At 49.8% G+C, this 56,932-nt stretch overlaps 3 protein-coding genes across 4 annotated transcripts in view; all 3 read right to left on the minus strand.

Moving 5' to 3' along the window:
- Nucleotides 1–9,508: 9,508 nt before the first annotated feature.
- On the minus strand, nucleotides 9,509–13,787 carry Lypd3 (LY6/PLAUR domain containing 3). Of its 2 annotated transcripts, XM_085840972.1 has the most exons (6): nucleotides 13,703–13,787; nucleotides 13,117–13,248; nucleotides 11,793–11,963; nucleotides 11,316–11,477; nucleotides 10,051–10,404; nucleotides 9,509–10,014 (listed from the first exon to the last, which is right to left on the minus strand). In XM_085840972.1, the coding sequence occupies exons 1-6, from the start codon at nucleotides 13,785–13,787 to the stop codon at nucleotides 9,869–9,871; spliced, it is 1,050 nt and encodes a 349-aa protein (XP_085697098.1). In that variant the 3' UTR covers nucleotides 9,509–9,868. The 2 variants fall into 2 exon arrangements, with proteins under 2 accessions (XP_085697098.1, XP_021024671.1); XM_021169012.2 differs by having other exon boundaries at nucleotides 9,509–10,404.
- Nucleotides 13,788–21,007: 7,220 nt separating this feature from the next.
- Nucleotides 21,008–39,464, minus strand: Phldb3 (pleckstrin homology like domain family B member 3). The gene is made up of 16 exons (XM_021168360.3): nucleotides 39,240–39,464; nucleotides 38,581–39,022; nucleotides 37,497–37,679; nucleotides 37,166–37,303; nucleotides 33,225–33,353; nucleotides 32,664–32,822; nucleotides 31,197–31,307; nucleotides 30,983–31,066; nucleotides 30,263–30,376; nucleotides 26,225–26,324; nucleotides 25,992–26,082; nucleotides 25,815–25,902; nucleotides 25,499–25,555; nucleotides 23,613–23,844; nucleotides 22,943–23,028; nucleotides 21,008–21,454 (listed from the first exon to the last, which is right to left on the minus strand). The coding sequence occupies exons 2-16, from the start codon at nucleotides 38,812–38,814 to the stop codon at nucleotides 21,320–21,322; spliced, it is 1,941 nt and encodes a 646-aa protein (XP_021024019.1). The 5' UTR covers nucleotides 38,815–39,022; nucleotides 39,240–39,464; the 3' UTR covers nucleotides 21,008–21,319.
- Nucleotides 39,465–41,267: 1,803 nt separating this feature from the next.
- Ethe1 (ETHE1 persulfide dioxygenase) overlaps nucleotides 41,268–56,932 on the minus strand; it is a 16,013-nt gene continuing 348 nt past the window's right edge. The window contains exons 2-7 of the mRNA XM_021168714.3: nucleotides 56,587–56,731; nucleotides 56,022–56,170; nucleotides 43,824–43,953; nucleotides 42,229–42,318; nucleotides 41,724–41,840; nucleotides 41,268–41,470 (exon numbers count right to left, since the gene is read on the minus strand). Of these exons, the coding sequence (XP_021024373.1) occupies nucleotides 41,418–41,470; nucleotides 41,724–41,840; nucleotides 42,229–42,318; nucleotides 43,824–43,953; nucleotides 56,022–56,170; nucleotides 56,587–56,731 (684 nt within the window). The 3' untranslated portion in view covers nucleotides 41,268–41,417. The remainder of the gene's footprint in view (nucleotides 41,471–41,723; nucleotides 41,841–42,228; nucleotides 42,319–43,823; nucleotides 43,954–56,021; nucleotides 56,171–56,586; nucleotides 56,732–56,932) is intronic.

Consider the following 56,932-nt stretch of genomic DNA (forward strand, 5'->3'; position numbering starts at 1 on the left):
TTATTTTTTTAAAAAAGCAAGTAATTTTTAAATCTTCAAGACTGTTTCAGATTTATATAGACACATGTGTATATGTATATATATATATTGATCTTGTTGCTGACATTTTTACTTATTTTACTTTTAGTTGTTTGTGTGGGCACTATTGAGACATTAGCCTAGGGCCTCAGACGTGCTTTGGAGGTGTTCTGCTACTTAGCCATACCCCAGGCCTTTTAAATTTTTTCATTTTGAGACCGCTTCACTACATAGTTGAGACCAGACTCAAAACTGTGACCCTCTGACCTCAGACTCCCAAGAGGATGGGACTGCAGATGTGTGTCACTACAACCTGAGTCTTTGCTGTTGTTGTTTTATTCTTATGAATTTTCAAACTGTCTAAATACGCCCCAATGAATTGGCCAGTGTCCTGATATTTACCTTATTCCTAGCATGTATTTGAGGAGTGGGTGTTACTCCTGGGGATTGAAATGTGTGTGTGTGTGTGTGTGTGTGTGTGTGTGTGTGTGTGTAGGTAAAGGTGCACACAGATATATGTGAATGTTGTGATCAGAGGTCAAGCCTTGAGTGTCCTTCTTCAAATATCATCTACCTTTAAAAACAAAAAAATAGTATGTAGCTCTGGCTAACCTGAAACCCACTATGTAAGCCAGGCTGGCCTGAAACTCCCTATGTAGACCAGGCTGGCCAAGAACTCACTCACTATGTAGATCAGGCTGGCCTGGAACTCACAAAGATCCACCTGCCTCTTCCTTCTGAGAGCAGGCACGCATCCTCACAGCCAGCCCCACCTTACTCTGGAAATACGATCTCACACTGGGCCCTGGGGCTTGCTGACCGAGCTTGGCGGCCTGGGAGAGGGTCCACCTGCATCACCACCCCCATCCCCTGAACTGGAACTACAAGCACAGCCCACTAAAGCCACACTAGGCTTTCTATGTGGCTTCTAAGGACCTGAACTCATGAGTTATCTCACACACACACACACACACACACACACACACGCATGCACACACACACACCGATCCTGGATTTTGTTTCTTTGCCGGTTATTCTTGCCATTACAGATTCAGTTTCTACTCTCAGGCCAGCCTCATGCCAGCCACAGAGGTCAGTCAAGGCCTGCAAGACAAATCCCTTGCCAAAGGTAAGAAGCTACATGCAGGGCTGGCTAGGTGGCTCAGCAGAGGTAAGGCGCTTGCCTGAAAGCCTGGCGACCTGAGTTCAATCCCTGAAACTTACACAAAGTTGGAAAGAGAAAAGTGACCCCAGAAAAGTGTCCTACGACCTCCACATGCTTGCCATGGCACATGAACACATGCATTCTGCATGCATGTTCATGCACACACACTAATATTTCTTAATAAGTGACAGATAATTATTATTTTGAAAGATATATGTGGGCCAGCGAGACGACCCAGTCATTAAGAACGCTTATTCTTGCAGAGGACCTGAGTTTCCAACCATCTATAACTCCAGTTCTAGGGAATTTGATGCCTTTTTCATTTTTTAAAAAGAATTGTTTATTTTATGTATATGGGTACACTGCCTCTGTCTTCAGGCACACCAGAAGAGGGCATTAGATCCCCATTACAGATGGTTGTGAGCCACCATGTGGTTGCTGGGAATTGAACTCAGGATCTCTGGAAGAGCAGTCAATGCTCTTAACCACTGAGCCATCTCTCCAACCCCTTTTGCTGACATTCAAGGGCACCAAACATCCATGTGAAACACATGCATACATACAGGCAAAACACTCATCACATGAAATAAAATAAATAAATCTAAAAAGAAGTATTAATTTTTTTTAAAGATTTATTTATTCTATGTAGGTGACTACATTGTGGTTCTCCTCGGACACACCAGAGAACGGCATGGAATCCCATTACAGGTGGTTGTGAGCCACCACGTGGTTGCTGGGAATTGAACTCAGGACCTCTGGAAGAAGAGCCAGTGTTGTTAACTGCTGAACCATCTCTCCAGTATTAAATCTTTAAACAACAAAAAAAACAAAAACAAAAACAAAAAAGGCATTTGCAGCCCCCTTCCAGCTTCATCGCCCCATCCAGTTGACAGCCCAGTTCTCAAAGGACTCAGCTTGTGTGTGTGTGTGTGTCTGTGTGTGTGTTTGTGCATGCGTGTGCATTCTTGTGCATGTGTATATGCCTGCGTGTGTGTGTGTGTGTGTATGTGCATGACTGTGTGTATCTGTGAGTCTGTCTGTGCATGTCTGTGTGTGCATGTGAATGTGTGTTTATGTCTGTGTGTGCATGTATGAGGGGGTGTGCATACGTATGCATGAATGTGTGTATGTTTATGAGTATATGTGCATGTATGAGCATGTGTAAGTGTGTGTGCACATGCATGTGTGTACAGGTGTGAGTGTATGTGTGTGTGAATGTGTTTAATGTTTTATAGCAAGAAGATATCCATAAATTGCTTACATAATTAGAATTATATAAATGCTTCATTAAAATCACACACTGGGAAGAAGAGAACCAGCAAGGCCAGTTTAAGCAGAGCCACCCTGTCCCTGTCACACCCGCCTTGCCTACAATAAGCCCTGCCTGCCCTTGAAATCGGTTCCTCATGCATGGGTCTCAACACACAAAGCTTGGGGAAAACGCAGGGAAGCGATACTGTCATTCCTTCTCCGTGACTTTAGACAATTTCGCCCTCCCTCTGTTTCTGTCACTCTTCAATTTATTTATTTATTTATTTATTTATTTATTTATTTATTTATTTCCTCACCACCTTACCTAGCTACCGAGTTAGGGCCTTGAACTCCTGGCAGTCTTCCAGCCTCAGTCTCCAAAATTCTGGGATGGTTAGTATGCACAAACACGTATGCATTGTTTATTTAGTTAACTGATTTTCTTTTGTGGAGCTGGGAATGAAACAAAGTCTTATACAGGGCAGGGGCTCTACCACTGAGCCACGCCCCCAGCCCCTCACTGGGGGATTCTAGGCAGGGGCTCTACCACTGAGCCACACCCCCAGCCCCTCACTGGGGGATTCTAGACAGGGGCTCTACCACTGAGCCACACCCCCAGCCCCTCACTGAGGGATTCTAGGTAGGGGCTCTACCACTGAGCCACGCCCCCAGCCCCTCACTGGGGGATTCTAGGCAGGGGCTCCACCACTGAGCCACGCCCCCAACCCCTCACTGGGGGATTCTAGGCAGGGGCTCTACCACTGAGCCACGTCCCCAGCCCCTCACTGGGGGATTCTAGGCAGGGGGCTGTACCACTGAGCCACGCCCCCAGCCCCTCCCTGGGGGATTCTAGGCAGGGGCTCCACCACTGAGCTACATCTTCAGCCTGTATTCTAGGCAAACGGTCTAGCAACCACCCCGAAAACTTCTGACTCACCAGCTTGGCACCCAAATCCCACTCTGTGTTTCAGGGGCAGGTATTGTGTGTGCTGTCTGGGAGATACAAGCAGAGAAAACAGACCCAACACAGCAGACTGGACCCAACAGCAGCTGTCTGCGCTCCTCGGCCACAGAACTGGCACACTCAGGGCTCACACCGGCGCCTGGAAGCCCATGTGATTACACAGAGGAGACAGTGGGCACACCGAAGTGAAGTCACCTGCCCGGTTCACCTAGGCAGTAAAAACAGGATGTAAACTGCTTGCCCGGCTTCCTCCTGATGTCATGCAAGCCTAGGACAGACACAGATTTCAGCATAAATGCGACACCCGCCCTGCCCACCGGGAAGTTTACCCTGTCATTCATCACTGCAATTAGGATTACAGCTCTCTGACAACTGAACCTATCTTAATGATAGGGCCTATGTGGGTAGGGCCTAGGAAAAAAAATAACCTGCCTGTGAGGGCCAGAGAAGTGTACAAAACAACCAAAAAAAAAAAAAAAATCCAAAGAGAATGGTTGGATAGAGAGAGGAGAGCGGGGAGGGGTTAGGAGCACGCATTGCTTTTGCAGAGGATCGGAGTTCAGGTCTCAGCTTCCCACACTGCCTCTCACCTGTAACTCCACTTCCAGGGGACTATGACGCACAGAGGCACAAAATTAAAACAAGCATTTTAAAAGAATGAGCAGAAATGCTAGCCATTGGTGACTCGGGTCTTTATTCCCAGCACTCAAGAGGCAGAGGCAGGCATACCTCTGTGAGTTCAAGGCCAGCCTGGTCTACATAACAAGTTCCAGGACAGGCACTGAAACATCCAGGATTGATGTATGGAGCCTGTGTGGACGTTAGAAGGCTAACGTTTATTGAGTGTTGGGTGCACATTGCATTGGTTTATGTGATTTATGGGGTCTTAGCTTCATACACACATCCCATATTATGAGATGCGTACTATTCTGAAGATGAGGCCCCACTGGAAACTAAAACTGCCATTCAACACGCTTCAACTCACTCCGCAAGGAGGGGATCGGGGAGATTCCCAAGACGGTATTATAAACAAGGCACAATTCTTGAGGGTTTTTCAAGATTTCTTTATTTCCCCCGTATGAATGTTTTACATGCCTAGCACATGCAGAGGACAAGAGAGGATATCGGATCCCTGAAGCTGGAGAAATGGCTGGCTGTGAGCAACCGTGTGGGTGCTGGGACTGAACCTGGGTCCTCTCTGCAAGAGCAACCAGTGCTCCTAACCACTGAGTCACTGAGCCATCTTTCCAGCCCCTCTACTGAGATTTTTTTTTTAGTCTGAATTTTATTTATGGTAGTAGTGTATGTTTGAAACATATGAGTTCAGGCACCAGCCCGTCCCCACAGCATTTCTTTTGCAAGTGTTTCACTCAGCTTTGCTATGGAGCATCCATCCTCCCTAAATGGCCTGGGCTTGTCTGCTGTGTCCGTGTGATTACTACAGTCAGGTCTTTTCTGCCCATGGCAACCCACGTGGTGTCTGTCTGTCCCGTGGCTCTGCTCACTCTTGATTACTTGGTTCAGGTGGCTTTGGCCATGTTTTTCCTCTCAAATCACGATTTCCATCTGTCTTAGATACAAGCATCTCTACTGTGGATCTAAATGGAGCCTGTGGGCACATCCTGTGCCTACGATGTGGGCATCTGTTAGTGGTTTTCGACTGAACCAGTGATTGTCCTGATGAGGGTTATTTCCGTCGTGGTTTTTTCTTCTGTGTTTGGTTTGGCTTGGTTTTCGAGACAGGGTTTCTCTGTGTAACAGCCCTGGCTGTCCTGGAACTCTCTATGTAGACCTTGCTGGCCTCAAACTCACAGAGATCCACCTGTCTCTGCCTCTTGAGTATTGGGATTAAAGGTGTGGGCCACCTCTGCCTGGCCAGATTTTTTGAAATGATGCGTGTGTGTGTGTGTGTGTGTGTGTGTGTGTGTGTGTTCTAGTTTGCGGTCCATCGCTGTGGTAAAACACTAACCAAAAGCTGCTTGAGAAGGAAAAGGTCTGTTCCAGTTTCCCTCCATCATGGAAGGATGCCGAATCAGAAACTCAAGTCAGGACCTGAAGCAGAGGAACGCCACTTACTGGCTTGCTTCTGTGGCTGTCTCAGCTTCCTTATTACACAACTAGGACTACCTGCCCAAGGGTGGCACTGCACACGGTGGCTTATGCCCTCCCATGCATCCCACAGGTCCACAGGCCAATCTGATGAAGGTAATTCCCTCCATTGACGTTCCCTTTTCCCTAGTGACTCTAGCTTGTGTTGGGATGACAAAAACTCACCAGCACAGTGTGTGTGTGTGTGTGTGTGTGTGTGTGTGTGTGTGTGGTCAGTGTAAATGCATGCACATGTTTGTGTTCATGTGGGTGCATGTGTGTGGGCACTGAACGTGTACATGAGTTATGGTAGCCAGGGTTCAACTTGAGCTGCCATCTTCAGTCTCTTCCATTTTGTTTTGGTTTTGTGGGTTTTTTTGTTTTGGTGTTGTTGTTGTTGTTGTTGTTGTTGTTGTTGTTGTTGTTGTTGTTTTGAGACAGGGTTTTTCTGTGTAGCTCTGTCTGTCCTAGAATTTACTCTGTAGAACAGGCAGGCTGACCTCGAACTCAGGGATCCTCCTGCCTCTGCCTCCCACTTTGCTTTTGAGACAGGGTCTCTCACTGAACATGGCTAGACTAGCCAGCAAGGTCAGGAAATCTCCATGTCTCTACCTCTCCTCTTATAGGGCACACCACAGCGAACTTTCACCTGGGTCCTGCATATCCAAACTTAAGACCTCATGCACCAACTAAACCATCTCCCAGTCCCTGCTTTTCTGATTTTTGAGCTATGTCCCTTTGTCACCCAGACTGGACTTGGATTTTCGATCTTACTGACTAGGCCCCCCAAGAGCTGAGACTATTAGGTATTGAGTCTATGCCTGCTTGGCCATTTCTTCTGTTTTCATTTATTGACTTTTGGTCACAAGAAATAACTTTCTATAATGGTGGTGGTACACTCAGGAGGCAGAGGCAGGTGAATCTCTGAGTTCAAGGCCAGCCTGGTCTACAAAGCAAGTTCCAGGACAGCCAGGGCTACACACACAAAAACCCAAAATAAATAAGGAGGGGATTTTCTTTTTTATTTGTTTTAGAGTCTCATTGTAGCCCAGGCTGTCCTCCAGATCATTATGTATCCAAGCATGACCTGAAACACCCTGAGGTTTCTGCCTTCACCTCCCAAATGCATTACAGGTATGAAACAACTCACCCAGTTTAATGATGTACTGGGGTTCAAAGCCAAGTCTTCCTGCATCCTAAGGTAAGTGTTCTATCAAGTCACCTCCCTGGACAATCTCTTGTCATTTTATTTGTTTGTTTGTTTGTTTGTTTGTTTAGAGACAGGTCGTACTTAGCCCAAGTTGGCCTTGAATGGTGTGCAGCACTCCCAGTGCCCTAATCCTGATAGGATATCGACAGAGAGAAACTTGAGGGAGGAGAGAACTTGACTGGGTTATCCTTCCACATTATAGACTATCATCAAGGGAAGCCAAGGCAGGAGCTTGGAGGCAGGAGCAGAAGCAGAGACCACAGAGGAGTGCTCTTGCTCTCTGTGGTTTGCTCAGCTATCTTTCCTATAAATCCCAGGCCCATCTGCCTAGGGACGCTGCTGCCCAAAGTGGACTGGACCCTCCCATCTGAACCAGCAGTCAAGAAAATATCCCCGCAGACATGCTCACGGGCCAATCCAATGGAGGCCATGCCTCAGCTGAGAGTCCCTCTCTATCTGTCTAGATTGACACCAACTGTGACGCCAGCTTATTTACTTATTTGTATCAGAGTTAACTCGTATTTCCCAGTACGGAGTCTTATTTCTTTCAGTACAAGCCCGTGTCTTTCCATATGGATTCCTGTTTGTTTGATGGGTTATGGTTCTTTGCTAAGGTTATTTAATTTAATCTTCCATTTGTCCTAGATTTGGTCACAGGGATCCTCTCCAAGACACCTCCCTTTGGCCTTTGGCACCCTCCCCTCCCCATCCCTGAGTATTCCCTAATCTTCTCTCTGTGTGTAGGTCTGTGTGTGCGCGCACGCACGCGCATGGGCATGTGTGTGGTGGCACTGCCCGCCTTTATTTTTTAAGATTTATTTATTTATTTTTATGTGCATTTAGTGTTTTATCTGCCTGTACCTGTGCATCGGGTACATGCAGTGCCTGTGAAGACCAGAAGAGGGCGCTACCAGAGCTGGTGTTCAGCAGTTCTCAGCAGTTCAGCTGGGTCCTCAAGAGCCACAAATGCTCTTAACCCTTAAGTCATCCCTCCAGACCCACACCTTGCTTTTTTGAGGTAGGGTCTGTCATTAGCCGGGAACTCTTGGCTGCCTGTCTGTCAGTCTGTCTCCTAGAAATTCTATCTCTATCCCTTATATTCTATCTCTTATCCCTTATATCAACGTATCACCACGTACAGGTTTTCCTCTGGGCCATCACACCAAACCTCTATTTGGATTCTCTCTAGATCACCTCTTCTTAAAATGAAGAAGCTAAAGTGGGCTGCAGACCTGTAATCCCAGCACTTCAAAAACTGAGTTCAAGGATAGTGGAAGATACACGGTAAAATTCTGTCTCAAGTTCAAGGCTACCCTGGTCTATGAAGCAATTTCAGGCCAGCTAGGGCTACCCAATGACACCCTCTTTCAATAAAAAATAAATTAATTAATTAAAAATAAAAGTCAAATATAAATAAATAAGTCATGTTTAGGCAAAGAGGGACGGAATGACTTTTCTACGTTTTCCTGGCAGGACAGGATTTGAATGCAGGCTACAGGATTTAAATGCAGGCAGTATGATTTAGAATCAAAGGTTTCTATTCTCAGCCTGTGCTCTGTGACCCCTTCAGGGTCAAGTGACCGTCTCACAGGTGTCACATACCAGATATGCTGCATGTCAGACATTTACATTACAATTCATAACAGTAGCAAAATTTCAGCTATAGGGTAGCAATGAAATAATCTACAGTTAGGAGTCACCCCAACGCAGGAATTGTACTAAAGTGTCACAGCGTTCAGAAGATTGAGACCCACTAGTTTAGACAGTATTTCATTATGTACCCTACGCTGGCCTGGAACTCACTATGTAGCTCAGGCCACAGACTCACAGCCATCCTGCCTCAGCCTCCTGAATGCTGGGATCACAGACTGATAGACCATGTGCAGCTCAGATCTATGCTCTTAACGACGACCCTCTGGCCTTCCTAACAATAGGAGGACAGGCTGTGTGGGTGCTCAGTGGTCCTACCTTCCCTCCTGCCCACACATAATTCCTTTGTAACATGTATTTACTTATTTTGTCTGTATGGCACACAAGTGGGGGGGTCAGAGGAAAAGCGATTATTTTCCCCACCATATGGGCTTCACGGACTAACTGAAGTTCTCAGGCTTGGTAGCAAGAACCTTTTACCCAACAACCCATCGCGGCAGCTTTTTTTTTTTTTTTCCTTTCCTTTCCTTTCCTTTCCTTTCCTTTCCTTTCCTTTCCTTTCCTTTCCTTTCCTTTCCTTTCCTTCCCTTCCCTTCCCTTCCCTTCCCTTCCCTTCCCTTCCCTTCCCTTCCCTTCCCTTCCCTTCCCTTCCCTTCCCTTCCCTTCCCTTCCCTTCCCTTCCCTTCCCTTCCCTTCCCTTCCCCTCCCCTCCCCTCCCCTCCCCTCCCCTCCCCTCCCCTCCCCTCCCCTCCCCTCCCCTCCCCTCCCCTCCCCTCCCCTCCCCTCCCCTCCCCTCCCCTCCCCTCCCCTCCTCTCCTCTCCTCTCCTCTCCTCTCCTCTCCTCTCCTCTCCTCTCCTCTCCTCTCCTCTTCTTTTCTTAGAGACAAGGTCTTGCTATCTAACCTTGGCTCTCCTAGAACTTGCTGTGTAAAAATAGGTTGTCCTTAGCTCCGTTTTGAAAACAAACAAACAACAACTCGATATGAAAGATGAAAATGATGAACAAAAGTTAGTTAACTCACTATACAAAGTAACTAAATCTTTATTGACACCTTCCTGTGCCAGACAGAACACATAGAGAAGCCAGAGGCAAGACCCTGTTGTAGTTGTTCAGTCTACTAAGGAAGACAGGCAACCAGATTCCCGCACAATGTACCAGGCAAGCACAGTGCTCGGAGGATGGATCCATTGTCTACCTGCCAGATCATCTTCCAGCCTGGTCAGGAAAACGGGAAGAGGAGGCTTGCCGTGGACTCTCTGGGACTCTCTCAGCCAGTAGACGTCTCTTCCCTCTGTCCTGGTCACCATCAGGGGGAATGCTGTGGCCGCATCAAAAAAGTAGGGCCACCCGAGTGGAGTATTTACAACAGTGGACTGTTTCCCGAAGCTGCAAACCAGTGCAGTTGGAACTGGGAATGCTGAAGGATGGGGGCGGAGCCAGTCCAGTCAAGTGAGAAATGGAAAGAGTTGGTACCACGGGGCCAGGGAAACAAAGTGAGATGGACTTTTCGAGATGAGACATTCACAGCATCGCGCCAGCAACCACAGTCAACAGAACTGCAGACAACCAGGACCCTAGAGTGCCAGAGCCTCCTTTAGCTGGGATCTGGGCCCCACCTTTTCCTGGATACTTCTCCATATTGCTGCGGTCTTGGTGGCCCGCAGCACCTCCATGGCCCACAGCACCTCCATGGTCTGCAGCACCTCCACTCAACGACGCCCCCTCTTCCTGTATGACTTCACGGTCATGGGGAGAAGTGTGGCTGGCTTGGGCTGTGGTGGGCTTGATGATGGAGGTGGTCGTGGTTGGGGCTGCTGTAGAGGTCGTGCTGGAGGAGTTCTGGGTCCGAGTGGATGGGGGTGCTGTGGTTGGAGGGGGCAGCAGGACTAGGGGTGGGATTCGAGGGGAGAAATAGGTCTTGTTGCGAAGGTCGGAGTTACAGCGGGGGCCCTGACAGCAGGAGCCACTGAGTGTGAATCCTGGACCCGTCACCCCATCCCGGGTGCAGGTCTCATCCTGGACGCAGCCTCGGACAGGTAAGGACACGGTCACATTGGCTGCAAGAGGGAGACACAGAAAGGTCTATCATTGGACAGATAGGGGTTGGCATAGCCCAAATAAAATTTAGGGACTTCTGGAAAAAAGGAGCAGTGAAGCCTGAGATGAAACAGAAGGTTGTGCACTCGTGTGTCTGAACATCTCAACTCTGGTCCCACTTCCTGCAAAGCATTGTGCTGCTGGCATCCGACCCATGACGGACCGTATTTCCATAATATGCTTTGAGAAGGGTAGAACCTAAGCTCCAGATTTGTCTCGGAACAAAGGCTTTAACAGAGATACATCTATGAGCAAAACTCAAACACACATTGTCTTTGCCTCTCTCAGCTCCCTGCTAAGTTTAGTCTTAAAAGTTCCTAAGAAACACCTGGCACTAAAAGGAATTGAAAAACTCCAATTGCCATGGAGTGCGTACCAACCCCTCACTGGGGGATTCTAGGCAGAGGCTCTACCACTGAAGGTATGTCTCCAGCTCTGAACTACATTCCGAAATATTGTGGAACAAGTGGGACACCTAAGTTTTCAGGACTCAAACTGGATTTCCCAAGACATACAGGCAAAAAGCTTATAAGTTGAAACCCAAGTCTTAGTTCATGGACTTCCATTCTGTATCCTGCAGTAGTTTTCTATAGGTATGTTCATTCTCTCTCTCTCTCTCTCTCTCTCTCTCTCTCTCTCTCTCTCTCTCTCTCTCTCTCTCTCTCTCTCTCCCCCACGAAAGTCTATATGTAGACTATAGTCTATAGCATACATTTCCCATGATGCTGTAGGACAAAGCAAGTTAAAAGCAGTCCCCAGTATTTGGGGTTGAGGGAGGGCAGAAGGGTGACCCTTTAGGTGAAGCGCTCCCCCTAGAACAGCTATCACAACTCCTACAGGCCTCAAACTCCTTCAGCAGGGGTTGGCTCACCTGCTGTCAGGGTGACGTTACCATCGAAGCAGCCCTTGTAGACACGGCCACTGGCGTTGTAGCAGTTCACGACCGGCGGCATGGAGCCCTGGCACTTCTCGCGGCTCAGACCCACACAGCTGTAACACTCTGCACCGTTAGGCTCATATGCACTCTCATTGCCTGCAGGGGATGTGGGGGAGCAGAAACAGAAAAGGAAGGGTCAAGAAGGTGAGGACAGTCTACTCAGGAAGCTAGGGCAGGAAGATCGCAAGTTCAAGGCCAGCCTGTCCTGCTGAGAGATCCAGACAACCACTGCTCAAGGGGCCAGCTATACCTGTGACTCCACCCCTTATCTCCTAGCTCCACCCCCAGTATGGACCTGAGGTACAAACATCGTTGATGTCTGCAGTCTTCAACCCCGCCACCCCGGCAGCCCTGCCTCAAGGGGCAGTAGCCTTAGCTCCCAGCCCTAGTATGACTCCGACCGCGACGGACCTGCAGGGTTGAGGCCTCGCAAAGTGAGGTTGAGTTTGGCGTTGCATCGATCCTCGGAGCACTGCTGTAGCTGAAAGAAGGCCAGGAGCCCGTGAAGGTCCAGTCCGCGGTCGTTCTTGCCCGGGATTCCGGAACCGCAGCCCCGCACCGCCACAGAGAATTGCCCGTGGACTGCGGAGGGAAAGGGGGGGGTCAGAGCAGTCAGGGCCGGTGGGCGGAGCTTTGGATGAACGATACTCCTGGATGGTCTGGCCTGGGTCAAGAGGTGGGGATCTCAAAAAGGGCAGATCTAGGGGTAGAGAGCTACCGGTGGAGGGAGGGTGGTGTGGTCAAAGAGAAGAGCTTCAAAGAATACAGTCCGATGAGAACAGACTGATGAACAAACGCAACAGCCTGGAGAGCCGGGCTCAAACTGAAGCCTCAATGACTACGTCAAAAGGGGGAGGAGCCTCAGAAAGTAGCTTCCGAAGGATCCAATTAAGAGACCGAAGAAAAAAAAAGTTTAAAAGAAAGGGTAGGAGACAAACATGGTGGTACAAGCCTGCAATCCCAGCTACTGAGGAGGCTGAGACAGTGGGGTCTGGAGTTCCAGTCTAGCTTGTACTGCATAAGGAGACCCTGCCGCCAGCAAAAGCGGACTTGGTGGTACAAGCCAGCAGGTGACTCAGGAGGCTGAAGGAGGAGACTCACAACTAAAAGGGCCTGTCTGAACTTCATAGTAAGTTCAAGGGCCGAACTAAGCTATTCAGTAAGACCCTGTCTTAAAATACAAACTTAAAGGGGGCTGAGGATCCAGCTTGGCGTGGAGTGTTATCCAGCATGTTGTGTGCTGGACCTGAGTTCAGACCACAACTTCACACAGATGCATAGAGGAGGCCCTGTGTCTGACTTGGGGGAAGGCGGGATTCCTGAGTAAGGGGTCTGGAAACTTAGAGGCTCTAAGGGTGGAGTCTGACTAGGAACCTCGGTGATCCTTTTCAAAGGAATCATCTCCACTAAATAATAATCTGTATTGGTGGGTAAGCATTCCTACGGAGAGTGAGAGAAAGTGGTAAAGATGTCCGTCCTGTACAGGTTGCGACTATCAGAGCATGCCAGTCACACACACACACACACACACACACATCACACCCCCTACTCCCCGCCTTTTGTCTGTCTACCTGCCTAAGCCCATTGAAAGAAGGGAGACCCTGTGCAGCAGGGACTCAGTGAGGGCTGAAAGGGGAAAGGCGTGGCCAGAATCTGAAAGGTCCCTAAGGAGGTGGAGTTACACTGGAGGAGTTGGGAAGGGGTAGTCAGGGACCACCGGGTGAGTAGCACTTACTGGTCTCTACCGCCCCCACGGCCTCGGTACAGATGTCCACCCCGGGACCACATTTGACTGTCTTCATCTTGTGCGGAGAGCATCCATCGTCTGCCTTCTGCACGCAGCTGTAGCATTCCAGGGCTTGCGCTCCTGCGGGTGAGGACCGGGTAGACACCAGTGTTCTTTGTTAAAGCCTTCTCCCCACAAAGACAACGTCTTTCCCTGTGGCCTCTGTCCCGGGGTGAGATGATTCTACTGTGCATCCAGAACAGCAGTAGAAGCCCTCCCACAAGTTTCGGGGTGCAGGACTTACTGTCCCTTTTCCTTCTACCCCTTGTGCCTGCATTGGGAGATTTCCCCTCTCCTGGCTGCCTTTGCCCAAGAAGGTGGGGAATCCCAGCCCCAATCTTAGAGTGGGAGAGGAGGTGCCCCTCTCAGTTGCCTACTCAGTGTGGGATAACTTCCTTACAGTCCCTCTGCCCAGGGCAGGGGCAGCTGAACTGCCTTTGGCTGTGTTCAACTTTTCTTAAAAGATTTTCTGGGAAGAGCTGGGGAATCATCTTCCTTAGGGGCCCCGATTCTACCTTCCTGGCAATACACCCACCTTCACACAGCAGAAGTGGCAGCAGCAGCAGCCATCCGGTGGTCCACATCACTGGCTGTGTATCTCCTCTCCTGGCGGCATCCATAGCTGTGTCCTGCTCTCTCCGCGTCCCCCCTGGGTGTGCCACCTTCCAACCCGGGCCCTCTTACCTGAGCCTCAGATGAGTAACCTACCCCGGGGCAACCCTGGCCTTGCCCAACCAGGCCAACTCAGCGTCCGCTGTGGGGCGGGCCCGCCTCTAGGTGCGTCACCCACAGGGAGAGCGGCCCCTGCCCTGTGTCCTTGCCAAGGAGGGAAAGGGCGGGAGTAGAGGTTCCCTCCAGTCCCCTGGATGAAAGTGTGTGTGGGTTTCAGAGGTAGAGGGCGTACCGGGGCTCAAAGAGAGACAGGGGCATTCAGGGTCTGGTAGGATCCTGAGCTTATGTGGTGTGCCTGCCTGCCTGCCTGCCTTCACCTGGGGATTGGAGACCCTGAGGCAGAACCACTGTCTGTCTTCGAAGAGCTCCCAGACTGATGGAAGATACAGATATTAATTAAATAATTGGGAAAACTGTTATTTACAAGTCAGGCATAGTGACTCATGCCTGTAATCACAGCACTCACGGAGCTGAGGCAGGAGGATTGCCATGAGTTTGAGGCACGGTGATTCCAGGCCTCACTGAGCTACAGAAAGAGATCTTATCTCAAAAAGCCAAACAAACAACTCGGTTATAAGTTACAAGAGATTAAGGCAGAGTTGGAATTGAGAAGTGAGTAGACTTTTCAATATGGTTAAGCTGGGAAATAATATCGGGTGTCTATTGAGAGGTGATGAAAAAGATATTTAGAACCAAAATACATTGCATACATGGCTGGAAGTCTCAAAGAATGAATAAAAATTGAAAACAAGTCTTGAACACCTATTGCGTGCTGAGCACTGCAATAAGTCCTTTAAAATTAAAAAAAAAAAAAGTGGCTGGAGAGCTAGGATAGTGCCCTAGGTAGGGGTCAGCAGTGAAGTCCCTGCCTAGGATCCCCCACTGAGGGGTTGAGGGCCTGGCTCAGTGGTAGAGCCCCTGCCTAGAATCCCCCAGTGAGAGATCAGATAATCTTAAGGTTTAGTAGTAGAGCACTCACCTAGCATGAATGAAGCCCTGGATTCCATTCCCAATATTGTCATAAATAAATAAATAAATAAATAAATAAATAAATAAATAAATAAATACAAATGGAAAAACCTAGAGTGGTCCCTTCACCCCATGCACTATTGCTCAGCAATGGAAAGGTTCAGTGGGTGGTATATACAGCTACATAGATGGATCTTTAAAATGGTGACTCAAAGAGACCAGAACTAAGGCCACGCACAGTGTGACTTTGTTCATATGGAGTTCTGAAACAGACCAAACTAGCCCACAGAAGTGGGTTGGTTTAGAAAATGAACAAAGGTTCCCTCTGAGAGCCTTGTCCCAGAGGGTTCCTCTTCTATCTCCACCTAGGGAGGGTGGCCTTGTGTGTGCCTGTGACGCACAGAGCTTCTGAGCTGTACACTTAGGAACTCCACTGGATGTACGTTACTCTCCAAGAAAAACACGAGGAAGCCGAGCCTGGGCCTGGTGGCACAGTCCTGCAGTCTTAGCACACAGGAGGCCGAGACAGGATGAAATGAGATGGTTCCGCACATAAAAACACTTGTCTCTAAAAAGGACCTGAGGGCCTGAGTTGGATCCCTGGGACCCACATCATAGAGAGAGAAAAGCAAACATTGATTCCTAAAAGGTATCTTCTGCCTTCCACATATCTGCAGCACAACATATCCTCTACATAGTGAATAAATACATGTAATGAGGCACACACACCCTACACAATGAACCTGTTGAAAAAACAAGAGTTATAAGAACAAGGTTGGGGGAGGGATGCGGAGTGGGGGGAGAGGGAGAGCTGGGTATAATGGCTCATGTTTAAAATCCCAGACTCAGGAAGCTCAGACAGTAGGATCGATGGCATTGAGTCTGAAGCCAGCCTGGGCTACACAGTGAGACCCTACTTCAAACTCCTCTCCAGGCTTCACAAAGGACACAGGAAGACTGGAGCCACTGGGCTGTTTTCCAAATGAGAAAGGAACGTTTGATGGCTTGCCTGGCATGGATGAAGCCCGGCTTCTATCCCCAGAACTGGGAGGGGGGGTGATGAATAAATTGGAGGTGGAGGCAGGAGGGTGTAAAGCTTATCCCATAGAAAATTTGAGGCCAGCCTGGGCTATATGAGATCCTGTCTGGGTCATGGGGCCACAGCGAGGAGGAGAAGGGAACCAACCAGTAACTGTCAGGAGTTGTCCTTGTTAACGTAGGAGCTATGCGGTTTGTAGTGGACATAAATAATCTCATAGCACCCTGACCGAGGCCAGGGTCACCTGTGACCATGAATGATCTATGCAGAAGCGAGACCACCAGTATGACTCTGCCTGTCCACAGGAACAAACAAGGTCATTACACCGATCACGCTGTGACTCCACAAGCCCACATGCTGGTAAGCCGCTCAAGTTATTATACTCTAAGTTACGGTTTAAGCGTAGCTTCGCTCTTCCTCCTCATAAGTCAGATTCATGAAGACTCTAACTCTATCCTTGTTCTGTGACAGGATCCAGTGCAGAGCAAATCCTCCCCGCTTCCTGGAACTGCCCCGAAAACCACCACACTGGAGTCCTTATCTTTACAAATGTGTCTCTCTAGCCAGGAGTGGCGATCCAGCCTGGAATCCCAGTGTGTAGTAAGTGCAGAGTTCCAGGCCTTCATAAGATATAAAGCAAGTTCTAGGTCAGCCTGGGCTACATGAGACACTGGAGAGCACAAAAAAAAGAATCCAAAACATTTTTAAGAGGAAGAACTAGCCGGGCGTGGTGGCGCACGCCTTTAATCTCAGCACTTGGGAGGCAGAGGCAGGCAGATTTCTGAGTTCGAGGCCAGCCTGGTCTACAAAGTGAGTGCCAGGACAGCCAGGGCTACACAGAGAAACCCTGTCTCGAAAAACCAAAAAAAAAAAAAAAAAAAAGAGGAAGAACTAGCAGGGATTACTGATGAATCAAATGGGAGGGAATCCTAAAGGTGTGGCCCAGCTTCATGGAGATCAGCAGTACAGAGCCTGCCTAGAATCCATTGAGAGGCTGGGGCGTGGCTCAGTGGTAGAGCCCCCTGCCTAGAATCCCCCATTGAGGGGCTGGGGGCGTGGCTCAGTGGTAGATCTCTTGCTTAGCATTCATGAGCTCCTGGGTTCAATCTGATAACCATGATAACCATGACATGAATGGTAACGATACCCAAGAATCGAGCATTTGCTTTGTGTCAGAAACTGTTTGGAGCAGGAGCCTGCGTGTTTCTCATCGGTGCTTTCCCCTAAGGTGAGAAATGCTGTTGTCATGGAAGACTAGCTCTGTGCTCAGCACTTCTTAGGCCACAACAGCTCTGCAAAGGGAAGATGGAGCCCATTTCACAGAAGAGGAAATCGAGGCTAGGAGAAGCTTGGGAGTAGCAGAAGTGGGATATGAGCTCAGCTGTTTCCAAAGGCCTTTAATGACACTCTCAGAGTCTCTTCTGGGCTTTGTTGTTTTGTTTATTTGGTTGCTCAGTTTTATTTTCTTTTATTTTTTCATTTGTTTTGTGCTGAAAGGTTGTTTGTTTTGTTTGTTGACAATACCTGGTATGCAACCTCAGGTCTCACACACACTCGGTAAATGCTCTACCCTGAAGTTAGAGCACCAGATTTGTTTTTACCTGTTTGTGTGTGTACATGGGCCTGTATGTGTGTGTGTGTGTGTGTGCACGCGCATGTATGTGTGTGTATGTATGTATGTGTATGTGTGTATGTATACATGTGTGTTTATGTATGTATGTATGTTTGTGTTGTGTATGTGTATGCATATGTGTATATGTATATATATATGTATGTGTGACTGTATGTGTATGTATGTATATGTGTGTATGTATGTGTGTCTGTATGCATATGTATGTATGTGTGTATGTGTGTCTACATATGTGTGTATGTATGTGTGACTGTATGTGTATGTATGTATATGTGTGTATGTATACATATGTGTATATGTATATATATATGTATGTGTGACTGTATGTGTATGTATGTATATGTGTGAATGTATGTGTATGTGTGTCTGTATGCATATGTATGTATGTGTGTATGTGTGTCTACATATGTGTGTATGTATGTGTGACTGTATGTGTATGTATGTATATGTGTGTATGTATACATATGTGTGTATGTGTGTATTCATATGTGTGTATGTATGTGTATGTGTGTCTGTATACATATGTATGTATGTGTGTATGTGTGTCTACATATGTGTATATGTATGTATGTATGTATGTGCATGCACATGAAGCATACATGCACACACCTGTCCACAGGTGTACACACACCACGCTCATACTGTGGAGGTCAGAGGGGATGTCCCGTGTCCTGTTCCATATCACTCTCCACCTTATTCCTTTTAGACAGAGTCTCTCACTGAATCTAGAATGGAGCTGGCGGCCAGGAAGCCCCAACATCTTCCTCCTCTACCTCTCCAAACTGAGGTTCCAGATGTGTGTGGCACAGCTGGCTCTGTGCCTCCATGCCCTCCATCCTCACTGGCTGCTCTGGGACCAGTGTCAGGTGAATGGGAAAGGCTTCAAGCATCGCTTTCATAACTAACTATAGCATAGCTTCAGCAGTTCTCGGTGCTGCAAAAGCCTTAGCTTTCATAACGTAGACTGTGGTAGTATTGGCTAACGTTTATATTGATTATTGATAGTTCCTAGGTCTTTGGCTCTGGCTGTCTCCTAGACAGGATGTTGTGGCATGATGTAAGTCCATAATCCCAGCACTCAGAAGGCTGAAGCAAGAGGATCACATGCTCGAGACCAGTCTGGGCTACAAAATGGTGGACCTTCGAGATTGATTAGAGGATAAAAGTGCTTGCCACCAAGCCTGACAACCTGAGTTTGGACCCCAGGACCCACATCGTGGGAGAGAACACATTGTCCTCTGACGTCCACGTGTGCCCAGATGTACACACAATAATAAACAGTGCACTTTTTAAAAAGAGAGAGAATATACCAATCCGTTTATAAGCAGCCTCTTCAGAGAGGAGCACAGTAGCCATTCCTCAGAGGAGGAAACTGAGTCCCAGAGAGAAAGCTACTCCGCTCCACAGGCCAGCGGAGGGTCCGTCAGCCCCAGCTAGCCAGATTGGTGACTATGATAGGGATGAGCAGCTGTGTTCAGAGAGACCTTTGCTGCCCAGCCCCTGCCCAGCACCCCTGTTCCCAACAGTGACAAGCACCTCAGTCACCTAGGTGGGGTCACCTGTCATCCAGGGAAGACTCAGAGGGAGAAAGTGAGCGATTCTTGTGATGTCATTCAAACTTGGCTCCAGCTGCACTGCCTCCACCTCAGGATCCCAGCCCTACATCTTTGCTGTGTGACCCTCAATAAATGTTCTTCCCTCTCTGAGGCTCCAAGGTATCTTTTAAAAGGATTTTTTTCTTACACAGGGTCCTACTATACATACAGCCCTGCTGGCCCTGGAACTCACTGTGTAGACCAAGCTGGCCTTGAACACACAGATCTGCCTGGCTCTGCCTTCCGAATGCTGGGATTAAAGATGTGCACCACCAAGCCTGGCTCAAAGTGTCCTTTTCATTGTAAAGGGGAAGGGTGGTACAGTGAGCAAGGGATGGAGTCTGGAACTGGAAAGACTGAAATTTTAATCTTACTCTGCGACTCCAGGTAACTTTCTCTCCCTCTCTGGAGGACTCCTTTTGTCAAATAGGTCTGCAAACCTATTTGAGATAGAAGTCTTAGAGAGTAGCCGATGATGATACTGTCTGTTTTAGGCTCAGGAGGCCCCACAGGTCCCAGGAGCGTGGGAGAGTTTCAGGGGAGGAACCCCGACCGGTCAGACCAGAAGAGCAAGCATCTTGGGCGGGAGTGGGACCCAGGGTGGAGAGTCTGCTCCTGCTCGGGCCTGCCTGGATTTGGGTTCCTGACCTGGGCCCAGCTGGGACCCAGGGAGCTGGAGGCTGTTAGGTTGATTTACATATTTGTTTGTTTGTTTATTTGCATGCTATTTATGTGTTTGTTTTCTAGCAATCTTCACTTTTGCTGTATTAGAGATGGAACTCAGAGCCCAGTGCCTGCTAGGCCAGGTTCCTGTAGTGAACTTCCCCCCAGCTCCTCACTGTGGGATTGTGGGATTCTCCTCACTTGCATAGGATCCAGAGGCCTCATCGGAGGCAGCCATGACGCAAGCCTGATGTGCCTGGGGCCTTGTCTGGGATGGGTTTCTAGTCCTCAGAGGCCAGGCTGGCTCACTCCATTGTTTCCCCACATTTGACTTACAAAACACAATTTAAATCTAAATTAAGAACGGCTCTCTTCTGAACTAGACTCATGAGCTACTTTGACCACCTGACTTCTTAAAACTGTCTGCTTCACCGGTATCTGATTCTGCCTGGGGACCAGCTGAGGGGACACCCCAGATGATACCTAAAAGATGAAGAGAGACAACAGCCCAAGAGTTTTCTGATGGCCTTGCTTGCAGCTGTCCATCAGCCTCAGAATCACTTTCTCACGAACTGATTGAAGCATTAAACGCAGTTCAATACCACACTAGTATTCAAGGGCACACTAGTGATGAGACAGCCTAGGAGATCTGCTGCCAGGAATAACCCAGGGCAGTCGAGGCCAGGAGAGAACAGTCAGACTGCAATAAGGATGGGCAAACTGAATTTATGACTCAACCAAGACAATCAGGGAAGGCTTCCTGGAAGAGGGAACGTGCCTCATGTAAGTTAGGAACCGGAGATGGGCTAAGTACCTAAACAAATTGAATGAGCAATGACCCAGAGGTGGCAAAGGTCCCTCTCCCTTCTATCCCGGAATGACAGGTGTCACTGGGAACCACAGGGCACGACGGGAGGGCTCAAAAGTGCCTGGATCATCTGAGAATCGGGATGGGGGGGGCTTTCAGGTGGGGCCACTGAACTTAAACCTTACAAAGGGAAGAGGGCAGAGGGGGAACCCTAAGGAAAATTCAGGAAGGAGGATGTACATAAGTTTCTAGAGCGGGCTCGAAGCCGGGCTGATCAAAAAAAAAAAAAAAAAAAAAGCATAGAGGCAGATAGACCTACATACTAAAAACCCCCAAATCACAGAAGATTAAGGCCACGTGTCTGCCCATCTCTCCTCCCATCCATGCATGACCTTAGGGGTTGAAAGTCTCATCGTTCCTGCCCAGGGCCCCAGGACTTCAGCGCTGGAATCCACACCAGCAACTCTGTTTTTTCACCATGTTTAATTCGGTATCAGAGGAGCACCAATAAATAGTTCCTTCCACCCCTGTGCTCTTCCTCCTGCCCCCAAGCGGGGCCTCCAGGGCCAGGCGATGCAGCCGCTGGAAGACAGAGGCAGCCCAGACCTCCCCGGCTCAGGCCAGCTGAGCAGGAGCGGCTGCAGAAATCCCAGGAGAAGGCCAAAGGGGCGGGGCTGAGAGCTTCCTGACGTGGGCGGGGCCTCAAAGGCCGGAAGGTGCGTCTAGGGGCGCAGCTCGCGGGACCTCCTTTCTCAGAGGGCGGGGCCGCTGGGGGGTCAGGGGGCGTGGTTTTCGTCCGCAGCTGTCACGATGACATCCATCCAAATCCGCATGGCTTCCGGGCTGGGGGCCACCATATAGAAAAGGCGTTCGTAGGTCTTGACGCAGAAAGTCAGGCGGGGGCTGGGGCTCTGGAATAAGCAAGGAGGAAGGGTGGCTGGATCAATGTCTTCCTAAACTGGGCTAGAATGCCTGCTCCCTTTTCTTTTTTTGAGGCAAGGTTTCAATGACTGGCCTGGCTGGCTTCGAACTCAGATATCTATCTGTCTCTGGCACCTCAGTGTGGGGATAATGGTGTGTGCCACCATACCTGGATTTTTAATTTTTACCCCGCCTCTTTTTTTGAAAGTGAGTTTGACTTCGTAGCTCAGGCTAGCCTCAGACTTGCTGCTCAGCCTCCTGAGGGCTGAGATTACACCATTCCTAGCTGGAGCACATTTACTGACCACCAAATGGGTAAACCCCTTCATATATCGATTATGGTTTTAGTCCCAAGGAAAGGGGCTGAAATGTGACCATTTGTTGTTGTTATAGTTGTTGTTTTGTAAGAAAAAAACTAAGACTTGAGATTTTTAAAAATGGGATTCCGATGTGGCCTTTAAAGCCCCACAGCTGGGCACTGGAGATGGATCAGCAGCTGAGAGCACTGGCTGCTCTTGGCGAAGACTAAGTTCCCAGTACCCATGTGGTGGGTGCTCACGATCATCTGTAATGCCACTTCCTAAGGACCCGATGACCTGCTCTGACCTCTGTGGGCAGGCATACATATATATGCAGGCATAACATCCATGCACATGAGATAAAGTAAATCTGTAAGATGTATTTTAAAACAGCTGGACGGTGATGGCACACACCTTTAGTCCTAGCACTCGGGAGGCAGAGGCAGGTAGAGCTCTGTGAGTTCGAGGCCAGCCAGGGCTACAGAGCTAGTTCCAGTACAGCCAGGGCCACACAGAGAAACCCCGAACCAAAAATAAATAAATAAATAAATAAATAAATAAATAAATAAATAAATAAATAGAAACGGAAAAAGGAAAAGAAAACCAACCAACCATGGTTGGCTTCTTTCCAAAGAGGATCCTAAGTATCAGCCGCCAACATTTCTTTCAGCCCTTATGTTTTGTCTCCCTTATAACCCGGGCCTCCAGCTTGAGACACTCCTGCCCTTGCCTCCTGAGTGCTAGACTTACAAGCATATGCTAAACCAGAATCTGATGCCACCCCACCCCACCCCACCCCACCCCACCCCACCCCCCTCCAGGGTCTCCATGGAACCCTGACCATTCTGGAACTCACTATGTTTTCCAGGTTGGCTTCACACTCAGAGATCCACCCACCTCTGCCTTCCTGGTGCTGAGGTTACAGCTGTGTGTCACTGTGCCCAGTGCACACGATGCTGGCGCTCGAACTCAGGGCTTAGTGCATGCTTGACAAGCTCTCTACCGACTGAGTGTACAGTGCACCCCCAGGCTCTGAGCTTTAGTTATGGTCCGGTGCTGAACCGTGAGTATAGCCAGAGTGGCTTTCCCCTGGGTGACCTAGAGATAGGCTAAGGCTGACTGAGGCTTGGCCATGGGCCCTCAGGAGGAGGGCATCGTGGCCCTGTGTAGGGGGGTCACCTTGAAGGCACAGCGTAAGTGGTCATAGTACACTTCCTCGATGGCCTGGAAATAGATGACGCCTTTGAGCTTTGTCTCTTCCTTGTCTGGTGGGAAGAAAGAGAGGAAACAGATCTAGTTAGAGACTGTGTGTGTGTGTGTGTGTGTGTACTGCAGTCATTGGGCACTAGTATAGGTTATGACAGTGTGATAACCTCAAGGCTGGAGGGAGGTGGACGTCTATGCTAGATGTGAGACAGGTCTAGAGACTACATAAGCCTGGAGATGGGTCCAGGGAAGGAAGTCCTAGAGCACCTGAGGCCCCCTGGAAAGAAAGGATATTCTGGGCTCTGGGTGTTCGAGTGGGTGGGTCACTGGGTCACTAGAGCATGGGTCTAGGCTCCCATCTGGAGCCAGAACGGAGCCAAACTCCTCTGTGTTAGTGAGTGGAAGCTGGGGGGATTCTGGGTGGCTTAGGGAGAAGGGGTTTGGGAGTTGTTATGGGACAGAATGGCTTTAACCTAGACTCTAGGGTGTATGGAAGGGGTTGGGAGCCTAACCCCTGGTCCTAGTGGCAGCCGGGAAGTGGTGGGCAGGGGGGGGGGTGCGTGCGTGCGTGTGTGTGTGTGTGTGTGTGTGTGTGTGTGTGTGTGTGTGTCTTGATTTTCCAACTCCTGGCCTCCCAGCTTACCGGCATAGTAAGCCAAACGGCGCGCCTGCCGGTCAAAGCAAAACCAGCGTTTCCTCCAAGTTTTAATGCGGCCGCCCATCTTCACCAGGGGCCCACGACAGCAGCCCCCGGTCACCCGCAAGTGGGGGCAGCTTTCCGGATTGTGGCCCCAGCGTTCCAGGTGCTGTGGGAGGTCCAGGACCTGGGGACCTGGAGGGCTTGGTGGGGGTGGTGGTGGGGGCGGGGGCGGGGCCTGCAGAGCACAGAGAAGGGGTCATTGAGCAGGGAGGGATTGCAGCCTAGACAATGAGCTCCATGCAGCCTTTGCAAAGATACTAACACCCACCATCGTGAAGCCAGGCGTGTGTGGCTCACGGGGGAGGCTGAGGCAGGACTGTCATGATTTCGAGGGCTATAGCCGCTGATTAAAAGCAGGGTAACAGAGAATGTGTGTGCCTGTCATCTCAGCACGAGGAAAGTAGAGGCAGGAGGAGCAGAAGTTCAAGGTCACCCTCAGCTCCATAGTGAGTTCAAAGCCAGCCTGGGCTACAGAAAGCATGTCAAAAGCCGAACCAAAACCAAAGACAGAGTCTCCACTTGACACAAGAGTCCCATCAGTCACAGAGTTTGTGAGGCAGGCCTGGGACAGTGAACCTTACCCTCCTAAGTGAGCCACTTTCATGGACTGTGTCCACCCGAGAGAGCCCCAGTTCCCTACAGTGAACGTGGGGTAGCTCTGCACCCTCCCCACCAGTCAGCCCTTGATCGTGGCGGCTCGAATCTCGGAGACATGCTTGTCTGTGCATAGGAGCACGGCAGGGACACACAATGTACTCCACAGGGGCTGCTTAATAAGTGATGTTCCTGGTGCTGCATTTTTAATGAGGACAAGTTTGTGCAGAACAACCCTGAAGGGTACAACGCCCTTCCTGCTCCCTGGCTCTCTGAGGCAGGAGGGGCAGGGGTCTCTCGTAGCCCATGCTGGCCCTGTAGTGGAAGACAATCTTTGAATTTCTGACCTTCCTGCCTCTACCTCCCAAGTGCTGGGATTACACGCATAAATCACCACAACAGTTTATGTCGTTCCGGGGATAGAACTTGGGCCTTCGTGCCACATTTCTTGAGTCTTTCTATAATTAATTTTTTTTAAACTGCCACAAATGTTTACTCTTCGTCTATAATAACAGCTGAAATAGTTACTGGCATACGGACAGGAAGAAAAAGACAGGAGGAGAAAGATTTGGGATCGTAGCTCAGGGTGCAGCTTGTGATTAACACACAGGCTGCAAAGCAATCCAAACATACGGAATACAAGAACACGGGGATGGGGAGACGACGCAGCTGGGGAAAGGCGCTTGCCACCAAACCTGATGGTGTGAGTTCGATCCCTGGGACCCACATAGCAGAAGTTGAGAAGTGACTTCCACAAGTCCTCTGACCTCCACATGTGCACTGAGGCGCCTGCTCACCTGCCTGACTACTCACAACTTCAGTAAATAAAATTAAAAGAAAAAAAAAAAAAAAGGATGGAGCTGGAGAGATAGCGCAGCAGTTAAGAGCACTGACTGCTCTTCCAGAGGTCTTGAGTTCAATTCCCAGCAACCACATGGGGCTCACAACCATCTGTAATGGGATCAGATGCCCTCTTCAGGTGTGTCTGAAGACACCTACAGTGAACTCATAAATAAAATAAAGAAATCTTAAAAAAAAAAAAAAAAAAAGATGGAGTCAGTTACCTCAGCAAAGACCATGCACTCGGGAGTGAAACCTGAGTAGGAACGGAACCCCTGGACTTCTCTTTAAGGGTGGAGCAGGACCGTTTTGGTTGGAGGACAGGAGATGGTGGCATATAATAAAAGGCAAAAGCCAAGAGGCAAAAGCACCCAGAAGGGACAGAGGGGACTAACCATGATGGCAGGAACAGCAGGGCCTGTGGAACTTTCTCGGCTTCTTCTCATCCCTTCCTGTGGATTCATGAGGGAGAATCAAGCAGGACCCCAACCCGTAAGACAGAGAAATGTCTGAATAAGGGGGGCCTTGTTCTGAATGTCTGAATAAGATAATACAGGGGTCTGAGGGAGGAGGGCTGAGTCTGGAGCCCTGGGTCTGAGGGAGGAGGCTGGGGTCTGGAGCCCTGGGTCTGAGGGAGGAGGGCTGAGTCTGTGCATGTAAAGGAGTGGCGTCAAATGCCCCCTTTCTAAGGAGCAGGGCCTGCAGTCTCACCCTGTCCTTGAGCAGACGTTCCCTCTCGGCCACAGCCAGCTGCAGGAGTCGTTCCATGTGTGCGATGTCTGAACGAAGCACCGAGTGTCTAAGCGGACAAAGCAGAGAGAATGGTCACCTCGGCTGGCCTCCCCCTCCCCCTCCCCCATCCCTCTCCCCCCTCCCCTCATGCCTCACCTATTCCCAGGGCCACAGTTGAGCAGCTGATAGAGAGGGTGTCTCCCAGGGGTCCCCACAGCTTGTGAAAGAGCTGAGGCCTCCAGAGGTCCTGAGGAAGAGGGCACGGGATGTGGGGCCAGGTGTTTCCTGCCTTGCCCCTCTGTTTCTCCAGCCAACACCCAAGCAATTTTTCCATCCTCTGCCTAGGATGGCTGAGGGCGGGGGCAGGCGGGGAACAGAAGTGTCCTTACCTGTACAGTGGAGGGACAAAGGCCGGGAGGATCCCCTCTGGCTGGCCCTGTCTCCCCTCCTCCGGGGCAGGCTTCCTGTCCTCTGGAGACCAATAGACCCCTGAAAACACACACACAAACAAAGGTTGTGTTTGTAAGGTAGGCTGCCCCAGAGGTCCTTAGGATAATGGCCTCCCTGACAGCTGTATGCTCTGGGGTGAGTGGGTGGAAAGGCTCCAGCTCTATAAGTCAGTTAACCCGTTAGTGCATTCCTGATCTGTTGACATCACTTGGAGGCGGTGCAAACTACAAGACGAACGAACGCTGGCGACATGGCTCAGAAAGAGTTGGCATGTTAGCATGAGAACCAGACATCCACACATGCAGGAAGAGTCAATGTCCAGCAAGATGGCTCAAGCCCAGGCTGCCACGTCTAATGCCTGAGTTCAAGCCCTGTGCAGCGGAACAGGAAGACTGATGATTCCCACTGGCTGTTCGGTGATGTTCAGGGTATGCCTAATTATGCATTCCACCCGCCACTCGGCTCCCCAGTCAACAAATAAATGTGAGAAAGAAAATCGGGTGTGGTGGCCTCTGGGGAGGCAGAAACAGATGGATACCTGGATGTTACTGGCCTAGCCTGACCTGTAAACCTCAGAACCCAGTGAGAGACCCCGCCTCAAAAAAACGGGGTTGGGGGAGGCAGCTGGAGAGATGGGTCAGAAGTTAAGAGCACTGACTGTTCATGCAAACAACCCAAGTTTAGTTCCGAGCATTCATGTCTGGCAGCTCACAACCACCAGTAACTCCACTTTCAGGGGATCAAAGCCCTCTTCTGGTCTCTGTGGGTATTGCACTCATGTGCACATATTCACCCAGGCACAGACACACACACACACACACACTTAGGGGTCAGGGGCACTGAGTGATGGCTAAGAACGCATACAGCAGTTCCAGAGGCCCAAAACTCTCCAAGTAGATCAGGATAGCCTCAAACTCACAGACATCCACCTGCTTGTCTCTGGAGTCCTGGGATAAAAGGTGTGGTGGTATCACCGCACCTGGCTAGAAATAAACCTTTAAAACCAACCAAGCTCCCCAGGAGCTGGAGCAGAGTTAACTCTGGCATCCACATGGGCGAGGGCATACATAAACAGGGACACACACACCAACAAGAGATGGGGTCTCTCTGTAGGTTTCTTGGGGCATCTTCTGAGCCGGTTTCTCTCTGTCTCTGTCTCTCTTACACACACACACACACACACACACACACACACACACACACACACACACACACTTGTGCTCTCTGCTCCCCGGTTGGCACTAGTGAACAGCCCCTGCTCTGTCAGGCCCTTCTACCATAATGCTGTGCTTCGGCTCACTGCAGACTCAGCGTACATAGAGACCCATGTACATGTGGATGCCAGAGGTCACGGAGCACTGCCTAGGAAAGCCACCAGCTAACTGTCCCATCTCAGGGCACCGAGGCCCTAACTTTAACTCCCAGAATCAGAGAAAATAAAAAAGTTTAAAGGACTGGGGATGTTTCTCAGTAGAGTGCTGGCCCAACAAAGGCCTGGGTTTGACCCCCCAGCATCACATATAATTGAGCATGGTGCTACACGACTCTGATCCTAGCACTCAGGAGCATTTCAGTATGGTTGCGGCTAACCTGGGCTATATGAGAGCCTGCATAAAAAAAAAAATCTTTAAGTGACCAATATTTTTAAAAAGTTTATTATCTACTCAATTTCATACAGCTGGCCATGGCTCTGTATCCCCAGACCCAATACACAGTGGACAGAAACTGCCAAAACAAGACAGCATGCTGGCTACTGGCAAAACATGACCTCCCACTGGAGACTAGGAGTCATCTAGAGGGCTGGAGAGATGGAGCAACGGTTAAAAGCACTGGCTGCTCTTCCAATGATCCTGAGTCAATTCCCAGCAACCACATGATGGCTCACAACCATCCATAATGGGATCTGATGCCCTCTTCTGGCCTGCAGGTATACATGCAGATGGAGCTTTCATATGCATAAAAAATAAATCTTTAAAAAAATAAATACAATATGCTGAATTCCTTTTAAAAAAAGAGCTATCTAGAGATTATTTGCTTTTTTAATTTTAGTTTTTATTTATTTATTTATGTATCCATTCAGAGATAGGATCTTGTTGTGTAGCCTAGGCTGGCCCTAAATTTTGCTGTAGCTTAGGCTAGCCTCAAATTCACAATCCTTCCTCCACTTCCTAAGTGCTGGAGTTACAGGAGCCTGTTATCTCCCTGGCTTTAGTTTTTTGTTTGTTTGTTTGTTTGTTTGTTTTTATTAGTTTAATCTTTAGTAACTCCTGTATTCTTTTTTTTTTTTTTAAGATTTTTATTTATTATATGTAAGTACACTGTAGCTGTCTTCAGACACTCCAGAAGAGGCGCCAGATCTCGTTACGGATGGTTGTGAGCCACCATGTGGTTGCTGGGATTTGAACTCTGGACCTTTGGAAGAGCAGTCCGGTGCTCTTACCCACTGAGTCATCTCACCAGCCCCCTGGCTTTAGTTTTATTATTATGAGACAGCATCTCTCTATGTAGCCAAGGCTGGCCTGGGTCTCCCTCCTTCCTTTGCCTCCTGAGTGTTGGGATTACAAGCATGCACCACTAAACACACATGAAAGATGTTTTCCAATATATGGGAGGATGTGCAAACAGGACAGAAGCCTGGGCTACAGAGTGAGACCCTCACAAATAAAGAGCTGGAGAGATGGCTCAGCAGTTAAGAGCACTGGCTGCTCTTCCAGAGGACCCAGGTTCAATTCTCAGCACCCACACAGTGGCTCACAGCCATCTACCATTCCAGTTCCAGGGGATATGACTCCCTCTTCTGGCTATCACAGGTACTGCATGTATGTATAGCACACACATAAACACAGGCAGAACACTCATACACATAAAATAAGATAAACTAGTCTAAAATAAAACCTTAGCCACTTTGACTGTTATGGGAAAATACTCAAGATACAGGCATAAACAAGAACTTTTTGAAAAGAGTTCAAACAGTACCGGGAATAATTCTGAGGACTGAGAAACAGGGTTTTGTAGAACTAAAAAGCCTTCATACAGCAGGCAAGAACAGCAAAGTGAAGAGGCAGCCACAGAACAGGGGCTATGGCTCCAGCAGCACTTCAGATGGACCCTGTCTAGACGCCACAGTCCAGGCTTTAGAATAAGCACGCGCGCACGCGCGCACACACACACACACACACACACACACACACACACACACACACACACACACAGGGTTGACCGGAATGAGCAGAGCCGACCAGAGAGAGCAGAGGTCCTAAATTGAATTCCCAACAACCACATGAAGGCTCACAACCATCTGTACAGCTACAGTGTACTCATATACATAAAATAAATAAATTTTAAAAATAAGAACACACACCAAGGAAACCCAATTCTGCCAAATAAGAATAGTCTAGTGAACATGTACACCATTATCAAAAGGGAAAACAAATTGCCAACAAACATTGTTTAAAGTAATCGGCAGGGTTGGAGAGATAGCTCAGTGGTTAAGAGCACTGGTTGCTCTTCCAGAGGTCCTGGCTTTGAGGTTTGATCCCCAGCACCCACATGGGGGCTCACAACCCTCTGCAACTTCATTTCTAGGAGATTTGATGCCCTCTTTTGGACTCTGAGGCCACCAGACACGCATGTGTATGTATGTGTATTTGATATATATAAGAAACTGAGGCAGAATGCTGGATCAGGAGGGGTAGAGAGAGAAGACCTCATTAAAGTAGCCTGTTGGTCACTCTTAAATTTCACTCTTCGGTTACAGGACCCCATCTTGCATGGGAGACGTGGTGTTATGAAAAAAAGGATTTATAATAAGAATAAATTCAAGTCATCTAATCTAATATCTTGTGAGCAACTTTTCCCAATCATCCTTCCATCCCCTCATCCCTAGGCAGAGAGTAGCAGTGAAGGCGCCTGATGGACCTCTCCTGCCAGCCCCTCCCTCCCCAGTGTGCACATGCGCAAACAGAGAGGGGCAGTACCTGCAGGGAGCTGCGCACCGAGAAGAGGCAAGAAGAGGTGGAGCTGGCAGCAGCATGCGCAGTGGGGTCCTGCAGCACCAGCAGCTGGCGGTCGGTCTTCTGTGTGAACAGCAGCTAGAAAGAGAGCAACGGTTATGGGAAAGTCAGGGCTAGGGTTGGGGCAGGGGGTGGGGTGGAGTTAGGGGAGACTAGAGAGGTGGCTAGATGGTGGCTGAGTGGTTAAAAGCACTGGCAGCTCTTCCAGAGGACCCAGATTTGATTCTCAGCAACCCATATGGAGGCTCACAACCATCTTTAACTCCAGGCCCAGGGGATCCAGTGCCCTCTTCTGGCCTCTTTGGGTACTGGGCATGCATGTGATACACATACATACATGCAGACAGATCACACATGCCCGCACAGTAGGGGCTTGGTTTCAGGACACACACACACAGCACTGACAGTTTACAGACGCTCTAGCACCAGACTGCCAGCACCAGTCCACTTCTTAGATGGAAAAGGGAAGGTCTAATCACAAGAGAGCCAGAAAACAGTCCTCACTGCTCAGTCTCCCAGCCCGAGCCATCCTTGTTCTGAGGTCTAAGGGAGAGCTGGCCTAGACTCAAGTCTGAGGGAGGAGGGGCCAGAAGCTCACATTCCTGATTCCTGAAGGTGTGAGGGGCTGGGACCCAGGTGCCCGGTCTGAAGGAGGAGGACCAGAAGGGACAGGAAATCCCCTACCTTGGTGAGTGCTTGGTCGGGCTCAGAGAAGTCCCCACCACATGTTCCCTGCAGGCAATTGAGCTCGAACAGCCGGCTCCGTTCCTAGGAGAAGGAGGGGTCTTGGCGAACACAGGCAGAAGGGCCACACCCATAGAACATCTGACATTGGGGACTATCTGGGCACCTGGAGCTGGGAGGCAAGGAGGTGGGGCAGGTCTCGGGAAAAACGCACCTGTGTAAGAGCCTGAACAGCTTCCTCCTTCTTCCTGCTCAGCCCCCAGCTCTCGGCAGCCATCTGCTCCCCCAGAGACCTGAGCTGCTCCTCCAAGACCTGGATGCGGCGCTGCAGGGGACCCCCATTCTGGTCATTCACTTGTCTGCCCGGGACTCGAGACTACTCTCCGTGGTGCCCCGTATCCCCACCCCCACCTGGATACCTCAGGCACTGGGGAGGAGAGCTGTCACTAAGCCCCCTGGGAGTTCTTTTTTTTGGAGGCCAGGGCCCAGAAGACATCTAGGGTTGGTGACAAATGCCAAGGGAGACCCAGAAACTCATCAAGATCAGAAAGAGGGGCGCCGAAGTTAAGAGTGTCTTGCAGGCCTCAACGGTGGTGCACACCTTTAATCCCAGCACTCAGGAGGCAGAGGCAGGCAGATGTCTGAGTTCCAGGCCAGCCTGGTCTACAGAGTGAGTTCCAGGACAGCCAGGGCTACACAGAGAAACCTTGTCTCGAACCCCCCCCCCAAAAAAAAACCAACCGTAATCATCATCATCCTAACTTAAAGAACAGAGAAAGGGGAGCCATAAGTGATTATAACACCCAAGAGCCAGAGGCAGAATTGTCTCTGATATGAGGCCAGCCTGGGCTTCATAGTGAGTCCTAGGCCAGCCTTGGCTACAGAGTCCCTATCTCAAAATCCAAAGGGTCTGGGTATGTGGCATAGTTGACAGAGTGCTTGCCTGGGAGGCTTGAAGTCTTGGGTTCCACCCTCAGCAAAAACTGGGTGTGGTGGAGCACATCTGCAGTCCCAGCACTCGGAAGGCTGAGGCAGGAGGATTACAAGTTTAGAGTCATCCTCAGCTACACAGCTGGTTCTAGGCAGCCTGGGCCCCACGCAGACAGAAACCAACGGAAGGAAAAGAGAAAGGACGACTATCTGCCGGAAGAGGTGTGGGAGGGAGACCCCAGTCAGAACTGTTTAACCACAAATGGGAAGCTGAGCCGTATAGCTAAGCTTGCCCCCACAGGACAAGGCCAAACTCTGAACAGAAAACTGACAGAATGATTGGGTGGCTGGGGCTCAGAAGGTAAAGGGGCTTGCTGCCACACCTCACGACATGAGTTCAATCCCAGGGAATAAAGTGGAAGAATGGGCTCCCGCTCTCTGACTTCTATGAATACAGTGGCATGCATGCACGCTCTGACACATGTATAAATAAATAAATAAATAAATTGAAAAGTAAAAAAAAAAAAAAAAATCCCAGCACTTCCCTTTATGAACGAAGTGGGGAAGATGATGTGAGCACCTTGGCCCTCACCATCCTCAGTTACAGCGTAAGAGAAAGCAATAGGATGCACCTCAGATCCCACCGGAAGGAGTTGGTGGCTCACAGATGGCTATCACCACGTCTGACACGGTGATTGTCTCAGAACCATCACGGCAATGGGGGAGAGGCAGACTGGTCTGGAGAACTCACCCTGTGCTGGGCCACACTGGCCTGAAGTTCCCGGACCTTGGAGTCTGGAGCTGGGACAGCGGGGCTTTCCCGTTCCTCCTCCACGCGGCTCTCCCGCTCCAGCTGCTGGAACTCCAAATCCTCATAGGTGCGTTGGGCTGCATCCAGCTGCTCTCTGATCTGAGGGTGGGGACACAAGGGACTGGAGACTGGATCCCTAACCCTGAGGAAGGAGTGAGCTGGTGGGCTTTAGCCAGGCCCCTAGATCTAAGGGAGAAGACAGGTCAGGGCCTCTGGGTCAGAAGAAGGGCTGAGGCCTGGACTCATGGACCCAAGGGAGGAGGGATGGGGCCCAGATCCCCACATCTGAGGGAGGAGGACTATGGCCTAGAACCCCACATCTGAGGGAGGAGGGCTAGAACCTAGAACCTCACATCTAAGGGAGAAGGGCTGGGGCCTAGACTCTTTTGGGGGGGGGGCTAGACTCTTAGGTTTGAGGGAAGAGATCTGGGCCAAGACTTTTGGGTCCTACTGGAAGGCAGACATGGAATCCATCTCTAAGCAGGTCCGAAGAGCCCTTACCTCTTGTACCCCTTGTGAAAGCCGCTCTCTCTGGTCCTCTGGCTGTGAATCAAGCTGTCCTTGTGCCTCCCTAAGTCTCTGGCGGAGACTCTCCACATGATCCCGCTCCTGGCTCAGCTGCCGCTGTTCCTGAGAAAACAAGCAGGCTGTGGACTCAGGCAAGGAAGCATTCCAACCAGGACCCAGGCCCTGCTGGGGTGTCTGCTCCTCACGCAGGACCCCCAGATATGCTTTATGGCCCTGCCCCAGAGGAGTTACCAAGGACACAGTGCAAGAAACCAGAGACAGCCAGAGAAGGTGGCATATGCCTATAAACCCAGCACTTGACAGGTGGAGACAGGAGAATGGCAAGTTCAAAGCTAGCCTGGGTCATAGAGCCAGACCTTACAAAGGAAGTAAGGGTGGGAGGTAAGAAGGGAGGGAGGAAGCGAATAGAAGAAGGAAGGGGGTTGAGAGGAGAGAGGGACAACAGGAGGGACAAATGAAGGCAGAAGTGTAAAAACACAGTCATGCTGTGTGAAAATGGAGAGCTAAGGTAGGCCAGCTTCAGGCCCTGCCCTCCAGCAGAGCACAAAGCTGTTTCACCTGGGCACTGTGAGGCACTGAGACCGGCCACATGGGAACCTGCAGCATGGACTCCATTTCGTCCCTGCTCTTTATTATTATTGTTGATTCATTTAGGCTTTTTGCAGCATAGTGGACTGAATCGCATGTATGATATACCCATACTGCACTGCAAGCCGCACCCCAGCCCCTCCCTGGGGGATTCTAGGCAGGGGCTCTACCACTGAGCCACATCCCCAGCCTCTCACTGGGGGATTCTAGGCAGGGGCTCTACCACTGAGCCACGCCCCCAGACCAGGTGTATCTCATGCAACAGTCAGGGATGACATGTCGTATGTATAGTTCATATTTGGTTTGGTCAAATGCTAACACTGGGGTTAAACGTGAAGTTATGGAAATACGAACAGATCTCCATGTTCAGGACTTTCAGCAATAAAGGTGCAAGACTAAGCCAAGCCTGGGAAGTGTGACTGGAAAAGAAATAAGGAGAGAAGACAGGGAGGGAGCATGGTGTTTGAGTGTTGGTCTCAAAGGGGAGGGGGAGGAGCATGCAGGGCCAGGGACAGGATTATAGTCTGGTGCTGGGAGGGACACCAAGATCACACTGTGGAGAAGAGGGGTTTCCAGGATGGTAGGTAAGGGGCAACATAGACTGAGGGAAAACAGCTGGACCCGAGGTCTCAGGGAGGACAGGCTGGTCCTGGGCCCATGGGTCTGAGGGAGAAGGGCTGGGGCCAGGATCCCAGAGTAGAGGGAGGAAAACTGGGGACTGGAGCCCTAGGTATGAGGCAGGTACGGCTCAGGGCTCAGATTTCTGGGTCTGAGTGAAAAAAATGACTAGAGCCCAGAATCATAGACAAACAGAACTAGACCTCAAGAGAAATCAGGGCTCAGGGTGATGAGACGTAGCTCCTGGACAGACAGACAGACAGAAACACAGCTGACAATGACTTTTTCAGACCTATCTAAGCTGTGACCTGGAGGGATGTCAACATTGTTAGATAAGAGAGTCTTAAGATCAGAGTGACTCACTGAGGTCTGAACTCTCAGAGCTGACATCCCTCAGACACAGTGGGAAAGCATTAGAGCACGCTGTAGCCTCCCCACGCCTCTACAGCCAAGCAACCACGTGCTCCCAGAAAACAGAGGGGCAGTGACTGGCCCCACAGGCACAAGGTCAGCCACATCCTGGCTACAAACTGAAGAGTCAGACCCTTGCCGAGCGTTGTCACGCAGGCTTGCAATTCCAGGGCTTGGGTGGTGAAGGCTAAGGGGCCAGGAGTTCAAAGTCATCCTCAGACACAAGTCCAGGCTCAGTCTGGGCTACAGACCCTGAACAGGGTGAAGGAGGACAAGGAGGGCTGAGATGGGGAGGCAGCACCAGCTGCTTTTGCTATAGAATAACACATACATAATTCAGCTGGGCCTAGTACTGCCTGAAATCCCAGGGAAAGGGAAGCAGAAAAAACAAACAAAACAGGTGTTCAGGGTCATCCTCAGCTGCATACAGAGTTCAAGGCCAGCCAGGGCTGAGATACTATCTCAAAACCCAAAACACTGGGCAGGTTAAGAATGTGCACCGCTGCGCTTGCAAAGGAGCTGAGCTTGCTTCTAGCAGCCATGACCGGCAACAGACAACCTGTAACTCCAGCCTTGGGGGTTCTGAATTCTCCTTCTTAAGGGATCAAAGACCACTCACATGAATGTTACAAATACACACACACACACACACACACACACACCAAATAAACAAATATATAGTAAATCTTTTTTTAAAGGCCTTAAGATGCCAGGCAGTGGTGGCACATGCCTTTAATCCCAGCACTTGGGAGGCAGAGCTAGACTGATTTCTCTGTGTTCAAGGCCAGCCTGGTCTACAGAGTAGAAAGCCAGAGCTACACAGAGAAACCCTGCCTCAAAAAAAACAAAAACAAAAACAAGAAAACAAAACAAAACAACAACAACAAAGTTCTTAAGAGACAGAAGCAGGTCCAATGGTGTGAGTCTAGCTATATAGTAAGTTCCAGACCAGCCAAGGCTACATAGTAAGACACCAGCTAGGACAACACAAAACAAAACAAACCAACCATAAAATATCACCCAGAAGACCTAGTTTCTTCAACAAGCAATAGGAAGCAGACAAGTAAGGGAGGCCCACTAGGCCCATTAGAGACAAAACAATTGAGACGACCAATTACGACAGCCCTGTGCACACCTGTAACCCCAGCACTCAAGAGACTTGAGACAAGAGAATCGTGGGTTCAAGGCCAGTCAGGGCTACTTAGGGAAACCAAGTCTCAAATAAAACACACACACACACAAAGTTTTCATTTTTCTGTGGTACCTGCTAAAACATATACAGGTAATATGGCTTCTACAATGAGCATTTAAAACTTGGAACAAGTCTTTCACGCAATCTGGGGGTGCGTCCGAGTACTTTAAGGGTTTAACTTACTGATGAATGTCTTCTCTTGCAGAGCCGGTCGATAATTCCAGGTACTTTGTTGATGGAGGAAAGAAGAGAATCTGCTCGGGCACCTACTGAATAGTTACTGACTATATACAGCCTGCTAAAATTTTGGCTATGTTAGGGCCTCAGCCATTAGAAGCTGGGGCAAACTTTTCTGCCTACTTATTCCGTTTGGTAAATACATTTCTTTTGACAGGTTATGTCTAGATTTGAGAACCTTCAGCATGGTTCTCATTTTTTGAGGTCCCAACGGGTTTCCCCCAGACCATATTATGTAAACCATGTATAAGTCATTTTTCTGTTCCCACATTCTCTGTAAGATTATAGTCATAAGTTCAAATCTGAATTAAAGCATTTGAATGTCAAAAAAACAAAAACAAAAAACTTGGAACAAGGTGAGGATGGGGCTCAGAGGTAGATCCCCTTGCTTTTGTCTAGAATCCCCCAGTGAGGGGCTGGGGTGTGGCTCAGTGGTAGAGCCCCTGCCTAGAATCCCCCAGTGAGGGGCTGGGGGCGTGGCTCAGCCTTGCAGGGTTGATCTAGATTTTTAGTATCCAGGGATATAGAGACAGGGAAGAACTGGGTGAGATGAAAGAAGGATAGTAAAGGAATCGCTACTAAAGCTGAGGAGCACAGAACATCAGCCCAACTGAGTATTCAGTTTTTAAGGGTTTGAAATGTTTCCTAGTACACCATTAAACTGTAAAATTATAGGGACAGCCAAGAAAGAGACCTCAGTAGAAAGACATCCAAATCAAGCCTGGGAAAGAGGAGGAAAACGAGGAACAGGAATCCAATCTCTCTGAAGACCAAGGACAACTATTAGGTCTGACCAGAGGGTGTTCCAACCCGGAAGACGAAGCCCAGAAGAAAGGAACATGAGGATGGAGTCGCTGGTCACACCAACCTGCTCCCGCTGTTCTTGGCTGCTCGGCTGGGTCTCCACCCGCTGGCCCAGCAGCTCCCGCAGCTGCTCCTCCTCCCGGCGAGCGGCCACTCGTTCCCCGGCCAGCTCACCCCGGAGCAGGGCCACCTCCACCTCCATCTGCGAAAAAACAAAGCGAGAATTTGGGTGCAGCAGCCAGTGGAGGAAGGGGCTGGGAGATGGGAAATCTGGAAAAGGCCTCGGGCCTTGAGCACCTGCTTATCAAAAAGGATCCTACAGCTTAGAATGGACCCGGTGTCTTGGCTCGCAGGTTCCCTCACCGGTTGACTTCCCAAGAGCTCCCCATCCTCACCTCGATCCTCAATTCCTTCTTCTGGCGCTGTAACTCCTTCACCCGCTGCTCCATCAGAGCCACGCGAGTCAGTGCCTCCAGCTGCTGTCCTCGCAGTCGCCGTGCCGCCCCCCGCAGCTCTTCCCCAGAAGGGAGGCATGGGGAAGGTGTGGCTGGAATCTGCGCGGCAGGCGTAGCCTCAGGCTGAAATTAGAGAGGGTGTGATGAGAACAAGTCTCATCCCCCTCTAGTCACCAAACAGGTCTGGTCCCACCCCCCAGTAGTGCCTCTGGGGGTCACGAGCTGCCTAGTTCAACCACTTCCTTTCGGGTCCGAATGGAAGACCGTGAAGCGGGGAAGCGGGCAGGTTCTGAACCCATCATACAAAGCCACCATGCTCTGAAGCTGAACTACAGAGCTTGTTTCCTTTCCTTTCCTTCCTTCCTTTCTTTTTTCTTTCTTCCTCATTTCTACCCTCCTTTCCTTTTCTTCTTTTCCTTTTTCCTTTCTTCTCTCTCCTTTTCTTTTTTCTTCTTCCATTTCTTCCTCTATTCTTTCTTTTTTTTTCTTTCTTCATTCCTTCCTTTCTTTCCTTCTTTCTTTTTTGTACCTGAATGCTAGTGGAAATCAGAGGATTCTTGCCTTACATCAATGAGGGTTCTGGGGATCGAACCCGGGTCGTCAGATTTGACAGCAAGTGTCTTTGTACACTATGAGATCATCTGTCCCTGAGTCTCAACCTCTTGGGATCTCTTTCTCAGAGTCCCTGGATCGCTCTTCTCCCCCACCCCCCACCCCCCGCCCCTCTCTCTGACTTAGACTCTTCTATGTCGGCATTTCTTTTTTCTGGGTCTGTGTGTCTTCCCTGTATCTCTCTTTTAGGTCTATGTCTCACTCCCTGTGTCTCTGTCTAGTTTCTATGTTTCTACCCGGGTCTCTCTGGCTTCAAATCCAACTTTGTCTAACAGGGTGTTTCTGCCTGTCTATGGGTAACTCTCCTTGACTCTGGGTCTCTGTCTAGTCTCTCTCTCTTTATGTTCTTCTGTGTCGTCTTGGGTGTCTGTCTGTCCGTCTGGACAGCCCCCCCGGGGGGATGATCCCTCACCTCTTCGCGGCAACTCTCGGTGCTGCTACCTTCTTCCACTTCTTCCTCTTCCTCGGCCTGCCGCCCAGCTCCCGGGCAGCTTGGAAGCTCCGCTGGGGCCTCGGGCTCCTTGTGCTCTTGGGGATCTTCGGGGTGCCCCTGAGGCTGCACGGCCCCTTGAGGCTGGACCTCGACGGCGCATTCCGAAACCTGTGGCGACGAGGAGCCCTCTTCTAGGGTGCTGGGTGTCCCCATGGCCGCTTCGGATTCCTGTGGTGTGGGCGTGGTCGGTTTCAGAGGCGTGGTCTGATGTTTGTGGGCGTGGTCTAGAGCGCCGTGAGCTTGCCCAGAGGGCGGAACCCAAAGGTTCAGAGACTGGCTTTGAACATTCCGAGGGCGTAGATTTCCTGGGACCCGCTCGCGATTGGGGCAAGGCTGTCAGCTCCGAAGATGACACACACACCTAGAGGTGGGAAGAGAATTTGAGTCCGGGGTCCTAACGCTCCCCGTGCTGGGGCGTCGCACGCTGAGCCTTCCCTTTGCTCCATGTGTCATCCCTGAACCCCGTCTGCAGCCCTCCCCAGTTTCCCGGATTGCCTCCAAGAGATCCCATCTCCTCTACCTCCTCGGGACTAACAAGGCTCTCCTCCTTGGGGCTCCACAGTTGGGTCCCGACCCACCTGTAAGGAATCAGCGTCCGAGGCTCCTCACCCCAAGATCCAGAACTCGGGGCTGGCACTGTCTACCTCTCCGGATATGCCTGGGGCCCCAACGCCTCCGTTCCTTCCCGGGAGGAGGTCCTCGTAGGTCGTCAACCTTCTTTCTGGCTCTGCTCTGGGCACTGCCGCTCCTGCGGCTAAACAGGTGGCTGGAAGGAGGGAGGAGAGAGAGGCCGCCCCGTCCCCCTCCCCAGCAGCCCGGAAGTGGAGGGGGGGGACAACAGGTCCGACAGCTCTCCTGGGAGGAGGGAGCCAGCAGCCTGCCCCGCCCGCAGCCCAGGCACCCAGCCATCCCGGCCCCTCCAGCCCCACCCAGAGAGAGCCCAGCGCCCAGACCTCCCACTCAGCCTCCGGTGCCCCCATTCCGGTGCCCCTGGAGGGCCAGGCTTCTTAGCCTCCTGCATACAGCAGCCTCCCTAAGGCCGAAGCCTAGGAAATCCTCAAAGGAAGATAGGAATGAAGATGGGGGCCTCTCCCCTCTAATAAGCCCTTTGGAAGGGCCCTGACCGGTTTAGGGAGCCGGACAAGGGGAGGGGGTATCCCGGGCTGAGTCAGCGATCTGCCCAGAGACAGAGTGTGCCCCACGCGCACACAGTTTACTATGGGGTGGGGCGCAGAGGTTAAAGGTCACAGCCAGACCCTTTCCTCTCTGGACAGAAACAGGAAAATATCTGGTATGCAAAACCCGACTGTTAGACATCAGGAGTTGTGCAAAACATTTGACACACCTCAGTGTCATAGCACACCACAGCCCATAGAAAAAAGAGATCGACCGTCTCCATTGTACAGTTGTGGGGACCGAGGCTGAAGGAAACAAATACATCTAGGATCTACAAGCATTCTAAATGACTATTATTATTATTATTATTATTATTATTATTATTATTATTACTTGTGTATGTGAAAGATAGTGCAGGTATGTACGTGGCACCCAACATGTAAAGAGCTCATAGGACATCTTTGGGAAGTGGTGCCTTCCAAGGTGGAATTCGGGTATGGAACTCAAGTCATCTTGTTAGCAAGAGCTTTACACTCTCGGCCTTCTCAGCCCACATCTGTTACTACCTGCTTTGTCTCTCGAGATCTGTACTCATAGCTATTTGGCAATACAGGAGGGGCAATAGCAGTGACAGGGGCAGGGGAGCTGGTCATGGAAGCAGGGTGCTAGAAGTCAGACATCGGGATTTATCAGTTCAGTGAAATATCCTACTATTGTTTCCATTATACAGATCAGGAAGCTAAGGGGTGGAGAGGGGCTCATTTGGCCTGGGACTCCCAGGGGAGGGGCTCACACAGAATTATGTGCTGCGATGCAAGTCTGTGAGAATACCTCCCCTACGTCGATGTGTGCAACCTGCTATCTGCTTCCAGTCCCCCCACCCCCACTCCCTTAGACCTTCCTTCCTTCCCCCATGGTCCTGACCACTGCTAACTCTGTCTCCTCCTCCCCTTTTACGTTTATGTCTGTCTAGACTAAATGTATGTCTGTGCATGCCTGGTACCCACAGAAGCCAGATCCCCTGGAACTGGAGTTACAGATGGTTGTCAGCTGCCATGTGGGTGCTGGGAACTGAACCCAGGTCCTCTGCAGGAGCAGCCAGTGCTCTTAACCAAGGAGACATCTCTCCAGCCCACTTCCTTCCTTTTCTATCTATCTATCTATCTATCTATCTATCTATCTATCTATCTATCATTCATTCATTCATTCAGGGTCTTACATAGCCCAGGGCAGCCTCCAACTCACTTTGCTGTTGAGAATGACCTTGAACTTCTGACCCTCCAGCCGGCAAGTGCAGGGAGGACAGGTCTGCACCTCCCTGCCTGCTTTATGCAGTACAGAGAAAGGAACACAACTCAGGCTTTATACATGCTAGGCGAGCGTTCTACCAACGTCTTCCCCTGGCTTTTTGAGAAACCAGGGCTGAATCTCGGCATGGCATCCATCTGGAAACATAATTCCTTCCCCCAAGAAAGCAAGCAGAACTCAGATTCGTGGCAAAAACGAAGTAAACTTTATTTAAGAAGCTCAAGTAGCTGGTGAGAGTAGAGGTAGGAGAGGAGAGAGGCCCTGGGATGACACCCCTCCTCTCACCCCACCTAGTGCATTCATAACGGATGTGAGCAGCTGGCTGGGACGAATCAGGAGGGTGGAGTCTGGACCCCACAGCGCATATTTGCAGGAACAGCAATGTCTGAAAAGAGGAAACTTCAAATGATTTTAAGTACGCAGGGATGCCTCATGTCCCGCCAACACCCAGAAATGCTCGGGGGCTCTTAGAAGGGACGATAGTTCTAGCCCTAAGTCCTCCTCCCTCAGACCCAGGGCTCCAGCACCCAGGCTTCCTTTCAAATCAAGGGGCTCAGGACCTTCCTCTCTCAGGTTCACAGATTCTTACCCAACGACTCTTTCCTCAGACCCCAGGGTCCCGTCCCTGGGTAACTCACCTATCTGCTGTGGCTTGGGCAAGTTCAGGTTGTCCATGACCTTGATAAACTCCTCACAGCTGAGGGTAAGCCGTGGGTTCAGAGTCCGTTCCTCCTCCACAGTAGAAACTGTGAGCCCTGTCCACAAAGGGGAGGGGAAGGAAAGTAACTATGGGCCCGCAAGAACTACATTTCCCAGGAGGCTTTGGGGTTGTCTCCCTAGACTAGAACTAACTGGCCTTTCTCTGAATGGTCCAGAGAAGGTGTCCCTCCTCTCTTTGGGCACTATGGGAAATGTAGTTCCCACAGTTGCCTGCGCATCTCTGGAGATGTCCCAGGAAAACCTATGCCCTGCAGATGTGTCTTATTGTTTCTACATCCACACAGCACGCCCAAGCACATAATCTTTTCAGCCACAGGAATTTCTGGGTTCTGTTGCCTCCGTGCCTCGTGAGAATGACAGGCAGAGGGAATTTTCCCTGCGTTAAGCGACAGCAGCCTGTCATGGCCTCGGGCAAGCCCTCACCGTGGTAATCGTGAGCCGGGTAGATTAGACAGTTGCCTGGAAGTGTGAAGATCTTCTCGTGCACAGAGTGGTACAAAGTCTTAGCGCAGCCTGAGGAAAGAAAACGTACAGGTCAGCGGATCAAAGAGACAAGAGGCGCTCCCTGATCCCCTTTCCCAGAGAAGGACAGGAGGATGGAGGTACTATGACTAAACCCAATCTCTCATCTCCTGCCAAGCATTCCCACGTGTCTTGGAGACACAGAAGGGGAAGGGCGTTGTAGGAGGTGGGACAACATATATGAAGACCTGGGAAATGGTAATAAATCCATTTGGGTGATTCCATAAGGTCTGGCTGAGAGCCTGAAGTACCAGGGGTTGTGGCATCCTCACTGGGGAGGTGAAGTAAGGGGGCTCTACGTCAGGAAGGTGGACTAAAGGTAAGACTCAAGACATGAGCACCAGGAGAAGGAGATGCAGGGGTTTGAATAAGAAGTTCTGCGTCCTGGGCCTTGAGGAATGCTTAGGGAGTAAAAGTGCTTGCTATCAAGCCTCAAGACTAGTTCAGATCCCTAGCACCCGTGGAAGGGTGTGGCCTATGCTCCCGTACAGATCCTTAGCACCCGTGGGAGGGTGTGGCCTATGCTCCTGTAGCTCCTGCACCTGCGCTGTAAGCAGCAGAGGCGGGAGGACCACTGAGGCTTACTGGCTGGCAGCACAGGGCCAGGCTCATTGAGACCATGTCCCAAGGAAACAAGGTGACGCGAACAGAGAAACGACCTGACACGCGCTGCTGGCCTCCTATCACAGCCCCAGCCACGTGCACCTACACAGCACGAGCACACGGAAAGAATTTCTGGGTCCTCGGTTCAGGCTGATAGGTGAAAGGAGGAGATTAGGAGGAACCCTTCAACCTATGTGCTTCCTAAAGCTAAACCCTGAAAGTTACACTGCCCCCTAACAATTAAGCAACGTACAAGAACAACCTTCATGTATGCTTGCGTGTGTGTGTGTGTGTGTGTGTGTGTGTGTGTGTGTGTCAAAATGACCTCATACTCTTGATTTTCCTGCCTCCACCTCCTGAGCTGTGTTAAACACATGGCTCAGTTAACACTCAGCTGATGAGGTATAAGGATTGAGGCCTGGGCTTCTTGTATGCTAGATGCCCACTCTACCCACCGAGCTACAGAGCCTCACGTGACTTGCTTCTTTCTTTCTTTCTTTCTTTCTTTCTTTCTTTCTTTCTTTCTTTCCTGTTTGTTTGTTTTTTTGTTTGTTTGTTTGTTTGTTTTGAGACAGGGTTTCTCTGTGCAGTCCTGGCTGTCCTGGAACTCACTCTGTGACCAGGCTGGCCTCGAACTCAGAAATCCGCCTTCCTCTGCCTCTCAAGTGCTGGGATTAAAGGCCTGCTGCGCCACCAACCCCAGCTTACTTTCATTCTTTCTTTTCCTTTTGAAACAAAGTCTCTCTACACACAGCCCTGACTATCCTGGAACTTACTATGTAGACCAGCCTAGCCTTGAACACACAGACATCATCCTATCTTCTGGCTGCTTATTAACACTCTCACACACACCATTACACGGAGACCTTGGGCTGGATAAAGAAGCGGGTTACCTTGTTGGAAGTCTGTCCGTCCACACCCTCTGATCAGCAGGGCATCTCCAGTGAAGGCCATGCTCTGGTCGTTCAGGACAAAGGTGACGCAGCCTGGGGTGTGGCCGGGGCTGGCCCGAGTCTCCAAAGCCTGGCAGGGATGCAGTGCATAGAGACAGTCACCAGAAAGCCTCACTGATCCCCAAAAGCCCCATCCACCCAAGGAACACCACTGGATAAAGGAATACAGGGACCGTTTTGCTTAAAGTTAATCTGAGGGACGGTCAGGAGGCACACACACCAACTCCAGGCTGAGGTGGGAGAACTCAGCTTCAAGGGCAAGCCTGAGCCACAAGACAAGACCTATCTTGTGGGTGTGGGGGTATCACATTGAAATCTTCTTTCTTTCCTTCCATCCCTCTTTGAGACGGAATCTCCTGTATCCAGAGTGAGCTCATGCTTGCTATTAAATCAATGACTTTAAACTTCCGGTCCTCCTACCTCTACCCCCGAGATCTGCGGTCATGGGCCTGCTCCACCAGGTTTGGTTTATACAGTACTAGGGATGAAATCCAGGCTTTGTGTACGCTAGCCAAGTGTTTTGGCAGCTAACTGAGCCATGTCCCCAGCCCAGCCTGCTGTTCTGAAGAGCAAAATTACCACAAATGGGTTCTGAAGAGAAGGGAGCCAGATAGCCAGCAACATGCATGTGTAACAGCAATCATGCACTGGATACAAAGAAAGTTTGCATCTCAACAAGAAAATAGAAACATAAACAGCAAGCTGGGGGTACGAGCTCAGCAGGCTGTGCACACACAGACTCTGGATTGGCTCTTCAGCACCACAAGAAAACAAAGACTAAATTAGCATCCAGAGTCCTACAGCTGGGCTGGCCAGGGCTCAGAAGGTAAAGGTGCTTGCTGCCAAACCTGAAGGCCTGCGTTCTACCCCTAGGAGGGCTCCCTCAAGTGGCCCTCTGACCTTCACATGTGTGTCATGCTGTGCACACACGCACACACAGACAGATAAATAAATAAACGTAATAAAAAATGAGTTATGCTTTGGGAAAGAAGCTTCGTGGTATTTCAAAAAGACTTCCTGAGGCAAAACCAAAAGCTTGATATCCAGATACTACAGGCGGTAAAGACTCTTCTACAGTGTGATCCTTGTGCTAGACATGGCAGCGCACTCCTGCAGGACTAGAATAGTTGAGGCAGAAGGAGTGCAATCTTGAAATTAGTCTAGCCGGACAATGGTGGTGCAGGCCTTTCATCCCAGCACTTGGGAGGCAGAGGCAGGCAGATTTCTGAGTTCGAGGCCAGCCTGGTCTACAGAGTGAGTTCCAGGACAGCCAGGGCTACACAGAGAAACCCTGTCTTGAAAAACCAGAAAAAAAAAAAAAAGGAAGAAGAAGAAGAAGAAAAGAAGAAGAAGAAGAAGAAGAAGAAGAAGAAGAAGAAGAAGAAGAGGAGGAGGAAGAGGAGAAGGAGGAGGAAGAGGAGGAGGGAAGAGGAGGAAGGAAGGAAGGAAGGAAGGAAGGAAGGAAGGAAGGAAGGAAGGAAGGAAGGAGACGAAAACTAGTCTAAGCTGCAAAGTTCCAGGCTCCCTGAGCTACAGAGTGAGACTCAGACTCAAAAAAGTGAAGACTTTGGGGGCTGGTGAGATGGCTCAGCAGGTAAGAGCACCCGACTGCTCTTCCGAAGGTCCAGAGTTCAAATCCCAGCAACCACATGGTGGCTCACAACCATCCGTAACAAGATCTGACTCCCTCTTCTGGTGTGTCTGAAGACAGCTACAGTGTACTTATATATAATAATAAAAAAAAAAAAGTGAAGACCTTAGTAAAATAAAAAGTTACTAACAAATGCATAGTAAATAATAATCTATAGTAATGTATAGTAAGTAATAATAGTATTATGTAATAGTAAAATGCATGGTAAATAATGATAAATGTATAGTTTGTTTGTTTGTTTGTTTGTTTGTTTTTTCAAGACAGGGTTTCTCTGTGTAGCCCTGGCTGTCCTGGAACTCACTCTGTAGACCAGGCTGGCCTCGAACTCAGAAATCCGCCTCTGAGCCGGGCGTGGTGGCGCACGCCTTTAATCCCAGCACTCGGGAGGCAGAGGCAGGCGGATTTCTGAGTTCAAGGCCAGCCTGGTCTACAAAGTGAGTTCCAGGACAGCCAGGGCTACACAGAGAAATCCTGTCTCAAAAAAGAAAAAAAAAAAAAAAAAGGACAAGATCTTTCCATGTAGTCCAGGCTGTCCTTGAATACACAGATCTTCCTGCCTCAGCCTCTCCGAGTGCTGGAATTACAGGCATCTGCCAGTCTCTTCTCTGTAACAGAAGGAGACAGTTATTGTGGCTAATGGTTCCCATCACAGTGGTAGAGCCTAGCAGAGTCACTGAGGCTGGAGCGCGGAGCAGGGAGCATGAAGCCTGCCCTTCCTCTTCCTCACTCCCTGTCATGCTGTGCTGCCCCAGCACAGGCCCATGGCCAGCTCTCCATAGGAGGCAGAACAACCTGCTGCAGTTGGTTCTCTGCAGGTTACCCATGTGAAGTCATCAGACTGAGCAGCAAGCACCACTGAGCCATCTCAGTGGCCCACCTCTACCTTTCGTTTATGGCTGGAGCTGGAGAAATGGATGAAGAGAGAGACGCTCACCCCTCTTGCACAGGACCAGAGTTCGGATCCAGCACCCAGGTCAATCAGCTTACAACCTAAGGAGACCTCACCCCCTCTTCTGCTTCTTCTGACCTCCAAGGGTACTGAACTCCTGTACATCCCAGCACACACACACACAAATATATGTTTGCACACTCAAACACAAACACACACACGCTAACATACAGACTCATACACACAAACACACTTCTCACATACACACAAATACACACTCAAACACACACAAAGAAACACACTCTCAGACACATTAAACACAGACTCACACATTCAAACATACTTACACACAAACACAAAACAACACACTCATGTACACACTCAAACATTGCTTACACACTCAAACACACATACACACACAAAGAAATACACTCACACACATAAATATACACACACATACATAATAAACACACTAAATGTACACACACTCACTCTCACATACACACAAATACACATTCACATTTACACACTCAAACTCACATGCACACACACACAAACACTCACACACACACACTAAAGACACACACTCACATGTATATACACACAATTAAAAATAAAATAAATATCTTAAAATGGTATTTATCATAGTCATTTTCTCTCAGTGACAGAAAACTAACGGCCAAAGAAATCAACATGAAGAAACACTGTAATAAAACTTGGGAAAACAAGCCCAGCTTTGTGGCACAGGCCTAAGAACCGAGGAACAGCAGAAATTCAAGACCACCCATTACTGTAGGGTGGCTTTTGAGCCAGCCTCTGCTATACAAGCTTTGTCTCTGAATAAAACAAGATAAGATAACTTTGAACATTAAAAAAACAAACATAAAAATCTACAGAGGAGAGTCAGCAAGATGGCTGAGTAAGGAAAGGGGCTTGCTGCCAACCTGAGCTTTATCTCAGGATCACGTGGGGATTGTCCTGCGATCTCCACACAGGAGTTGTAGCATAGGCATCCCTCATCCCTCTCCACAAAACAAACCCTGTGGGCTGCAGGGCTGCAGGGCTGCTGGACTCTAATTAATAATACTACATGAGCAGCTCTGTCAAAAGTATGCCAGTCTCAGAAAAAGCATTCGGAGGCTTTTCTTCTTTCACCACGAACCGAAACACTTTGAGTAGTTCTGGCATGGTTATTTTCAGCAAGAATTGAGTGACTCTCTCGTGAGCCTCATGGGGTTCATTTGCTATTTATTCATTCTTTACAGCTATTGTGTGCAGAGAGATGGATGCTGAGAATTAAATGCAGAGCATTGAGGATTCTAGGCAGGGCTCTACCACTGAGCCACGCCCCCAGCCCCTCACTGGGGGATTCTAGGCAGGGGCTCTACCACTGAGCCATGCCCCCAGCCCCTCACTGGGGGAACCTAGATGTGTCTATTACTTAGACACACCTCAGCCCCTCACTGGAGAACTTGAGGCACAGGCTCTAGCACTGAGCTGAGCCCTCTTTTTAACTTGTATGGTTTCTTCTTAGAAGGTCTCATGCAGCCAGGTAGCCCCAAAATTGCTCAGTAACTGCCCACGCAGGTCTTGAGTTTGTAATCCTTCTGCCTCAGCACCCAGAGCTGGGATTGCAGGTCCTTTGTATCTTTTAAAATGCTCTCACAACCATCACATGACAAACGTTCCTATCACTTCCCAAGGTTTCTTTGCACCCCTTTCAAATATCATTCCTCCACCCTTTCTCTAGACAAGTCCTGGCTTGCTTCCTTTTACTATACGTGGCTTTGTAACTCATCTGTTCTAGAATTTTATGTAAACAGGTCAAAATAGTTATAAACAAAATAAAATTGCTGGAAGCAGATAGTCTAAGTTCTAATCTCAGATCTATTTGCTCTTTGGTCCTATCTGCTTATTTGCAAAATATAGATAAGTATCGTCCCCAGCCCCATGATATGCTATGAGGATTGAACTGCTTCATGTATATAAAGTACTTAGAAAAAAGCCTCAGTACACCATTGGTGCTTTACAGTAAAAAGAAGGGGCTGGAGAGATGCTCAGTTGTTAAGAGCAAGTACTGTTCTCCTAGAGGGCCCCACTCAGTTCCCAATACCCACAGGATGGCTCACAACCATCTGTAACACCAGGCACATGCCACACACATGATGCAAATGCATGAGGTAAAACACTCATACATCATATATATAAGTGTGTGTGTGTGTGTTGTTTTAGATGTTGTTTTTTTCAACACAAGGTTTCTTTGAGTATCCCTGGCTGTCTTAGAACTCACTCGGTGAACCAGCCCCACCTGCAATGTGAGATCATGATTCTTTTTTTTTTTTTTTAAGCAATACAGTGCATTTACAGTAATAAGGCTGAGGACCTAGCTCCATGATAGAGCACTTGCCTACAGTAAATGACGCCCTAGTTCATTCCCCGTGAAAAAAAATAAAGACAGCCTTTCCTGTTTGTGAAGCTTGCTGACTGATGAATCGCCTCAGCTGCAGAATACTCCGGAAGACTCCTGCGGGCCTAGCAACAGCTGGCCAGGGACGCCCCGACCCATCCTTCCATCAACAATGTCTCTTTCTTTCCAGGATGCATAAAACACAGGACATTATCTCCACCCACACCTCCTCCTTTCCCAGACTCCCAGAGGGCCTCGCAGCTCGCGTAGCCTGCACTGCCGCCTAGTGGTCAGCCAGCTCCTGGCTCCAGGTTCTCTGGCGCCTTCCTCCAATCTCAAGCCCTAAGTGGTGTTGGCGCCCTCTGCTGTTCTTACGTCTTGAGAGCTTAAACCCCAAATCTCATTTTCCCACTGTCCCTAAATGGCTCTCCATCAGCTAAAACCTTTCCTTCCCACTGTCACTAAATGGCTCTCCCCCAGATAAAACCTTTCCTTTATTTTGTGAAAGAAAAGGTATTTGCGATAGAACAGTGGTTAAGTGTCCTTGCGCGAGACCCAAGTTCGGTTCCCAGCATCCACATGAAGGCTTACATCTGTCCTTAATTCCTGTTCCTGATGATGCTATTCCCTCTTCAGGCTTCTGCAAGCACCAGGCTCATGTACTTACATACACGCAGGCAAAGCATGCAGATACATAAAACAAAAATAAAACCTCGGGAGAGGAGGCTGGCAAGTTGGCTCAGCAGGTAAAGGTGTTTGCTGCCAAGACATAATCTGAGTTCAATCCCTGGTATCAACACTGTAGAAAAAAACAAAAAAGTCCCAAAAGCTGTCTGTCCTCCATACATGCACCCTCCACATAGAAATAAAAATAATAAGTCTTGTAATTTTTAATTCAGAGGGCTAATGAAAGGTGCATGCCTTTAATCTCAGCATCTGGGAGTCAGATGCAAGCCGATCTCTGAGTTCAAAGCCAGCCTGGTCTATATAGACAAATCTAGAGCAGCCAGAGCTACACAGAAAAACCCTGTCTTAAAAAAGCAAAAAACAAACAAACAAACAAACAAAAAGGGCCTAATGAACATGACAACAACAACAGAAAAAAAGAGGACCAGGATGCAGATCAGTGCTTACCTAGAATCCCCCAGTGAGGGGCTGGGGGTGTGGCTCAGTGGTAGAGCCCCTGCCTAGAATCCCCCAGTGAGGGGCTGGGGGCGTGGCTCAGTGGTAGAGCCCCTGCCTAGAATCCCCCAGTGAGGGGCTGGGGGTGTGGCTCAGCGGTAGAGCCCCTGCCTAGAATCCCCCAGTGAGGGGCTGGGGGCGTGGCTCAGTGGTAGAGCCCCTGCCTAGAATCCCCTAGTGAGGGGCTGGGGGCGTGGCTCAGTGGTAGAGCCCTGCCTAGAATCCCCTAGTGAGGGGCTGGGGGGCGTGGCTCAGTGGCAGAGCCCCTGCCTAGAATCCCCCAGTGAGGGGCTGGGGGCGTGGCTCAGTGGTAAGCCCCTGCCTAGAATCCCCCAGTGAGGGGCTGGGGGCGTGGCTCAGTGGTAGAGCCCCTGCCTAGAATCCCCCAGTGAGGGGCTGGGGGCGTGGCTCAGTGGTAGAGCCCCTGCCTAGAATCCCCCAGTGAGGGGCTGGGGGCGTGGCTCAGTGGTAGAGCCCTGCCTAGAATCCCCCAGTGAGGGGCTGGGGGCGTGGCTCAGTGGTAGAGCCCCTGCCTAGAATCCCCCAGTGAGGGGCTGGGGGCGTGGCTCAGTGGTAGAGCCCCTGCCTAGAATCCCCCAGTGAGGGGCTGGGGGCGTGGCTCAGTGGTAGAGCCCCTGCCTAGAATCCCCCAGTGAGGGGCTGGGGGCGTGGCTCAGTGGTAGAGCCCCTGCCTAGAATCCCCAGTGAGGGGCTGGGGGGCGTGGCTCAGTGGTACAGCCCCTGCCTAGAATCCCCCAGGGAGGGGCTGGGGGCGTGGCTCAGTGGGAGAGCCCCTGCCTAGAATCCCCCAATGAGGGGCTGGGGGCGTGGCTCAGTGGTAGAGCCCCTGCCTAGAATCCACCAGGAAGGAGGTGTGGCTTTGTGGTAGGGAGCACACTTGGCATGGTCAGGGGCCTAGGTTCCATCCCCAGCACTGCAAGAGAAAAATAGCATCTGGCGAATTTGCTAAGGTTAAAGGAATGCCCTTGCTGTGACTCAGCAATGCAATTCCTCGGAACTGAGGTCAACTTCTGCCAGGGGACTTGTACAAACAAGAATATCAACATAACATCCTTCACAGTTGTGAAAACCGAGGATAGCTATCCAAAGGAGCATGAATACATAACCTGTGGGGCTCACATCAGGGGTTGGCAAAACTGTGGCGAGGGGATTAAAACCTGACCTACCACCTCTTTTTAAGCCCTATATTCCCAGCAGCGCGTCAGTGTTTACATTTTCTCTTGGCTGGAACAGACCATGGGCACGCACACCAGTGATCCCCGCCCTGTGGAGTTGACGGCAGGTGGATTAGATCCAGAATTCAAGGTCCTCCTTAGAAATATGGCAAACCCAAAGCCAGCCTGCTCTAAGTGAGACCCTGTTAGGAAAAGAGCAATAGAGAGGGATTTTAGGCAGTTGTTAGCACAGGCCTAGGAGTCTGTATGACTTGCAGGTGCACTGGGGCCACACTAGGGGGCGGAACATTATGAGAATCACATCTTAGGAGCTCTTGGGGTCACAGCCAGGCTTACTGTTCCAGTTGTGCCAAATGTTTTCACACCGCAAGAGGAGAGCTGAGCCACCAGAACACATGACCTGTGGCCAAGACTTACAGCCAGTGGTGGTGGCACATGCCTTTAACCCTAGCATTTGGGAGACAGAGGCAGGTGGATCTCTGTGAGTTCGAGGCCAGGGTGGGTTCCAGGACAGCCAGGGCTACAAAGAGAAACCCCATCTCAAAGAAACAAAACAAAACAAAAAAACCAAACAAACGAACAAGAAGATTGGGTTTACTATTTAATGTTTTATGGAAAAAGTTGGCCAGCCCTGACTCTATAACCACGGGAAAGAATTATAACTCAGAAGGCAATGGCAGGGGAATCTCTGTGAATTTGAGGCCAGCCTAATCTAAATGGTGAGCTCCAGGCTAACCAGGGCTACATAGTGACACCTTGTCACAAACCAACAACAAAAATAACTACAGACATCAAACAGAAGAAGTGAACATGATTCGGCCCACACTCTGTAGCATGTTTCTGGGCTTTGCTTTCCTTGGAGACAGGGACTCACTCTGTAGCCCAAGCTGGCCTGGTACTTGCTCAAGTAGCCCAGGCTAGTCACAAGATCAAAAGTTTTCTGCAGAAAGCATCAGAGCCAGGATTAGGGCCAAGGGGAGCTATCTGTGATTGTGTCTAAATGGTCCCTGGAGAGGAGGTGTCAGTGGGGAGGAAGAGCAGAGCATCCTGTGGGGTGACAGGGATGTTCTGTAGGGATACAGGAGGAAGGAACCCAAATGCAAGCCAGTAAGAACACAAGCAAGCTGTACAGGTCCAGTGTGCGCACACTTTCCTTCATTTTATGTATCATATAATGCTTTGTTCTGTTTAATAGGTTAAGGCAGTCCCCTGTCTTATTTCTAATGTTTTTAGTACATTTTATTTATTATTATTATTGTCAAGGGGTGTGCATGCCTTGGCCCAACTGTGGAGGTCAAAGGTCAACCTGGGAGCTCAGCCTCCGTTGACCTTGAGTTCATTATTAGCCAAGGATGACCTAGAAACCCTCATCCACGTTGCTATGGAGTACTGGAACCATCACAGGGATATCAGGACAGCAGCTGTAACCCAAGGAAACCTGTTCAAGAACAACATAGCAGTACTGCCCATCAAAGTCCCAGGGCAGAAGCCATTCAAATGCCTATCAACTCGTAAATGAAGAAGTAAAACACGGTAGGTCCATCATGCTCTAAGGTTGTTGAGCAATGAAGGGAAATGAAAAAGCAATGGAGCTTGGGACACGGGTGGAGCTTGATGGCACAGAGGAAGACGAAAGTCAGCCTAAAGGCTGCAGGCTGTGGGCCAGACAGACAGAAAGGACAATAAAAGTGACTTAAAGACTGGGGCTGGAGAGACGGCTCAATGGTTAAAAGCACTGGCTGCTCTTCCAGAGGACCTGGGTTCAATTCCCAGCAACTACTTGCTGGCTCACAACCATCTGTAATGGGATCTGATGCCCTCTTCTGGTGTGTCTGAAGACAGCTACAGTGTACTCTTATACATAAAATAAATAAATACATGTTTTTTTTTTTAAGTGACTTAAGATCAACCATAGTGGCAAATAGACTGTCAGCTACTAGGGAGGCTGGGGCTGGAGTTCAAGGCCTGGCTGGTGTATTAAGACCTTCTCTCAAAATAAAAAGAGCCAAAGTATAGTTCAGTAGTAGATCCCCTGCCTAGAATTCCCCCAGTGAGGGGCTGGGGGCGTGGCTCAGTGATAGAGCCCCTGCCTAGAATCCCCCAGGGAGGGGCTGGGGGCGTGGCTCAGTGGTAGAGCCCCTGCCTAGAATCCCCCAGTGAGGGGCTGGGGGCGTGGCTCAGTGGTAGAGCCCCTGCCTAGAATCCCCCAGTGAGGGGCTGGGGGCGTGGCTCAGTGGTAGAGCCCCTGCCTAGGATCCCTGAGTAGAGTTCTTGCCTAGCATGAACCAGCCCCTCGGTTTTATTTCCAGTACTGGGAGGACACGTGGCCTCACGCCTGCGTGTTTCAGTACAGGTAACACTACCAATTGAAGGGTCGAGGCATGGAAATGATGAGCTTAAGGCCAGCCTGGGCTACATATCAATATGTAAAAGGAGAGAGAGAGAGAGAGAGAGATAGAGATTGATTTACCTAAGGCTGGGAGGGAGGGAGGTCGGAGGCCAAGGGTGATGACTAGTCAGGGGTAATGAAAGTCCCCTGAAATGACTTGAAATGACAGACACAGTATTCCAGGAACACACCACGGCTCACTGATTTATGACCCACCCTTCCCATGGGTGGGTCATACGTATTTGGATTATGGCAATAAGATGTAGTAAAGAAAAGATAAACATGGAGGCCAAACACAGCTACACCCGTGCGTCCACACTTGTTCACTGAAGGCATCATCACTGCGCATAAGAAGGGTCTCCCGATCATTTATCATCTTGTTTTGTTTTGTTTTGAGAGGGGTCTCACATAGTCAAGGCTGATCGTGAATCCCCCTGACTCTGTATTAAAAGCCTGTACGACCTTGCTAGTTTTTTTTTTTTTTTTTTTTTACTTTTTTTTTTTTTTAACTTTTTGGTACAGGGTCACACACAGCCTTGATGTAGACTTGATTGGTGCTCTGTGTAGATGAGGGTGACCTTGAACACCTGATCTTCCTCTCTGCCTCTCTAGGATTACATCACGCCTGTTTTTGTTTTTTGTTTTTTAAAAATTTATTTATTTTATGTATGTGAGTACACTATTCCTCTCTTCAGAGACACCAAAAGAGGGCATCAGATCCCATTACAGACAGTTGTGAGCCATCACGTGGTTGCTGGGGATTGAACTCAGGACCTCTGGAAGAACAGTCAGTGCTCTTAACCGCTGAGCCATCTCTCTAGCCCCATCATGCCCGTTTTAAGGCTCTTTGTTGCTGTTGCTTTAAGATTTTATTTTATTCTTACTGTGTAGCACAGGCTGTCCTGGAACTTTGTAGACCAGGCTGGCCTTGAACTCACAGAGATCCACCTGTCTTAGCATCTACCTCCCAAGAGCTGAGGTTAAAGGCAGGTGCCTATATGACCGGCTTGTTTTTAAGATTTTAAACATCTATTTATGTGTACCCCTGTGTATCTGAGTGCGTATCTGGGCAAATGCATGTGTGTGCTAGCAGAGACCAGCCAGGACATCGGGTCCTCCTGGAGTTGACAGTACAGTCAATTGTGAGCAGCCTGACATGGGTGGGGGGCTGGGAATCCAACCTGGGTCTTCTGGAAGAACAGCAGCTGGTTACAGCTGCTAAGGCATCTAGCTAGCCCCCATGACAGTGATTCTCAACCTGTGGGTCACAACTCCTTTGAGAATTGACCAAGCCTTTTATAGGGGTCCCCTAAGACCCTCAGAAAACACAGATGTTTCCAGACAATTCATAGCTGTAGCAAAATTAGTGATGAAGTAGCAACAAAAACAGTTTTATAGTTGGGGGTCACCAAGACAGGAGGAACTGTATTAAAGTGTCACAGCACTTAGGAAGGCTAAGAAGCACTGGGCTGAGGGCTCCTGTAAACAGGAGCCCAGATCCTTCCAATCTTTCACACTCCTCCCCAAACCCAGAAACTCTTGTTACTCTCTAACTAGTAGGGCTGACACAAATGAGCTATGTCCCGCATCCTCTTTCAAATATTTACAGGGTTGAAATCAAAGTCTTCTTACAGCAGCTACACTCTCTCAACCCCGCACACAGTCCTCCTCTCCGCTAACCGCCAACAGCCTCCAAATAAACTGTCCCATCCCACAAGATCAACAACCTAGGGGCAGGGATGTCACTCTATCACCAGACTTTCCATCCCCTCCATCAGCTTTGGCATTCTCATCACCTGTTTCCTCCCCCGACCTCTGTCCAGAGCACCCTGGGTTGCAAAGCTGGCTAGAAACCTGCTGATTAAGCCTGTAGCCCAGAGGAGGAGGAAGAACCTTCACCCCTCTCCTGGGTGAAGCAATGGGGTTGTGGCTAGGGTGAGGAGGCTTCAAGGCCAACATTTAAGGAGGAACCCACAAATACATGGTTAGCCCCAAATTTATACCACCATGCCAGTGAAGGCCACCTTAAATGGTAGCCCCAGGGACCTCAGTAGACTCATCCAGACCTGTTGCTGAACAACAGGGCGTTCCTTCTTCACCAAAGGGTTAGGTGCCTCCCTCAGCTCTAGACTCAGAATGCCCAACCCGGAGCAAATTTTATGGAAATGGCCAAGGGAGAACCTGCCATCACTGTTGACTTAGGGGGATTGGCCAGAGCCACGCCTGCCTACAGCCTCCTGCCCTAGTGCTCCGCCTGGGTTTATGGTACTTTCCACAGAGAACAGAGCTGAGGAGTCTGAGCCTAAATCCACTAACCCTTCTTCCATAGGGCCCAGCAGTCCATTCCCCGAGCACCCTCTTCTCTTCAGAGTCTAAGGAACTGTGGCCAACACCATCTTCTGTAAGACCCAACACCCAACTCACAAAGCGTCCAAAGCGGATGGAATCACCTTCCCCGATATGCAAATCAGCCTGGGCTCCGCTGAGGCGGGAGATGACAGACTGGCAGCCCGGGAGCAGGGACCGGAGAACCCCCGTGCCGGTGATGTGGTCAGCATGGCAGTGAGTGTTCACTAGGAGAGAAGAGGGCATAGAAAACGGAATGTTTCAGCCCACAGCATCCAGCCTTCAGACCCAGGAAGGCAGACCCTAGTCCTCCCTCAGACCCTGAGGTCCGGACTCCAACGCTCCTCCCACATCCAACAGTCCAGACTCCAGCCCTCTTCCCATAGACCCAGGAATCTAAGCCCAATCTTCCTCCCCTAAACTCAGGGATCCAGACCCCAATCTTCCTCCTTCAGGCCCAGAGCTCCAGGCTCCATCTTTCTCCCTCAGACTCTCAGACCCAGACTCAATCATTTTCTTTCAGACCCTGAGGTCTATCCTCCAGCCCTCCTCCCCCAGACTCAGGCGTCCAAGCTCCTGTTTTCCTAGAGCGCTTTCTCCGTGGCCCCGCCTCTCTCACGTCCAAGTTTGGTCCTGGACTTACCAGCGTACAACAGCTTCAGCCCCAGCTCCTTAATCAACTGAGCATCCCGATGCGCTGTCTCCAGAACGGGGTCGATCAGAACTGCCTCTCTTGACTCCCGGTCACCCAGAAGGTAGGTATAGGTGCAGCTCTTGGGTTCAAACATCTGGGAGGGATGGAGCACCGGAGAGAGTTCCCGGACCTAACTACCACGCCTGGGGGATACAGTATCCAGGCCTCCCCTTCTTCCTAGAATCCTGAAACTACAACCCCAACCCTCTTTGCCCAAGGATCAGGAATCAGAGGGTCCCCCAGATCCCTCCAGCAGATTCAAGAAACTTCATCTTCAAACAAGCACCAAGTTAAG

This window comes from Mus caroli, unplaced genomic scaffold (genome assembly GCF_978045245.1).
Source record: "Mus caroli unplaced genomic scaffold, Mus_caroli_1 scaffold_8, whole genome shotgun sequence".
NCBI classification, from domain to species: domain Eukaryota; kingdom Metazoa; phylum Chordata; class Mammalia; order Rodentia; family Muridae; genus Mus; species Mus caroli.

Bases quoted from the DNA above. Each gene is read 5' to 3' on its own strand.
- Lypd3 (XM_021169012.2), bottom strand. From the start codon at position 13,787: ATGGATGCCGCCAGGAGAGGAGATACACAGCCAGTGATGTGGACCACC. The intron at 11,478-11,792 runs GTCCGTCGCGGT...CATCCCCTGCAG, and splicing joins GCGAGGCCTCAACCCTGCAG to GCAATGAGAGTGCATATGAG. The intron at 10,405-11,315 runs GTGAGCCAACCC...TCCCTCTTGCAG, and splicing joins TAACGTCACCCTGACAGCAG to CCAATGTGACCGTGTCCTTA.
- Phldb3 (XM_021168360.3), bottom strand. From the start codon at position 38,814: ATGGGGACACCCAGCACCCTAGAAGAGGGCTCCTCGTCGCCACAGGTT. The intron at 37,680-38,580 runs GTGAGGGATCAT...CTCTAATTTCAG, and splicing joins CCGAGAGTTGCCGCGAAGAG to CCTGAGGCTACGCCTGCCGC. The intron at 33,354-37,165 runs GTTGGTGTGACC...TTGTTTTCTCAG, and splicing joins GCCAAGAACAGCGGGAGCAG to GAACAGCGGCAGCTGAGCCA.